The sequence below is a fragment of the Rhinichthys klamathensis genome, unplaced genomic scaffold (assembly GCF_029890125.1).
Source record: "Rhinichthys klamathensis goyatoka isolate OS25496 unplaced genomic scaffold, OSU_Roscu_1.1 h1tg000071l_1, whole genome shotgun sequence".
Lineage (NCBI taxonomy): Eukaryota > Metazoa > Chordata > Actinopteri > Cypriniformes > Leuciscidae > Rhinichthys > Rhinichthys klamathensis.
This window is the reverse complement of record NW_026606614.1, coordinates 504,638-555,775: the sequence shown is the minus strand read 5'-3', so window position 1 is coordinate 555,775 and position 51,138 is coordinate 504,638. Positions and strand designations below refer to the sequence as shown.

Genomic DNA, 51,138 nt, shown 5'->3' with positions numbered 1-51,138 from the left:
TTATATACGGCATAAGTGTAAGTAGGCTACTGTAAATGATGATAATTTTATGGTGAAATTTGGGAATTTGATCATAAGGGGGCAGAAATTCTGCCACCAAATATAGTCTACATATTAAGGGTTAAAATGATAGTAAATTATCAAAAATAAAATCGTTGTCATCACGTTGTTTCAGTAGCCTATGACTCACTTTCTTTCACTTTTACTATGTGGGAAAAGGGTTAGGCTATACAAGTTTGGAACAACATGAGGGGTGAGTCAATAGGGAAATTTACATGTGGACACATAAGATCTTTCTATTTCTGCAGGCTTAGGCTATACATTATCAGAAGACATTTCTTTATCTTGATCAATTTACACATTTTCTTGTAGCATATGTACAACATTAAGTTCTAAGCTACAGACTTTTCTCAGAATAAGAGATTTAAAAAAAAAAAAACTTATTTCTGGTAATTGCATTCAAAGAGTCATAAAATATTTTTTAGATATGTAGCCTAAAGAAAAATCTAAAGGAGGGCTTAACGGATATTAGCTACCTTAGCTTTATGTAAATTAAACTTCCCTAGGATAATTATTAACTTTAATGTGTTGACAATTATAGGAGAGCTAGTATTACAGTCCAAGAAAAGAGTGTGTGAGAGTTTTAGGTTCAAGGTTACAAAAAGAACGTCATCATGGTGGTGTGAGATGTCTTGACTTCACATCATCAACAACATTCACAGACATAATCACATATGGACTGTCATAGTTTCAAGTGAAGTGACCTGAACTCCCGCCGCAGAGTGGAGCAGTGTTTCCTCTTTATGTTGAGTCACTGAGTGAGTGAGAGAGGTAGAGAGAGAGAGAGAGAGAGAGAGAGAGAGAGAGAGAGAGAGAGAGAGAGAGAGAGAGAGAGAGAGAGAGAGAGAGAGAGAGAGAGAGAGAGAGAGAGAGAGAGAGAGAGAGAGAGAGAGAGGGGTTGGTCTCTCACCTAACTAACAAAACAGCAGCAGATCTGCGGGCATAAACAAATGCACGCAGGCTGTCTGTCCCTCCACCTGCCGCGGGAGACACTTTGATGGTCGCAGTCGGTTAAATTAACCGGATTATTGAGACAGACACGAATCCCGCTTGCTTCATTTTAACGCGGACCTCCGACGATATCTATGTATAATTTAGCTGAGCTGAGACGGCGAGGAGGAGGAGCAGACCCTGACAGCACGGAAAACATCAGTGACAAGGTAATTTATGGAGAACACGTTAATTCAGGAGGCTTTATTTCTCATAGTCGATTGCGAATGACCTTCTAGCTAATCAGCTAACGAGCAACCAGTCAGACCGCTTCAACCTGAGCAGATATTACACAAAAACAACTCGCTTAAGGTAATATTATGATTATATGTGGTGACATTTGTGTTATGGGACTGTCCCTTTAATTCATTTTATCTTTAAACTGGCGGTTGCCTCGTATGAAGTTGCTGAGCCAAACACGCCGCAAAGCCAGCCAGAGCCAGGGAGTCAGTGGCTGTGTCGCAAAACCTAGTGAGCTGCCTAACTAGACAACATTTTGGGCTTCATAGACGTGTCTGGAACGTTCTGAACCCTTTGACCATCAACTAAGTAAGTTTGTCATGCTCAAAAATTCTGTCTGTTGGCAGCTCACTAGGGTTTGATACACGGTCAGCTGTTAGAATCAGCTGGTGTGTATACAGACTACAGAGCTGTTTAATGTAATTTAAATTAGAGTTCAGAAACCATGTATTTAAAGAAATAAGTCACCCAAAAATGAGAATTTACCATTTAATCACCCTCATGTTATTACAAACAAGCACGACTTTCTTTCAGGGAACACAAAAGGGGAAGTTGGCAGTCTCTGTCTCCATTCATTTTTGTTGCTTCTTTCCATACAATGAAAGTGAATGGAAAGAATCCTTTTTTGTTGAAAGAAATCATGCAATTTTGAAAGGAGGACACTACTCTAGTAGTGGAGGTAGTGGAGACACTACTCTAGTAGTGGACACTACTCTCTAGGAGTTAATGAGGACAGTTTTTATTTTGGGGGTGAATTATTCCGCTAAGGTCAGCCAGTGCCTTTGTTGCTGTTTTGTAAAAGTATTTTATGGCAACTGTTTTAAATAACATTAATTTATTGTGAAACATATTGGGTGCCTTGGAACGTGTTATAACCGGACTAAAACTGTGTTTTTGTCATGCACTCTTGAGCTGAAAAATCGATTTAGTTTTAGAGGTATATATTTGGTATATTGGGAAATATTTATTTAAGAGGTGAAATATGTTTTGAGTTAGCTCTGTGTCAGTGAAGTGTAATTTAGTTTTTCTCAGTTAAGAAATGTTCAAAAGTTCATAGTCAGTGTTCAGTGTTTTGTTTTCAGTTTTCTTTGTTTTTAATACTCTAGTCTAGACAAATTAAATGCTTAGCTTTTACGATATCTTTACGATATCTAACAGAATCGATTTACAATCGGTTTGCTCTTTGTGTGTATGGTGTGTGTATGTGATCGGGCTAGAGCCAAAATGATGTAGTGATGATGAAGATAGCTGAGCGTTGGGGTAGATCACATGTGGCAACAAATCACTTGGCCACAGTGTGAAAAAGTTGAGAAGGGACTGAGTAACTCAGCAGCCATCCTGGTAATGGATGATTTGAACTCACGACTCAGTACATTTACAAATGTTTTTAGTCACAGACAAGGCTTGTGAAGGCTTCCTGTCATGTTTATGTTTTCTTGAACTGTCTTATAAAGACCATACACTGGACCATTATACTGTTTCCCCTGGAAAAGTTTCCTACAAGTGGGTGTGGAAAAATGAGTGGACCAGCACTTGTCTTATGATTGCGATAGTGATAGTATAGGGCCGAGAGCATCATGGGTCTTCAACCCCAAACTTTACATAAGAAAACCAAATTTGATGATATAATTATACTTGTTTAAATTAAATAATAATAAAATAAAAATATGAAATTATTTAAATTAGGTCAATAATATTATAGTTATTATCTTACTTTGTCTGAAAACAAGAGTATTATTGGTGGCCATGGGTCTGTGAAAGCGCTATATAAATGCAGTCCATTTACCATTTACCATTATTTTTTTTAACTCTTTTTCAGATAGCATTTTTAAAAAAAGAAAAGTTGCCAGCCACCAGCTTTTTGGGTCATTTTCACAAAAATGTCATGGCCCCCAGAATATTTTGTTGTATGAATATGTGAACATGCAACATATCAAAAGAAAGAACAGACCCTCTGCTTATATATATATATATATATATATCTGTTTTATCTAGCTTCATGCATTCCTTTTTATCAACACTTGAATGTGGGTACATTTTCTTTAAAAAAGCAACATTTTGAGCAAAAAGCTGAGAAAATCACTTTTTTTGTCAAAGACTACATCCAGATCGGATTCAGAACGGTGATCAAAACACAGATAGAGTATATCTAGTCCATCAACACCCCTAGTAATACTTGCACAGTCCTATGGTGCATTCAAGTCATCTCGTAAAGATCATATTTACGAGTTGATCGCACATGAACGCCACCACAATGTTATACGAGTGGGAAGCTCGGGATTTTCTTTAAGCCCCGATCTTTACGAATTGGGGGGCGTGTCAGTGAGAAACATGGCGGAATACCACAATACTTAAAGGTATTTAGCAGTGATATTGTACGGCTTTTCTATTTACAGCGAAGTAATCTAATTGCCTGCACAGAATATGATGGCATTATAATATAACAATATAATATTTAACGATAAAGTTTGCAGTGGCTTCATAAATTAATTAAAAACTTAAAAAAGCAAAGCACACCTGATGCACATTTCTTTGTTCTTATTTGTTCTGAGTTTAAGAACCTTATTGTATTTTGGTGTAATTTATTAAAGGGATACTCCACCCAAAAATGAAAATTCTGTCATCATTTACTCACCCTCAAGTTGTTGCAAACCTGTATGAGTTTCTTTCTTCTGCTGAACACAAAGGAAGATATTTTGAAGAACTATTGGAACCAAACAGTTATGGGGCACCATTGACTTGCATAGTATATATATTTTTTCTACTATAGAAATCAATGGTGCTCCACAACTGTTTGGTTCCAATCGTTCTTCAAAATATCTTCCTTTGTGTTCAGCAGAAGAAAGAAACTCATACAGGTTTGCAACAACTTGACGGTGAGTAAATGATGACAGAATTTTCATTGTTGGGTGGAGTATCCCTTTAAGAGAAAGTACGCCGCCATCTTACTCCGACCAAAGTGATTTGAATCCACCTGCTGTTGTAAACACGACTTCCCACCTTGTAAATACCATAGACAGTAAAAGAAATGGACACAGCGACCCCATAGATTTCAACGGAGAAAAGTAAAGCCAATTAGAAGCACTCACTTCCTGATGGCTGAGCGTTCTGCGCAGGCTCAAACTGAGCTTGACGACGTAGATGTGACGTGAGCAACCTGTCTGACAGTTGTAAGTCTTCTAGTAGCTGTGCCAAGAGAAATCTGAATCATTCCCTTCCGAATCTTGCAGAGACGGAGAGCGTGAGTATTAGCTGTTCATGAGCTCGCAGCAGGAGCAACTTTATGACTCTCTATGGGCTTCTCCCTTGACTTTATGCCTCCACGTCCCCCCCGATTGCCTGCGAGCTTCTCCTTCTGTCTATACGGTAATTTCTCTACTATGCGACATAGAGTCGAGTGGTTATGACGCAATCGTTAGCCTATTTTTACAAAAACGGCTTCTACGGGGCCATAACGTAAGATACAAAGTAATGGAGCCTTTTATACATTGTCGTGTTTCTTTAGAAATAAATAATGGACAAATGAAGTCTTTGGACGCCTCAGATGTAAAGTTATTCGCTGTCAAAGTGACGCCAAAATGAATGCTAACAGCAGGTGAAGGCTTGCTAATCAATGGCGGCCCCCAAGATAAGCTTCAGTTTCCGGCTGATGGATTACCCCCTTAGTAAATACGAACTTCCCAGGAGGACTTGAACGCACCACTACAGCTCGTCCTGTGTCGACATTTCATTCAGTAACATTAGGCAATTTTGATTTATATGCTGTTTAATGTTGATAATCGCATTATTTTACTTAAGCATATGATTACACATTATATTGCTTGTTTCTGCATCATCTTCGCATGTGTTTTGATCAGGAGATTCAGTACTCTTTCAGAAGATGCGCAATAGCGCCATCTACCGTACAACAGTGAAAACACCGAAAGCCGGAAAATTCCGTCAATGGCGGGGAAAGAGTTAAAATGTTGTAACCGTCGATAATGCATAAAATATTTTGAGCTTTTGTTTATTCACAAATACTTCTGCAAGGGCAGCTGGTTCATCCTTTATATGGAAATAAATGCCCCAGATTTAGTCAAAGAAACACAGGCTCTGAAAGAACATTGTGTTTTTGTCCTGGAGACCACTGACCTTATAAGACTAACGCTGATGTCGCACGGGCCGAGCTTTGCCTGTCCATCTAGAGCCCCTCAGCTAGTTCTCTCAAGGTCAATCTCTTTCCATCACTCATAACTGGCAATATTTACAGCCTTCACTTTCACTGAGAGCTGAGTGTTATGGTTTTCAGTTAATATCTTGTTTTCTTTTCCCTTAACTAAGAGAAGCATCATTAGCCTGAGTCTCTCTGGGCTTTAACATGGTGCTCTGCTCAATGTACCACCTCAGCTGTGTTTGGAGTTCAGTGGACCATCATAACCTCTGTGCAGCTCATCCTCCAGCCTGGCCTCTGCCATAGAATGGCTCTCTTCTCGTGATCCTGTCCTACTTCTGCAATTTACCACAGAAAACTGGTTTCTCGGCACCTTTTATAATCACACAATTCGGTTTAGGCCTTGTAGTGTATATTATTATTAATAATAAACATTATTATTATTATTATACACAATACAACAAATAAGTTATTTTACAGTACAGCAGTAAAAGTACAAACATTATGTGTTAAACCTTCAAGCTTTTATTTGGAAAACTGCAAGGAGACCTTTAAGTTTATGTGACAAGTTTACAAACGCTTCTCATTACAAATTCTCACTAGTTTGCAGCATTTGACGCTGTGAGCTGCTAAAAACACAGAATCTTGAGCTGCATGCATGAACACAAATGACACGCTTTGCTCTGAAACATACTATATACTTTTTTAATTGAAATACGGTACTCGCTGCGGTGTTTGTCAACTTGATGTCATAGAGAAGAGAGAGTGAGAAAGCACAGCTGCTACCAGTGTATCAATTAGAGCTGTGTATCTGCAACAAAGTCACATTACAATATGTATCATGATACAGAGGCCACGATACAGGCTCAATAGGCTGTATAACTAGGCTCAATAACTATAGGCAGAGTAGGCAGTTGCCAGCAGAAGTGATACAATAGAAAGATTTTTTTATGTAAGTCTATGTAACTGTATAGTATTTAGCTAATAGCCTACTACAGAAATTGAATCAAGTAATCAAATGTAAATCCTTGCCAAGACGGGCATTTTGACATGCTTTTGTGTGTAATTGACCATTTAGCGCACCCATAGCTCTAAGTATGCTTTTCTTGTATTGATCAATGTGCACAGAAAGCTACCTGAGAAACCGACCGCACAGGTAGCTTAATTCAGCTTAACTCACTTTTAATAACTTTTTTTGTTTTATCAAGTATGTCCCGTGCAGACTTCATATTACAAGATTTTACTGAGTCTGGGCTTAAGTTTGGGCTTTTAATGAGAGGTGAAAGCACACCACTTTAAAGGAGGTAAGCTATATTTCGAAAACGCTGTTGGAGATTGTTGGCATTTTTTTAAATCAACCCAAACAAACACACCCCTCTCTTCATTTCTCCGCCTCCAAATCTCACACTTCAATCCTAACCGCCCTCGAAGCCCTATCCCCCGGCATACGAGACGAGTGCACTAACAATGACGCTATACACTGCATTCCCTAGCAGTCGTCAGGGCGACTATCACACACTGGCTGGCCTCTGTTACGCACGCAATCCAAGAGTGGATGTCTGTTTATCATAGCAGAAGCGCAACAAAATAATGCTTCACGAAAAATAAAGCGAAGATGATGAACGAATGACAAGGAAACACAGAAAAATTAACGTAAAGTACACAATAGTAATTACAAACAGGAGTTGGTTGTTAGTTGCCAACAGCACAGCAGCTCCAGACACACAATGACACTCAAACCCAGTGTTACTCACGCGTGGAGCAGAATCAAAGCAACGTCCAAGACTGTTTTCAGGCCTTCCCACTGAGCTCTCTGCAGTGATGGAAAGCTTTTCTAATATTAACGCTGGTCCTAAAGCTCTTGCCCAGTCATAACCCATTCATTTTCCAGTGATTTCTTCTGAGCTTTTCTCTTTTGTATTGTGTCTCATTTCTATTTCTGCAGTCTTTCTTCAAATCTCCTTCTTGCTTCTTCTCTCTCCTCCACCGTCATACACTCCCTAATGCTGCTGATTGGCTACACACGTTTGTTGTTGTTTGTTCGTGTGTCGGTCCGACTTCATGCTGTTCTTGTATTTAAATTAAGCGCAGTCCACAAGTCTGTGCATGTACTGTGGAATTGATAGAGAAGTAGCTTTATTGATATTCATATCGGCAAGGAGCGTGTGATGATACATCATTGTATCGATACATTGAACACAGCCCTAGTACCAATACTGCAGAGAATTAGTATTGAAACCATTTCGGATATTCAATCAAAATCAATATTATTGAATTGTTACAACACTAATTGCTAGTTGACAAGCAAGTTTTCCTGGTTAAAAGTTAAAACTGCTGAAAGTAATTTCATATGACTTTTCCAAACATATTTCCCGAACACTCCCCCGTCTTCCATTGTTAGACCAAACAGGTAGTCCCACCTCAAACTCATGGCTTTGGCTGAGAGTGTTTTGATTGGCTAACACATGTGGGCCATAGTCATTTCTCATGACACATCTTTCAGAGTAATCTGTCTGGTAATAAGGGCATGTGTTGTATTCTGCAGAACTCATGCTGGTGAGCAACTGTGCTGGTATTTTTTGCAGTGTTTTTCTCTCATAATGCAACAGTGGACTAATTAGCACAGAATACAGTACACAATGCTGCGTTAGGAATTCTGCTGCATCCACTCGCCTGCGTCCGTTTTTGACATCAGCAGTGAGTGTGTCCATTTTGGTATTTGCTGCAACAGTGTAAATTCCTGATCAGCCCTTTTTTTTTTCTTTTTTTTGCCACTGCTGTAAAGTATTTAAAGGGACAGTGAAAACTGGGCCAAGCTGTCAATTATCCCTGGGAAAAAGTCTGCAGTCAAGATATCGTCCTTTACTGACACTTTATTTTCACCCTTGAAGCACTTCAGAGAGGATTTAATAGGCAGCTAAAGTGATGATTTGGCAGGTTATTTGGCATTTCCTCTGTTCATTGGTTATATGATCTCTGTCTGTTCAGCACGTTCTGTTACAGATACCGGCTCTGCAGGTAGAAACCGAATGAGAGATGTGGGGGACTGCATTTGTGTGTTTGTTTTGGTGTGTGCCTTCTGGGGTGGAGCTGGACTGGGGCTTTTCCCTCTTTCTCTCTCGGGGATTAGCGTAGTCTCATTTATGGAGCAGCTAATCAGCTGGATAGTCTTCTTATCCCCTCACTTTCAGGACTCTTATAGGCTGGAGGATACATGTGTGGAGCACACAGCTCTTAAGGACACATACACAGACATTTCTCCCGCTTCTAAATGCCACATATCATGGATTTTCCTTGCTTGCTAGAAATAAAAGAGTTCATTGTTGTGTAGAGACATACTTTAATGTTCAAATTGCAAAGCAGCCCCCAAGCTGGCAACAAATTCAAAATAATGGCTTCTGTTTCAGTAAAGGTTTGGCATAAATCTTTACTGAAACAGAAGAAATTTTTTTTAATTTGTTGCCGGCGTACAACAATAGCATATTAACATATGACCATCCACATTTGCACATCAATGTCTGTTAAGGAACATAGTAATAATAATAATAATAATAATATATATTATTATTATAACCATATTGTGTTTTTAAATTGTAGTCTAATACAGTTATTATTGTGTCAAACAGTAGAAATAAAAGAATAAAATCTGACATTTGAACAAAAATAATCTATAATCTGTATTGGTAACAACAAAATCGTTTGATCTTGAAACAGTAAGTGATTTGATGCAAGACACTTTGTCTAACATTATAAGTGGACATTAGGGAACAAAATAAAACACTGATGATGTAAAATAGCCCATTTGAAAACTTGTACACTGGTTGATTAGTTGTGGGAGCTGTTTGTATAGTCAAAGTCCCTTTCAAGGAAATTTTGTTCATTCGGCCGCCATATTTGCAACACTTCCATGCAGCTACTTCAGGCATCCAAGAGCAAGTCCTATCTATCTGAATGGGGGAATCCTGAAATCTCAAAAACTGCTTGCCGAACTCACAATTAAATAACATATTTCAAATCAGCAACAAAATCTTACATGAACTGTCCCATAAATATTGTTTTTTTTAATCCTCAAATATAGTACAAAAAAAGTTTATTTTTCATGATAAACCAGCCAATGCGCATGTTCAGTCCTAAGCGCGAGTCTCTGGTTTTTTATGCGAGCCGGAGCTTCTAACGTCAGCTGCAGTGACGCGATGGCTTTACCAATCAGTGATTGGCTCTTTTATTTAGAAGGTAGGACGTATTGCAGTTTCTCCCAGTTTCTTTGTATATAGTCTTTGGTATGACTATTGAGCTGTTGAGTGCCATTTAAATAGTGGAAATATCAGTGCACATTCATAAACACTGATTCTTTTTCTTGAATGGACTGCAGTACGCTACTAGGCTGCGATTTAGTGAAACCCTCGGGATAATAATAGGTCCACTCATCTGGAGCATTAGAAAAATTCTCTCTTCTCATCTGTCTATTGTCCGGGCAGAGTTTGAATGGGAGAATGTTTCAGTTTGTTTGTTGCCTTCAGTTTTCTTTTTTCAGAAATAACCATTTAATTTTCAAATTGCACAAAATGAATTTGACTACACTGATGTAGCTGATAGCTGGAATGAGTGTTGCTCAGTTCTGTACATTTCCATGAATGTTTTCTGGGGGCTTGAGTGTGCCCTCATTAAAAAGTTAGCAGAGGGTTTCTTTTACCATCCTTAATCTGAGCCTTGTTTCAGACATGAGTGACCTCTCTACTCTACCTCTCAGCGCAACTTGCTCCCAATTACCTCCTCAGCCCAGTTTCTTACAGTCTTGGTCTAAAGACTTTGGCTAATTTTGGAAATTACACTGTTCGTCTTGTTCTTACATGGCCAAATTAGGATGCCAGTAAGGGGTTTGACAGAAATGCCACCAAACATATAATACACAAAAGCTATGAATAACAGAGCCAACATTGACTCACAGGAGCCTGACTTTCGACTGGCACGTTGTATCTTATTCAGGCCATGAACTACTTATGACAACAGTGTATCTTTTATGTGACCTTTAGGCTTCGTATCTGAAATTCATATTGATGCATTTGACAGACACTTCTATCCATAGCCTGTCCTTACAGTGCATTTAATACAGTTCAGTCAGAATTTCTGTCCATTCAAAAATAAGTAGCATATAGATGTATGTGGATTAACCTTTATGTTATAAGAGTTACATACCAGTAATGTTATTTTTAGAGCATTTGTGTAGGCCATAGAGGAACATTATTGCTATCTAGTATTAAATATTAACTTATGTTTAGCTTGTTTTCTATGGCCCTTTATACATTTAGGTGCTGTAAACAAGCTGCTGTTGGGGTCTTTTTTTTTTTAGTCTGAAAGGCAGATCAGCTACTTTGTAAACGACTCTGTGATCGCAGTGGTAGACTAGACTGTCGGCACAGCATTTAAATTCAGATTACAGATTTATTGAAGATTATGAGACAATCAAACATCAGGCTTGCTGCAGTTGCCGCCACATGAAGAGGCTTACAAATTGGCAATGACCGAACCTGGTTTAGGCAGCAACATTCCCCTGTGATGATGTTATCTGTGAACATTAGGGATGGGTATTGACACAGATTTAACAAATAGATTTGATTCTTATTCACAAGCTCTTGATTTGATTTCAATTCGATTTATTGATTCATTTGGATCAGATACAATACATGTAAAATACACAAATCTCTTTCAACTGATGCTGTAAACTATAAAAAAGAACCCTGACAGTGTATGTATTACTATAAGATTAAAGGTTAAAATTAACAACAGAGTCCACATTATTAAATCTAAGTGCTGTTTATTTTTAGTTCAACTAAAAACGTAAAACTTTTTATGCGTTTTGGCTGTTCATTTACACTAAACTTTTGAAAAAATGGTTTCAAAGTGCAAGTGCAAGTCTCAGTGTAAACAACAAAAACACGAATCTCTGAAAACGATGACATTATACACATGCGTATTACATGTTCCGTCTATAGTGTTTCATCGCCGTCTAATGGTCTGGCAGCAGAATACAGCGTTTTTTGTCGTTTTCGTGGATCCATGTGAATTGGGATCATTCATGTGTGTTCAATGCTGCCGCTTCACTTGAACTGAGGCGCTACATTGATCTGTCGTGGCACATTAAAGATCGCAGAGATAAAATGGACAGATTTTGAAAGTTGTTTCATATCAAAAGTAACAAAACAACAAGGTTTATGTGATTTATTGGATGAGCTACACATTTTTCCTGGGTCAGAAAGTGCCTTTGGTGGTGGCGGACCACGGACTACGGACCACGGCCGTCCACACACACAGTACAAAGTACCCTACCCATGTGAACAGCGAGCCCAGTACTGCAAATCTAAAATAAATGCAAAGAAACAGTTTGTAATATTAACTTATCCTATTTATTCATGAAATAAAAAATAACCAATGTCAGGTCAGATCATAAAACAAAGAGCTTAGAACTATTTTTATATTTTAAAATATGTAAATTAATATGTAAAAACTAAAAAGTCACTGAGTGACTGATTTGAAAAGTTAGTAATGTAACGAATTAACTCTATGAAATATTAATAATCAATAATAACTGGTTATAATTGATTGAGTATTTGGATCAGTTATTATAATTAACTTAATGTAGTAAAATTAATATTACAAGAATCAACCCACCTGTTCGTCCCGTCCCCTTTCTTACTTTCTTACAGTACTAAGAGCCTGTAGTCAAAATCTAAATCGTCAACTTTGTTGCAAGCAGAGAATCAGAACCAAATACGTATTTTGCACAAGTTTTTTTAACTAGGCCTACATCACAAACATAACTAATCTAAACACATACATACATACACATGGAAAAGGGTGAGTGACAGAATGGATGGAATCAGAAGCAGGAAATGGAACTATGGAAAAGATCCATCTAACTATGAAAAGAACCATCAGCTTATCATTTTCAGAGCACCTTATTAAATTGATACTGTGCAGTCGACACAATTCTTGAAGTTGTTGAAAATTAAAGTTGTTACTGGTTTCGTGAGTGTCAAATGTTGAAGTTGCAATCGTTTTCTTCTCCGTTGGATGAAGAAGATAGATATGATGAACTTGCATGGTTAGTTCGACTCTGTTCTGGTTGAAGGTTTTCTCTCTCTAAACAAACACCGTTGCCTTTTGTCGTTTATCAAACGTAATAAATAGTTTTATTTCACTCTCACTTTTTTTTTGTCAGGCACAAAGTCACAGAACACAGCCCTGGAAGTGGCCGGCATTAGCAAACAAGACACAGACAGACCAAAAGACGCACTGCCCAGCTGGGTTAGACAGACAGACTAGAGAGAGATGCACATCAACTTAACTGTACTGTTCTTTGCTGACATCAAACTTGGAGAGGAGAGAACACAAGTTTTTTTGTGACCAGAAGGATTGTTCCACTTAATTTTCTCATCGATGTTGTAAACTTTGATTGACGCGATTTGACACGAGGGGGAGGCGGGCCTTGAGTAATTTGCGGGCCCCTACGATGAATAACGATAATATAATTATGTCTACGCTGTACAATGAGTCCCTTATTGACATTGTTTATACTTTGTTGGTTATAATAAAAGGATTCGTGAACTGTGCAAAGCACGCACTGAACAAAAACTCAGCCGTTTTGACAGATATGTGTGTGATTGGCTACAAAGCTCAACACTGCAAAAACATATTGTAAATAGAAACCTTTGACGCTCTTCACAGAGCACTTTGAAGCAGCCGGCTATCAGTACTGCAGAATGGCAGGTATCGCCATATTAAATAATTATTTGGCAGGTGATAGATTCATTTTGGCAGCCGCCAAAATATTTTCAATGCAGGAAAAACCTTAGTTTAGAAAAGTTTTGTTCACACATCTACTAAAAACATCACTAAAATATTGATCTTGGGATTTAAGAAACCCAAGAGAATTGAAAATAATGATTCATCAGAATGAAGATTGATTAAAATTGAGAAATTGATATTGTTAACCCAGCCCTTGTGATCATGATGATTTATTCATCACTTCATAACCACAATCTGTGTTGATATGACACCTTGGTTCAACTTTTCCTCTTTTAGTACTTTCCCATCCACTTGATTCATTAGCTTCCTCTGCTAACACTGTGGAAGATTTTTCAGAGGCGACAGGAGTCATATCATTACCAGCCATATTTTATTCTGTTCTTTAGCTTGTAGTTGTGGTGTGTTGGCCAAGACAACAGTGAAAGATGAGAAAGCAGCCGGGTATCTTCAGTCTACTGTACTGCACCTACTCAAATGCCATGTCCTCAAGCCTGATTGATTTTCCTCCGAGGCATTTGTCTAGCATTTGCATAAATTATGCTGGCTAATATCCTTTCTTCCATCGCTCTCCATTACTTTGACTGGTAAATCTGTGATTTCCATGAAGAGCTGCATTTCAATGTGATTGCAAAAGACTACTGGCTTATTGAAATTGTGACTTGTGTGTTTAGTTTCATTTAAGTGCCTCTCACCTAGTGAGTGTTTGGGGTGTGCAGCACTACATATTTTCAATACCACAGTTGGGTTACCTGAACAACTAGTCAACTAATCAGTCTTTCAGTGTTTTCGAACATGTTTCTTAGTGGCCATTTACGTAAGACTAGGGCTGCATCTAATGATTATCAATATTTTGATAAACCATTAATCTGAATGAATCGAATGAAAAGTTAAAAAAACTAGTTTTTTAAATTACGTGTTTTTTTATTCATTTTAATCATTTAATTTTTTCTTTATTTCTCATCCTGCCCAACGTTGTCCTCCAAACAATGTGCAATATAAAAGTTATGAAAACAAATCTAGCCTACTGTAGTGAATGTACAGTATCTATGTAGGCTATGCTATAAATTATTTGCAAAAAAGGGTTAAAATATAAACATTACTTTCTAAAGTAAAATACAACTTATCGCTTACCATTTTATAGCAAAAGTTAAAATGGCTTTATTAAAAATGATAATAAACAAAAACAATGTGTATGAGGAACACACACATTCCCTCATTTGAACAAATTGTATTATTCTACTCCAACAAAAGTCCCTTTACTGTAACTACTCAAATAAAAATATGATTACTTAACTAATTTTAAACCTACATTAATTTCTAACAAGAAATATTTGAGCAAAATGTATGTTTTAGTCAGAATTACTGGGATAATTCTACTGTGCGCTGTTTGTTTGGCATGCATCAGTGCTCGTTTATTGAAGACTGGAGTTTAATGGAGACTTGCTGCTTGTCAGGTTATGCAAAATGGAAATACTTGCGGGACTCACTAACATTTACGGGTAAGGATATAACCATAAAATGGAAGTTATGTACTGAGAAAACATGTCTCAAAAGCATTAAACGGATGCATCTGTCAAAGCATGACAGGGCAAGCCACAGTAAAATGTTTGAAGCTTATAGAATGAAGAATATAATATAGGTTTCTGACAAATTAGGTCATGTACATTTCCCACAGCAGCAGCTCACTCTGTGTTTCGCTTTTTTTTTTTTTCGTAAGCGTTATGTACGTAGAAATGTGTTTTTCACTACTGTAAAGCGATGTGACTGGCTGATGGTTTCGGTGCACAGCGTCTATCTACTAATCGATCGTTCATGGTGGGATTCATAAAAAACAACATAAGATGCAACCAAAGACTATTTAATGCTCAAGACAGTTAATTCGTATTGCTATGAATGGGGGAAACTGCAACATGCAGTAAAGTGCAGGAGGGACGTATTTTTGTATGACAAATCCCGGAAATGAGTTAATATTTTAGCACTTGCGCTTCCGTCTTCTTGAAGTCAATCAAGTCAAGGTTTTTGGTTAAATGCCTGTAATAAGGTCTGTGGTTAACACAAGCTCAGGATATTGTCACATTGTTACAAACCTTTTAAGTCTAGGGAGAGTAAAGCGTGCAACATTAAAATACTGAACGTGTACTGGAAAAACATCTCACACAAACCAGTCTAATTGAAGTATGTTGAGGATTTATTATAATGAGAAGCAAGGTGTAAAGAATACCTCAAGATAATTAATTAAATAAGTGTACCATTTAGATACAAATCATACAAAGCAAAGTTTCACAAAAGAAAGAGGTAAAGAGAAAACAACTAGACAGTGCCAAATCAAAGAAAGAAACAAAACCAAAACCAGTCTGGCTAATTATAAACAAAACAATTTATAATCTGACTAAATTGACATTCATCAAAAAAAAACAAAAGATCTTCAGCGTCAGAGACGCCCTACATAAACTGCTCTTACTGCAAAACGAAAAATACGAAAGATGGCACGTGTCGCTAAACTAGTGTTCTATACACGATTGATCCCTCAGTGTAGCACATGTATATCACGTGATATCTCACCTGTTCTTTTCTCTTCCCCGTTAAATAACAAGTTTCACAACCCGACCAACGGCACACTACTCAAGAGAAAAGACGACCCAAATGGGCTTCTAAGTTCTCAAAGAACACAGTTTCTCAAACACTAAATTGGTACAGGGCAAATATATCAAAGTGGAATCTCCCGCTTCCCACACAGGTGGGCTCTTTATAGGCGCATAGTGCGCCCTCATTGGTGGAGCCGCGTTGCATCATCACAGAGCATTTCGATGACTGGCAGATGGATGGACCAATCAGGTAACCGCATGGTCCTGCTAAGAGTGAAAGTAAAGAGGAGAAAGAAAAGAAGGAAACAAACAACAACACCAAACATATAATAACATAGGACGTAACACACATTTAAAAAAAAAGTTTTTACTTGTCTTGAAAATTAATTGCTACCAAGTGGCTAAATGGGACTACAGAGGTTATCGGGGACTTTAAACGTCATCATAAGGAAAATGGTTTAAAAATAAAGACTGAAAGCTTAGCGAATTTGAAGTAATTCGACCGTGTTGTAGTTTGTTTATAGCCTACGTTTAGCTTTTTACTTCTGCTGATTGTATTTACGCTTCAAAATGATAATTTAGCAAAATATAATTATCTGCCCTGGAGTAAGTGCATGAATGATCTAGTTTATATATATATTTGTTCTCACTGTGTGTTTGCTCTCTGCAGGAGGCAGATGGAGACGACAGGCTTGCTTTTCCCGGTGAAGGGGAAGGAGAAATGGAGGGCGACTCCAAAGCGGACACACCAGACATGCCACCTCCCACAGATAACACTCCACAGTGTCTCAACAAAGCCCTGGAGGGCTTGTCATCTAGGTACCCAATGACACTGAGCTCATGAGCAACTCCCCAAACAGTCTATGTTAGCATTATGTACGTTTAGGCCCCAGTACAATACGCGCGGGCAACTATGGGTCTCTAAGGTCTCACAAACTAGTTGAACCTGTTTTTGCTGGGGAAAAAGGAAACCAGTGCACTAATATTCTCTAAACATAATCCTATCAACTTATGATGGATTTTTCAGTAAAATAAATACCTTGTAAAAATTGATCTGGTTAATCTTTGAAAGTAACCTTACAGAATGTCGTATTGCTCAGCTATTCACTTTGATTCTGATCAATAAGACAGACTCTAGTGATATTTGATATGCAGATGAGGTTAGGGGGTAGGTCAGTGGGTAAAACACTCCTAATCCTCGTCTGTTTTGCTGCTCTGTTGGTGGGATTTGCTGCAGTCTCTTTAAAAGACCGCAGAGGCGCTGATCCAACGCAGGGCGACATGCCTGAATGCCGGCGCCTGGCTACGCTTTGTGATGATGCTGCGCTTTTTTTTCCCTCTCCCTCCCCTTTCTCTTCCTCTCCATTGACAAATCTCCTCTCATTATTTTCAGCGGCATGTGTGAGTTGTGGCACCTGCAAACAGTTTATTACACTCTGGGCCAGAAAACGAAGAATTCACATCTCTCATGAAGCCTCATTTATTACATTTATGGCGCCATCAGCATCAATCGATCTCATCCATTTTGTTCTCAGAAATCTCAGAACATCAAAAATACAACTTCAGTGATCAACAGTGGAATCAAACTGAAATCATTGTTTTGTTAAACAATGCATCATTCTGTTCGTGCCATTTCATGCAGTTTAACACACCTACATTTGAGAAAAACCACTGGGTCATCAGTTTAACATTTTACTCAGCTTAATTTCCACCTCTTTCACTGGCTTTTAGTGGCTTTTATTTATACCCTTAAAAGTGGGGATGTGCCAGCACTTATAAATGTATTTTTATTATTTGAACTTTCTCAAAGGGTTTCCTACTAAACTAGTCTTTATTCTGCAGTTTTGATTCAACTATTGATTCCTCATGCAAATATGTTTTTCTGAATTAAAAAAAACACATATCTCGATCTCGGCAGGTGGAAGAACTGGTGGATAAGAGGCATATTATCAATGACAATGATCATTGGCTTCTTCCTCATCATCTATTTGGGACCCATTATGCTTATATTTGTGGTAAGTATAAGTACAAACCATATGTGTACCACATAAAATTAAATTAACATGACTAACACACTGACCACTGGCTAGCCAGCGTTTGTGTTTCCTAGACCAAGCATTTACACAACTTCCTAGCTGCCCTCCCACAAACCCTTAGGGCCATTTAGCTCATTTATAACCTCACTTAAACTGACACAATGTAGATATTTTCAATTAAAAGTCAATATGAATCAATCAATGCAGTGATTTTAAAAAGATTTTTGACTTCTTTTTTTATAGGTTATGGGTGTTCAAATCAAGTGTTTTCATGAAATTATAACCATTGGCTACAGAGTTTACCATTCCTATGATCTGCCGTGGTTCAGGACTCTAAGCTGGTAAGTAAAATGCAGACAAGGCACCGTTTAAAGCTCCTCTTCTCACTATCTCTCCACCCTTTCCCCCTTCTCACTGATTTATGTACTTTACATTCATGTACAAACAAACATACACCCACTCTCTCACGTTTTACCAGTCACCTTTTGTCATAGATAAAGTAGTGATTAACTGGACTTGAGCAAAGTGCACTTCCATGTTGGAACCTACTGTAGCATAAAGTACGCCCCACCTGCAGGCTTTGTCCAAACAAGTCAAGATGACAGCCAAGCAGAAGAAAGGGGCCATGTATTGTTAAAACTCAACACAGTTTCTGTCAAATATGTGTCTTTCACTCAAATAGTCAGATCTTGACACAAATGCACCTTGTATTTCAGGTATTTCTTGATTTGTGTGAACTACTTCTTTTATGGAGAGACAGTGGCTGATTATTTCGGCGCACTCGTCCAAAGGGAGGAACCTTTGCAGTTCCTTGTGCGTTATCATCGGTTTATTTCTTTTGCAGTGTATTTGGCAGGTGAGTGTAACTGAAAGCTCGCATAAAACACTCCAAGGAGACAATCAGAGACTTTTATGACTCTAGGTCAAAAGCCCATAGTCCACAATTAGCTTTTTTCCATAATTGATTATATTCTGAATCATATTAAAATGTTTGTATTTATGAAATTACTTCATGAGAGATACATGCTTGGTCACATTTACAAATGCTTCAACATGTGAATATGCTGTTCTTCTTTTGTTGTTCAAAGGTTTTGGGTCAGTAATTATTATTTTTTAAATAAATTAATACTTTAATCCAGCAAGGATACATTAAATTGATCAAGCACATTTATAATGTAACAAAAGATTCCTATTTTAAATGAATGAAAGTTCTTTTGAAAATGTTCAGAAAAATACATTTCCACAAAAATATTAAGCAGAACAACATTCATTTCAACATTGATAATAATAAGAAATGTTACTTGAGCACCAAGTCAGAATATTAGAATGATTTCTATAGGATCTTTGCCATCACAGGAATGAATTATATTTTAAAATATATTAAAATAGTTATTTTAAATTGTAATAATATTTCACAATATCACTGATTTTATAGTATTTTGATCAAATAAATGCAGCCTTGGTGAGAACTAAAATCTTACCGACCCCAAACCTTTGAAAGGTAGTGTACAGTATATTCACAATATAGCACAACCTTGAGCGCCGCAACTATTTAAGTAAAAAAATGTAATAAAGACAATTGAACACTGCCAGGCCAAAAAATAAGTCGCTGTTTGGATTTAAATTGGCAAATGCTGAAGAGTCTATGATTGGATCGTTGTTGCAGTGATTATTATGTTCCTAGCATGTTATATGTTTGGCAACAGTTCTTCTAACCCTAATTGATGGAGTGTGTAGCTTTTCATTTCTTAATCAACCATGTTCAACATCATGGCCATATTCCAGGATGACAACGACAAGATTCAGTGTCAAATGTCAAATTGTGAAAGAATGGTTGGGAGGGAGCATGGTAATCATTTTCACACATGAATTAGCACCTTTATGTCCAGACCTTAAATTCATTGAAAGTCTTTGGGATGTGCTGGAGTTGACTTTATAGAAGACTTGACTCTTGCATTGTCAATACAAGATATTGGCCAAGTATTATTCATGCTCCCTCCCAACCATTCTTTTACAATTTGAGCCTGATGAATCTTGTCGTTGTCATCCTGGAATATGGCCATGATGTGTCTTCCAACATGGTTGTTTAAGAAATGAAAAGCTACACACTTCATCAATTAGGGTTAGACGAACTGTTGCCAAACCTATAACATGCTAGGAACATAATAATCACTGCAACAATGATCCAAACATTGACTCTTAAAGGTGCTCTATGCGATGTCACGCGTTTTTTAGGCCAAACCATTTTTTGTCACATACAGCAAACATCTCCTCACTAACCGCTGGCTGCCTGTCCCCTGAACACACTGTAAAGAAACGTGATCTCTGTAGACAGCCCAGGCTCCACAAACAGCAACAAAAACAAACTGGGCTAACCCGCTCCACGAAACATGACAAACAGTTCCAGCCAATCACCGACAAGAAGGACTTGGGGGCGGGGTTTGGGGGGTTAGTGCGCGGATGAGGAGGGTCTAGCTAGCCTCCGTTTTGTTTGACAATACTTTAAACATCAACAAGAAGTGACGTCACCCGACATCGCTTAGAGAACCTTTAAGCATTTGCCTATTTAAATCTGAAAAGTGACTTTTTTTGTGGCCGGGCAGTGTATTTGGTGTCACCCTTTTGCTTTAATGACAGCATCACTCTGCATGAACTCCACAAATTTCATGAGTTTGGACCAGCTTAGGGCTGCGACTAAGTCACTGCTGCAAAAGTAGAGGTAAACGTGTGTTCATACCCAGGACCAAAGGCTCATGTACATCTGCCTCTGTTATGGCCATAAATGCACAGCATGTTGGAAGCTGTAGCACTGCAGTCATTTTTATTTTCACTAAACCTTGCTTTCTCTCCAACACCTCTTAATGGTTGTCATCAAGACCCCTGTATATTAGGGACAGCCTTGAGTGCAATTATATAAGACTAACTCAGTGTGTTTGTTCCAGTATTTTGTAGATGTATGAAAACAAAATATGTCATAATGTTGTGTACGGCTTCTGTCATAACAGTGATACGGAATGTTTCCAAAACAAAATTAAACATATAATAACTCTATACTGATGAAAAAAACTGTTAATGCTGAAAACAGAATGATACAGAAAACCGTGATCAGATTTATCATTTCTCCTGTATTTTAGGAAATTAACTGCATGTTTTTTGCTTTTTACAGGTTTCTGCATGTTTGTACTGAGTTTAGTGAAGAAGCATTACCGCCTGCAGTTTTATATGGTGTGTATCAGTCTTTTCTGTGCCAGCCAGAACTAAACTGTCCATTCCATTCACAGTCATGTGCGTCTCATATGCTGGACAATTAGATACTCACTAGTCACATGTCATCATATCACATTTAAAACTATTTTTGTATAGTTGGTTCATATTCAGATATCTTGAGTGTTGTGAAAGTATTTCAAAATATGTTAAAATGTATTTACATTAGGTGCTGATTTAAAAAAAAAAACTACAGTAGTCAACATTTGAAGTGGATCAAAAAGTTCATCAAAGTTGTCCTAACGGGTATTGTTCAAAATTCATGTATAACTTTGAAAGGTTTTGATCCATTTTGACTACTGTATTTTTTAAAAGTTTGGGGTTGGTAAGATTTTTTAAAAGAAGTCTCTTATGCTCACAAAGGCTGCATTAACTTGCTAAAAATACAGTAAAAAAAAACAGTAATTGTGAAATAATATTAAAATTCAAAATAGCTATTTTCTTTTTTTAAACATATTCCTGTGATGACACAGCTGAATTTTCAGCAGCCATTACTGATTTTTTTCAAAAGTGTGTTCAAAAGAACAGCACTCGTTTGAAATAGAAATCTTTTTAACATTATAAATGTCTCTACAGGTAATTTTGATCAGTTTAATGTCTCTTTGCTGAATTATGTTTTTTTTTTTTTTTTTGAATTAAAAAAAAAGCAACAGCAGTGATGATGCCATTGCGATATTTGCATACTGAATTTGTCTTCTTTCTTGCATTTATTTGCATAATTAATTGTGATTGATGTTTTCATTGCACTCTAAAGATGGTGTCTCATATAACGACAACTGAAAACAAGACGCACACTTAGCATCGTGACAATGGCAATGGTGGCTCTGATGCTGCTTTTTATTGACACACAACCCCCAAGCCTGAATTCAAGCCTACCAAAAACATTAACACTAGTCATCTGCTGCCTTGCTAGCACTGATAATTCCTGCAGGACATGCAAACATGGTTGGGCTTCTGAGTTGAGTCCAGCCACAGCAGTTCAGGAACTCTAATAATAGGCATAAACTGTGCTTACTTCACTTAAACTACTGATGTCAGCAAAATGTCATTTTCTTTGTGAGTGTGAGTAACACCCATAACACATCATCAACTTCCACAAGAAACACTCGGCAACAAAATCCTTTTTGTTTCAGCCAAGTTTGCTTTAACAATTAGTAGTCAAGTATTTAGACCAGTTTGTTTTATTTTATAAAAGTTCTTAGTTCAGTCTTAATTAACATTTAAGATTTAAAATTGTTTATCAACGCATAATAAATCATGCTGTGATTGTGTTAAGACATGTTGCATTATATATCATCATTGTTTTAGTGTATAGACAACATTTCAACTGTTCACTCTGAGTTTGTGTGTGTTTGTACGTGGGTGGCCATTTTGTGTGTGTGTGTGTGTGTGTGTGTTTGTGCTTGCCATTCCAGTTTGCTTGGACCCATGTGACCTTGTTGATTGTGGTGACTCAGTCACATCTGGTTATTCAGAACCTGTTTGAGGGAATGATCTGGTAAGCCCACCTGACCTGACAGACCTGTCTGGGGTTTCACCTCATTTCTACTTAAGTTTCTCAAGCTACATTCCTTTGTTTCCTGATGTTTCACATGATAACATATCTGGCCGATCAAGGGAGAGCAGTGTACAGTACTCATTTCTGTTCATAATTGTTCATGTTTTAGTTAACATGTTTTAGTTATCAATAATTCTCTAAAAGAAGTCTATTAAATGAATGTGAACTTTCTTCTCTCCCTTGTTTCTTTATACTTTGTTGTTCACTGCAGTTTCTTCTCTCCTACAGTATGTGTTTGTAAAATAAAACTATAATTTGTTCTCTAGGTTTATTGTTCCCATCTCTATTGTGATCTGTAATGACATCATGGCCTACCTGTTTGGCTTCTTTTTTGGAAGAACACCACTGATTAAGGTAAACCTGTGATATTTATATGGTAGATGTTTCATGCCTTAATTGTCTGAGATGAGTACATTTTCCATAAATTCATGCATTGTGGATAAAAATGATCTTATGTCAACCCTCTTTGCTCTCTATCAGCTTTCCCCGAAGAAGACCTGGGAAGGATTTATTGGGGGATTCTTTGCAACAGTGGTCTTAAGTTTCTTTGTAAGTCACCAATAGACCTGTAAGCAACACCAACAACTGTCATATCAATCCCTCAAGATATGACTACTAAAACCTTGATGTCTTCCACTTTTTCCAGTTTGCCTACCTGCTATCCCAGTACCAGTACTTTGTTTGTCCAGTGGAATACAACAGCGAGACAAACCGCTTTGAAGTAGAGTGTGAGCCCTCAAATCTGTTCATGATGCAGGAATACACACTTCCTGCAGTGGTGCAGAATGCAATTAGATGGGTGAGCACTGGACAGGGCAAAACTTCATACTGTAACCGTTAATAAAGCTCTGCTTAATGCATAATAATTGGGAGGGGTTGTTTTATTCCTGAATCCTCTGAAGTGATAAATAAAGATGAATGTTACAAAATGATTGTTGTATTGACTGATGATCTACATCTTTCTTGTGTCTGCAGAAAACGGTGAACCTTTACCCATTTCAGATCCACAGTATTGCACTCTCTTCGTTCGCCTCTCTGATCGGACCATTTGGTGGATTCTTTGCCAGTGGCTTCAAGCGAGCTTTCAAGATCAAAGTTAGTTCACGTTCAGCCGAAGTCACACATAAACCCTTGAATTTGTGTCTTTACACAGTCTTTATCTACTTGGAGTGACCGTTACACTGTGAGCTTGTGCTTTTTCATTTTGTAGGACTTCGCGGACACCATTCCTGGTCATGGTGGAATAATGGATCGTTTTGACTGTCAGTATCTGATGGCGACGTTCGTTCATGTTTACATAGCAAGTTTTATCAGGTGAGGAAGCCAGGTGACCTCTTAACTCATTTTTGGTTATAATTGATTATTTCGAAACAATATTACCTATACAAATCCATAAAATAAATGAAACTGGAAGCATGACAATCAAAATAATTTAATTAAACACAGGGTCCAAAATTAACAGACCAAGTGCCAATGTGTGTAAACATTGGCTTTATCCAATAAATAAAATAGATTTACTCATCAGTGGGCTTTTACTTTTATAATTACCTTCCTCATAATACAATGGTTGAATCGAGCTATACAAGATAGTCTGACCCCTTAGTGATTTAAGTGACACAAGCACTTCAAATCAAAGAAATACAAAACGTCCATCCAACCATCTGTCGAGACTCTTCAGTTAAATAATCCCATTGTCAATAAGACAAATATATATGACCTGCTCCATCAATTTTATCACATTGTGAGTTTTATGCACTCATTTTTAAAGAATAGTCTAATCCAACATTTACATTATCTTGTCTTGGCATTGGTTTGTAGTAGAAATTATGTATAAACAAATAAAAAAGAATATTATTAGATATTTATATTATTTTATTACACTGTACATCATCTTCGTTTTTTATATTTTGCAAAAATATTTTCTATTTTATTATATTATCTACTTTATTACATATTTATTGATTTTTAATGTTTTTTATTAAGTTCTGTTTTTTTTTAATCACACCATTAATTCACACTGTGGGACGGGGAAATCTTGGAGCAGGTCACATACAAGTTCTGTCATGAAACTCTAGATGGGTCCAGGCTGATGGGTCCTTTATGCAAACTGATGACATTTACATCGTTTACTACTTGGCACAAGCTGATTGGTTCCTGTCGCATCTGCAGCTAGACTTGCTGCTCAACATTTAAAGGGGTCCTATTTTGCCCTTTTACAAAGTCTTGATTTTGTTTTTGGGGTGTACTAGAATGTTTTCATCCTCGATTGTACAAAAAAACGCATTATTTTAAACATTTTACCTTATTAGAGCACCTCTCTCCCTAGTCTGTCTCAAAAGCGCCATCTAGGTCCTGTTTCGATGAAGACCCTCCTTCTGAAATATGAAATGTGCTGTGATTGGTTAGCTGGCCCAGTGTGTTGTGATTGGCAGCGCTTAGCTCGTGTTCTGGAAATCTCTCGCCCCTCCATAACTGCAAGTTCTGCTCTAGTGTGAATATTAAGGATGGCGTCATTCAATTTCAAACCAATTCGAGCTCGATTCAGACCCTGTCAATGTTAACTAACAAGAGGATCATGCAGAACAGATTTCATGTACAGACTTTGCAAGCACAGATTTCACAGGACATTTCAGAGTAGTTTTTTGTAATTTTTATACATTAAAGATACGATGTTATCCACCATTTAATTGTGATATTTGTCGGGAAACTAAGGTATTACAAACAGTAATCGGTAACAAAATCATGGTTCATTTTCCTGAGGACCGGTGAACCGTCTTACAGAAGCGAGAGCTTACAAAAGCTACAGAAATAAGCTGTTCTCCATAAAATGTGCAGCGCACAGATACATGTTGGGGTTACATTACAATGTTCAGGAACAGTGTTTAAAATACATTTTAATCACTCTAAGTTTGTCCGCCAAACAGAGGGGTTTTGGAACCGGGGTGGGAAAAAAAGCATCTCTTCGACATTGCAGTGGGACTCTTAGGCCCTGTCCCAAATGGCACCCTAAGCACTCACGGTCTTCCTACGAGTCCACACTTTCGTGACGGAACGCCACTTTGACTGTTGGGAAGAAGTCTGCTGCGGAGCCCCCATCAGTCCGGGCTCGGTAAAAGTGCGCATCGAGGGTGCATATCGATCGCAAAGGGGGATTATTTCACCCTTCTGAAACCTAAAATGACAAATGGGGCACACTATGGTCTCATGGACTTAACGGACACGAGCATGCGGCAGCCATTGTAAGTCCACAAGCCCGAAAAATGCATATGAAGTGTGCCATTTGGGACTGGGAGAGGGACTGGGCGCAGATTATTTAAATGAGTAACATTGTGACTTCATAAGATCCGGGAAAAATCCCTGTATTTGTTCAGCAGCAGCAGCAATAATCTACAACAGAAATAATCAACTGCTGCAATCTCATCATATATCTATTCCGCTAAGACCAAATACATTGTCATATCCATTACCATGCTAAAAATCTTCTGAAAGTTGTCATGATATAAATATCTTACATTTTTTAAAGAAGCCAAAATGTAGATGTTTTCACTTCTGATATTTTGCAAAAGTAACTGTATTGTTGTTTAGCATTTTGATTTAGATATCAGCACTGAAATGTAATGAAGCAAGGAGTTTTGATGGTCGTTGTTCTCTTCCCCACTCCCCAGGGGGCCGAACCCCAGTAAGGTTTTACAGCAGTTGCTCGCCCTGCAACCAGAACAGCAACTCAGCATCTTCAACACGCTGCGCAATCACTTGCGAGAAAGGGGCATGCTGCCCCCTGCTGTGGAGGAAGCCCAATGACGGACAACTCCACCACAGCAGACAAAAACAGTTCATGTCCTGTTGAACTCTGCAAACATTCACTCATGACTGTGATCACAAGAGCACACTCCCAACCGACCGCAGGAGCGACGTCTGCTGCAAACCAAACTCTCACTATTAACCCATTAGAGACATAACCACACGAGGGCGACACGGTTCTATTGACCTGAGTCACTGTTTAGGAAATCAACATCAGAGGTCTTCCAATCAACAACAAACATGCAAAACAAATGATCCAAGCACATGGTAAGTGAATGTATAGCACTACAAGAAAGGCGCTTCAGCGGAGTGACATCATTGTTCTGATTTTGATAGTGGCTGTGGCCTGACATATGAGTGTATGATTTGTGACTTAAGGTGAGATGCCATTATTCTCGTAGTTAACATTTAAATGAGCTTCCGAAAACAGGGGTCCGAAACTTAAAGCATTGTAAAACAGTGAGTCTAAAACCGAAGCATGTCCGTAAGTCCTGCTGTTACTGCTTTTTCCATTCCACATTACTGAGGGTGTTTGTGTGAGTGCTAGAGGAACTCACTTGTGTGTGTACATATCATCATATGTATTATTGTACATATATATGATATACTAGATCAAATATAGTGAGAGATTATACATTTATTACAATAATATATAAGGCTTAACATATTCTATATTATAGTAAGTTATGAAAATGATATGCAAGAAGACTTCGACTTGTCTTCCAATCCAGCATGGCTAAACTTCTCCATGGGTGGAGAATAACTTGAACGGGTTGTTTTTGGGGGAGAATCAAACAGCCTTTTTGAGAAGGTGATCTGCTGTTCCCCTACGTGACCATTCGTTTTAGTTGCACTGTATCTACACGAGTCGAAAGATTCACTTTGAACTGTTTTCAATTAGCTTTTCAGGTTTTAATATCAAAAAGCACTGGTGCTTTTTTGAGCAGATATCCAATATTTGAAGAAAAACAAATTAAATGTGCTTAAATTTACAGAAAGTTGATGTTTATATGCTTTTTGTGTTTTGGTTTTTACTATATCTTCCCTGCTATATTGTTTTTTGCTACTCGTTTTTAAAAACCTGCATTTTCATGTTAAGTTAATTATGTGAAATCTTTCGGAATTCTTTACCAAACAAATGTGTACCAAAGCACTGTCAATTTTGCTGTGACAAAAACCTTACATATAACACAATGATTAACATTTGTCAAATACTACAACCTTACAAAAGAAAACAATAAATCCTGTAACAATTAATAAACCAACTGAATAAATTGGGTATTTATAGTAGTTAAAGGCACTTAAATGAACAAGATTAACATTACTCTTGGTTATTGTAACTTTACTGTAAAGTTTAGTGTAAAGTTAAAAATTCAGATCCCTACAAGAGGATTTGTAAAAACCTTTGCCCTAATTGCACATCAGGGACATAGTGTAGTTTTGGACCAGTTGTGTGAATTGTAAAGCCCCCCAAATATATATATATATATTATTATGACTATGATTAATATGGCCCCTTACCTTATTCATTCCTGTCTGCAATAGGTTTACATGTTTCTTTCGTTCACATCTGCTGTCCTGTAGACATTTTGCAGTCATGTGAGAATGTTGTGTTTATAGAAATATGAATCATATCAGACCAAACAGAGAAAGGTGGCTATAGCTTATTTTGTGGATGTCACAATTGTATAAGAATTTTAGTTTTTGAGAGCTGCTGTACAATTTATCATGTTACCAATATATAATATTGTGCAAGCTGATCCTGTTCAGAAGCTTAGCAGAAAATGGGTTTCAAATTACTTATCACGGTTTGTTTTATTCATTGTTTTAAAAAATGGGAACCTTTATTTATGTCTGTTTGATTTTCAGATTTAAAAAAATCTATAAATCCAAGTTTTCAGTAGTAGATATTTACCAGAAGACAAAGTAACAAATAATGGGCAATACTGGGAAAAAATAATAATTATTATTATATTACTGTTATTATTATTGCAATGCTACATTTGGTGAATAAACTTCACTTTTGACCTACTCTCACTCTGGTCACATTTATTACATGATTTCAGTTTTCTGCAAGCAGCAATTGAGTGTTTATTCTCAAAATTGTATCTTTGTTTGTTGTTAAACGGTAACATTTTGAACTGATAGCGAATTCACAAAACCAAAGCAGACTGTTAATGTGAAGAAAAGTAGAATAATCAACAACAACCACTTGAAATAGCAAATGAACTGTTGAACAAGTGCATTTTACATATAACATCTTGCAGTCAGTATGGTAATAACATTTAGATGAAATACAAACCAAAAGTAATCTCAAACAAACATCTTATAATGGCTTATACATCTTGATTTTCATGATCTCTACCTGTTCAATCTAGGTCAGACTGTAAAGTGCAATGGCGACTTCATTATTTAATCTAAGGTGCATCCACACAAAATTTTTTTTTTAGAGCATTACAAAACATTGACAGAGCATTCACCTCAACCTAATGCATGATGTTTTGGACGTTTATGCAGCTGTATGAAAGATTTCTGCCACCAGAACCAGCCGAGACCCGAATCATAGCTCCATTAGAATAGGAAGCCACCTTTAAACCACAAAACCTAACAAAAACAACACAAATCTACTCTTCTCCCAACTCCAGTTCTTTATATATGGTCATATTTACATTGCAAGAAGTTAAGTACAAAAGTCAAAATACTTAACAAATAAAAAATAAAATAGGAATTCTAAAACCAACCTAACTTATCCTGGTCTTAAAAACTTTTAAGTAACATAATTCACATTCAAATATGAACAAAAAACCAAGACAATGTTTTAGCATGCTAATGCGGAAAACCTTTAGTGCATTTCTGTAAAGAGAAAAAAAATCTCTTCCGCCCTCCGCTACGACATTGAAGACTCATCGTGATGAAGACCAAGCGCTTATCACACTACATCAATCACTTCCACTGGAGAGATCTGACCCATACGGATGCCTTCTACAGCACAAAGCTGTCAGTTGCAGCATTACTTATAAACAATGACACTGGAAAGCTAGCCTAGCCTTGATCTTATGTCAAGCATCGAGGTGTTTTCTTCTTCTCCGTTCACTGCTAAGTCAATACATCAGTAATAGGCAACCGTAAGTCCTCTTCCTCTACTGGAACGCTGTCCAAATCATTCCTTGCAGAACAGAAGAGCCATCTGAGCAGCGCCAGCGCCACACGGACCAGAAGCCTTAGTAACAGAAAAGCGAACGGTACACCTATCTCCATCATGTGAAAGATGGGCGCGCTGAAGCGGCTCAGGATGCAGGTGAGGAAGAAGGTCCCGAGCGCCACGCAGGGGTAGAGCGAGAGCTTGGCCAGCATAAAGGTGTGGTCTCGACCGCCGTAGCGCACGTACGGGTGCAACGTCTCACGCTCCGTGAAAAGCGCCACCACCCACATCGCTAGCTGGAACAGACCTGCGAAGAAGATGATGACGCAGCTGATCTGCACGGCCTCCAGCTCATTGCGGGAGCCTCTGGGAAACTCGTGCGTGAGCTGGTAGGCGAGGGGCAGGCCACCCACAAAGGCCAGGGAGAACGTGTTGAAGAGGCCCATGAGGCGCGTGGCCTTGGTCACGTGCAGGAAGAGAGAGTGATGAACGAACCAAAGCAGCCCGACGGTGACGTAGGAACCGAAGTAGGCCAGGTACTCGGGGCCGTACTCCTGAAGCGCAGCAATGAGGCTGTTGTTAAACTGCTTCTTCACCACAGACGGATCAGGCACGTTGCCTTCACTGTGTAAATAGACAGTTTATTAAGCTCTCAAATCTATGTCTTAGACATTAAAGGGATAGTTCACCCAATAATGAAAATTCTGTCATTAATTCCTCACCCTCATGTCATTCCAAACCCGTAAGACTTTCGTTCATCTTCGGAACACAAATGAAGATTTTTTTTTATGAAATCTGAGAGATTTTTGTCCTTCCATTGACCGCTACAAAACTACCACTTTGAGATCGAAAACTAATCCATATGAATTGAGCGGTTTAGTCCAAATTTTCTGAAGAGCCCCAATTGCTTTACACCATGAACAGATTGAATTTAGGCTTTTATTCACATATAAACATTCATCAACTCACACATCAGTTGTGGTAAACGGAAGCTCAAGCATGTACGCCTGACGTGCGAGAACCAATGAGGTTCATTCTTGTGTTACGCCGCACGTTTGAGCTTCTGCAAGAGGTTTGCTCTCGCGCATCAAGCAGGTTTGGGTTGAGCGTCAGTTTATGTTCTGTTTAACTAATCCATATGAATTGAGCGGTTTAGTCCAAAATTTTCTGAAGAGAAACGATCAATTTATATGATGAACAGAATAAATTAAGGCTTTTATTCACATATAAACATTGATCAGCGAACATAAACAGAAGCTCAACCGAACCTGCTTGACGTACGAGAACAAATCTCTTGCAGAAGCTCAAACGTGCGGCGTAACACGAGAATGAACCTCATTGGTTCTCGCACGTCAGGCGAACATGCTTGAGCTTCCGTTTACCACAATTCATGAGTTGATGCATGTTTATTTGTGAATAATAGCCTTAATTCAGTCTATTCATCATATAAAGCGATCGTGTCTCTTTAGAAAATTTGGACTAAACCGCTCAATTCATATGGATTAGTTTTATGCTCTCTTTATGAACTTTTTTGAAGTGTCTAAGTGTCAATTGCGTAGCCGCCAATGGAAGGAATGAAATCTCTCAGATTTCATTAAAAATATCTTAATTTGTGTTCCAAAGATAAACAATATCTTGCGGGTTTGGAACAACATGAGGGAGAGTTTTTAATTACAGAATTATTTTTTTTAGTGAACTATCCCTTTAACAAAGCTTTGTGTCAACTTTGATGCTGTTACACAACTAGTAGCCTGTCCAATGACAAAGCCAATGCTGCTGACTACATCGTAAACTGTCATATTAGCTTTGGAGGATAGTAAAATACAAACCAAATGTCTAAGATGAGCAGTGTGGCTACGATTGCATACACCCCGTCGCTGAACGACTCCACTCGCTCTTTACTCAAAGGTTCACTGGGCTGATACGTGTAGAAGAGCATTGAATCTGGACTGTCTTCCACCTGACCTGAGTTTATAGAAAACATGATATAATGCAGATTACAATTACATAACCTCTCAGTAAGATTTAAAAAAAAAAAAATTTGATCATTTTATTTAGGATGCATTATATATATTGACCAAAAGTGACAGTAGTAATTTATAATGTTACAAAAGATTCTATTTAAAATAAATTAAACTCTTTTGAACTTTCTGTTTATCAAAGTATCCTGAAAAAATGCATCATGGTTTCCACATAAATGATAAGCAGCACAACTGTTTTTAACATTGATGATAATAATAATAAATTAGGGCTGTCAAATGATTAATCACGATTAATCACATCCAAAATAAAAGTTTTTTTTACATAATATATGTGGGTGCACTGTGTATAATTATTTTGTATATATATAAATACACACACATGCATGTATATTTAAGAAAAAAAATTATTTATATATAAAATATTTATATTTATATATAATATAAATTATATATAAATCTATATACAGTATATACATGAAAATATTTCTTAAATATATACAAACATGTGTGTGTATTTATATATATAAAATAATTATACACAGTGCACCCACATATATTATGTAAAAAAAAACTTTTATTTTGGATGTGATTAATCACGATTAATCATTTGACAGACAGCCCTATAATAAATGCTTTTAGAGCAGTAAATCAGATCATATTAGACTGATTTCTGAAGGATCATGTGAGTAATGATGCAGAAAATTCAGCTTGGCATTACAGGAATAAATTGCATTTTAAAATATATTAACATAGAAAAAAGTTACTTTAAATTGTAATAATATTTCACAATAATACTGTTTTTACTGACTTTTTTTTTAAATGAATGCAGCCTTGGTGAGAATTAGAGACTTGTAGTAAAGGAACTTAAATTAACTAAATTAACATTACTCTTGGTTATCGTAACTTTTTTCAGGCTATTTTCTTTCAGAAAACACTGAACCAACCCCAAACATTTGAACAAGTCAAGTCAAATATATTTATATAGCGATTGCTATATACAGATTGTATCAAAGCTGCTTCACAGTATCAATCAAAACAACTTAACAGTTTTAAAAAAAAAACTAAAAAAAACATCCAAGTTTGGTAGAGCTGATCAGTGGTATGATGGGTCATTTGAATATCCCCAGCTAGTGTATGTAGTTACAGTAGTGTATGTAGTAAAACAACGACAACAAAACACCCATCCAATGTAAGAATAAGAGAGTGAAGTGTTGTGACATTTTGATCTCACCACCAATGGTTTTATTCCGGATCCATTTTAAACACTCAGAGATGTAGGGCAGGAATATGACAATAGCCAAAATGACATAGGACTGCCAAGGGAAAAATATATAAATAAAAATAATTAATTCAACTGTTTATATATAAATTGTTATAAGGTTAAAAAAGGTAACACACATATATAATAATAATAATAATATGTAATATATATAAATTTGTTAGTACATGTTATATATAGATACATTTACGTACCAATTGGAAGAAGATAACTGAAAAAATGCTGGCAAACAGGCACATGATAGGAACCTTCATGATGACTTTGAGGATGTGCTGCTTGTAATAAGCCTGATTTTCAGACATTTGGATCTGGTCATTGAGGAGGAAAGGACGGCTGAATCCATACAAGACAATCAAGCACTATGGACGGGGAGACACAAAAAAAAACATATGACGGTAAAAACCAAACAGTGTTCAAAATAATGGAGATGGCGTTATCTCAAAGAATCTTATGCTGGTAATGTTGTTCAGCACATGCACACATTCTCACCTGAATTAAACCGATCACCATGACACAACCACAGAAGAGGAGGATGCCAAGAATATAATTAGGGAACGTTGCCATGAGAGAGAACTATGAGAAGATAATGAATAAAGTAAACATTACAAAACAATCATGAACAGGCAGAGACATCACTTTATTTCCCTTAAAAAATATAAAAGGAGGCAAAAGGAAAGTACAATGTCATCAGATTGTGCTTTCAAACCTCAAATCTTTCAAACATGAGTGGTATGACTCACTGTGTATGGTAGAAAGGTTATAAGCATCATACATGCCTGAAATAGAATACAAATGAGATGTTGAAAAGTCATTAAACTCTTTCAAAATTAATATGCAGCTACTTCACATTTATTATTCTTGTAAAGTTTAGGCAACACTTTTTTTTAGTGTTCTCACCAGGTTAAGCAGCGCAAGTGTGTCATCAATGCGTTCAATGACTTGAAACAACCTGAAGACAAATACTTAAATGAAATCTCTATGCAAATGAATAAAACGAGCAGTTACATGAAGTTATTATTACTTAATAGACTGTAGCGCTTGAATGCTCTCACCGGATATGTGCAGCCCAAGCAACAGTGACAATCAAAAATGTCATCAAGTAGACAGCAACCTTGGTGGTGAGCAAAGCCTGAATACTCTGTTTCAGTTCCTGAATATAGAGCGATCAATTAGGAGATAAACATACAACAAATTGTTTTTCATTTGTATTTTGTCTTAAAGGAACAGCTCACCCTAAAATGATTTATACACCCTCATGTAGATCTAAACCCATTTGACTTTCTTTCTTCTCTTGAACATACATTGTACAAGACAATGTACTTTGCTCCACAAAAGAAAGAAAGTCATAAGTATTAGATCAACATGAGGTTTTTTCTTTTTTTGAGGGTCGGGCTAACTGTCACTTGAAGGCTATATTATAGCATATTGTTTTACCTCATTATCCTGAAATTTAGTATGTGCAACAGGCAGTATCTGTGAATACAAAAATTTCATGACACGTTTAGGGCGTTTTTCCATGCATAATGTTTTATAAACCAATGATCCAGGAGAACAGGTGAGTTACAGAAAATGTCAGCGGTTTGTCATATACGATCTAAATGTGCATTCAAGACATTAAATTCAAGTCCCATCTTTTTGGTCTGCAGCAGGCTCTCTGTGAGTTTCCCTCACCATGACAGTGGCGATGATGGAGATGAGCGCATCACTGTAGGCGAGCAGGCGGTGTGAGGACTGCGTGCTGCTGTGTCCCTCCTTCTCCGACGACGACAAGCTCTCCAGAAAGGAATTCGACTGATTCCTCGGTGTCCGTCTCTTCTCCATTTCCTCGTCATCGTGGTGCTCGATTATTTCGCTTTCGTCATTTTCGCCCATGACCGCGGCGGTGTGTGGTGTGTGCCACTGGACGGTGCAGGCATGAAGCCACAGTGCATTTGTTTGCAAACACCGATGATTCGATATCAGCTGACCGGAAGTTAGCGATGTCTGTTTCGTGAACGAATCGTTTATTTGAGTCGGATCTTTTTAATGAATCCCTTGAACCGGTTCACAAATCCGGACTGAACATTTCGTGTATTTTTCGTGATAATCAGAGAACCGATGTATTTGGAGTGAACCTAGGATTTGACTGACCGGAAAAATATGTTCGGTTGGGTTACTTCATTAGCCAATTAATAGAACTTCTAGTATTTGTTTTATGCAAATATTATATAATTATATTCATTTTCTAAATAGATGTATGCTTTTATTAGCTAAAAAGGGGCTGAAACAAACTGAACTTGAAATGTAAAAGCGCCAATGAATCGTTTTTGAACCGGCTCTTTGAGTCGGAACTCGCATCACTAAAATGAATGGCGAATGAAAATAGCCTAAAGAACAGCTAGAAGGGCTCTCCTCCGATTGGCTAACCCTACCATTTCACCAGCATTTCACTTCTGTTGGGCTTGTTTAGATCATTTTACAGTTTATGGTTTAGATTAGTCCTGTCAATTTCGGGGTTGTTTTGTTATGAGAGAGAAATGGTAGGGTTAGCCAATCGGAGGAGAGCCCTTCTAGCCAATCAGGGGTGAATAAGGCGGTATGGTACCTTCCCCTACCATCCTGAAAAAAAAAAAAAAATCGCTCCCGGGAGAGTGTCGACTTTAATCCAGCTCTATTTCGCACAGTTAGCCTGCCCTATACATTGATTATATTAACCCTGTAAGTTTTTTTTTTATTATTAATCACACGATTAAACATAATTTATGTAAAGGGAATATTAATAAGTAAGGTAGTGACGCAATAAGATTCCCCCACAGAATAAAACATAAAAAGATAATTTTATCCTACAATTGTGAGTTTACATCGGACTTTATAATTCGCAATTAGGGGTTTTTTTTCCGCAAAAAAGAGAGTCAGAATTGCGAGATATATTCTCTTTTAAAAATTATAAAGTCTGAATTCTGACGGGAAAAAAGACTGACTTTTTTTCGAGTTTATATCTCGCAATTTTGACTTTAGGCTATATCTCACAATTCTGCGATACAAAGTAACGTTAAGAATTACGAGATGTAAACTCGCAATTGCGAGAAAAAAAGTCAGAATTGTGAGATCATAAAGTCAATTACCTTTTCTATTTTTTATTCTAAGGCGGAAACATAGACCCCTGCTGTGCCCATTTCTTTACATTAAAGGCGGTATTTTTGTTCACCAAAATACCATTTTTCTACTATTTTCTTCTTTCATTTTCTCACAAAATGGCTTACCACTCACTAATCAATGTTAAACATAATGTTACTATGTCATACTACTATTGTCAAAAACAGCATTCGATTTTAAGAATATCCTACTGTAATTTGAGGAAAGGCTACAGAATGGTTTTAAATTGATGGTTTAAGACAGCTTGTTTTCACCTATGGTTTTCACCTAGATCAAACTTACAAATCACCTAGATCAAACTTACAAATGAAACAGAATGGCAAAGTACCACTAGAGGGAGACAAAACTTTGTTTACTTTGATGGCAAAAAAGGACTAAGAAAACCGTCCTATCCAGACCTTTAATGCCCTCACGTGTTATCGGAAATTTCCTAGTAAGTTCCCACTGAGTCGTGATTACGAACTCATCGCATTCAATTTTTGACTTGTTCATATCCCATTTTTTTTAAACTAGACACATTTACGATAATTCCGATAGCATGAGAGACCAGACCACAACAGCTAAATCACTGCCAGTTTCCGAATAATTTGCAAGTGTTTGTAGTTTTTATAGACAGTTTTTTGTTTGTTTGACCAATTCGTCATAGAGGCAGCAAAATTTGCCTGCACTTCAGAGATGAATTTGACAATGTATATTTTTGCATTGCCACAGATGACAGTAGGCTATATAGTGCAAAAATAGAGTGAAATCAAAATCACGAGGCGCATCACGGTAAGACTAAATAATGCTCTTGTAATCCTGCTTCTTTGAGAGATAGAACGAAACAGACGAGTGGAGAGAAACGGTCTGTTTTTAGGAGCCGTTTTAGTCCCCGCAAATCAACACAATCCCAAACAAAACATTGGGAGGCAGCAACAGAGAAGGGCTTCTTTTGTTTTTAATAGAATTTCAATCAAAGTGGCCAATTACAGAATGGAACAGTAACCTAGCAACTAACAGTCAGTCATTCTCATGATCAAATAATTGTAAAACCAAATATCACATTATGCTACATGCTCATGCACACATGCACAAATCATTTGTGTGAGAGAACACAAATTATTTTTTTAAAAATGTCAAAATAAATCATTACAAAGGAGGAGAGTCTGAATAAATTATAAATGATCCATTAAATTTAAATTATCCATTAAAGGGGTGGTTGATTATGATTTCACTTTTCTAACTTTAGTTAGTGTGTAATGTTGCTGTTTGAGCATAAACAACGTCTGCAAAGTTATAGCGCTCAAAGTTCAAAGCAAAGGGAGATATTTGCTTTTAAAGAAATCGTTTTTTAAGGACTACAACAAACGGATGGTAGGGACTACACGAGCTTCCTCCTGGGTTAGTGACATCACTAACCCTAAAATTTACATAAACCCCGCCGAATACGCAATTTTGTCCGACAACAAAACTGTCAGTAGATTAACGTCGGTGGACTTGAACTTGAAAAACGGTATTATTTAAATTACTTAAATGACAATATTTGAAAGTTGAGACTTTGTTTCATATCAACAGTAAGCTGCTCTGAGCTCTCTCTTGTATGTCGGCGCGTAGTCACTCAGTGTAAGTCTTTCTTTGCCCCGCGATGTATTTTTCACTGCGTGAGTGAGAACATGATGTGCGTGACTCGTGAGAGCCGCCTGGCTTGTCACACAGTAACTAAAAAAGACGGGTCTTTGCGAACGGTCACTATAATATTGATAATGATTCCATGATAATGCATGGAATATACGGCAAAGCGCCACTGAATAACAGGGCTAATTTGTGGGGGGCGTGGTAAGGCAAGTAGTCAATCTGCTCCACAGCCAATCACGGGCCCCCTCCTTGCTCGGGCCCCGGGGCTTTAGCCCCGCCTAGCCCTATTGTTAATGCGGCCGTTATACCACCCCTTTAATAATAGATTTGTTCCATTGAAAACCAATCAATTCCTGAACATATTCCAAAATGATAAGCGTGACCAAAGCAATATTTCCACAAAGACATCCATCCATCTGTCTGACTGTTGTGATGTGAAACTTCATCTCTTTATAAAATAAAGCTAATCAATTTACCTTGCATTGTAATTCTCCAGTGGCAGCTTATCCATCTGTTCCTTTGAGAATAATTTGCCACCACTCAACAACAAGCTTAATTTTACAAACATTATATTATTTAAATTATTACTGTCCCCAAATGTCTTCCTTAATTAAATGTAAAGCCTTTTCTGAGATATCTGTTTTCATTCAAGTAATGTTTATTCAGTGCAAATTAGTGGCGTAGTACGTCAGATGTTTCGATGTTTTTCTGTTGTTCTGCTTTGTTTTGTTGATGTTTAAATAACTTGACAGAGAATGAGGCATTATTGCCTTCTTAAAGCTGTCGCAACAATGTGCTTTTACATAAAATTCCAGTAGGCTTTTTTTTTCAGAGCTAAACATTGGGTTCAACTATGTTAAACTGTTGTTTACATAACACATTAATACCTTTACTGCCATATTTAGCAGCCCATTACGTTGCTTTCTGCTGGCATGTAGTTTTTGTGCTAACTCAACAGAACTGTGCAGCGTTACAGCATGCAGTACAACTCTATAATATCACTGAACACATATGTGACAGGCTACAAAACTGCTTTTGCTAATCACTAATCAGTCAGTAAAAGTAGTCAAACTTTGAAGCATAATGATGCTATGTAACATCGGAAACCTTTCTTTATAGTGCCTGTGTAAGACCTCAGCAATTCTTTACAACAGTGCAGGTGATGCCGGGACGGTCAATCCTCGTTGTTTCTTTGCAAAAATGTATTGTGAAGTGGAGATTAGTTCTGTTCCATTTGAGAAAATGATCAAGTGCAGATTAAAAACAACCTGACAGATGATAGGACAAATCTATGACAGCTCAGAATTACATATCGCAACTTTAAAAATGACAACCTTGTATGGAATTGACAGATTTATTATTTGCTGCTTTTCCTTATTATATATATCTTTTTTTTACTATAAGGATGACTCTTGTATCCTTCTTGTGGACACTTTATTATTTTAAACTTGTCAGTGTGAGTTAAATCTTTTTGACCCATTTTACCTGCAAAAGTAAACCTGCTGAATAAGAATATGAGGCTTTTTTTTTTTTACTTCCAGTCCTCGCTAACAATTATATCACTTATAAAAGATTGTATTCAAAATGAATAGTGGTTATTAAGATTGATGTGATTTGGAATTGGTAAAATGTGCTTGGAAAAAAATATGATCAGAATATCGTCTTGCCTAATAATAATGCACACAAAGTGTTAAGTTCTGCTTTTGGTATGGTTTGTGTGAAGCTTACAGTATGCCTTGGTTTCTAAGTCAACAGCAGCTGAAGAACAGAAGAATTGAGCCGAAATAATCCCTCAGTCTGGAAGTATGGAACAGCAATAAAAAAAAAAAACGTGATGTAGTGTCATTCATCCGTGCATGGGGACTGGAACACAGGGACCGGGCGCAAGGAAGATGCTGAGCTCGTCTACTCATAGAGGCTGTAGTAGGTCTGCATTCATTCATTTATTGGTGAATTTTCACTGCATTCGCTATTTAAGTCTGATCTTCTCAATGTCTCAACCAGTGTTATTATTGTTAACTGAAAAAAAAAAGGTTTTCAGTTTTTTGAAATAATGCTAAAATAAAAACGAGATAAAAATATCAGATAAAAAGGCAACAATAAAGTGCTAAAATACTTAAACTGAAGTGAAAAGAAATCAAAGCTAAACAGAAATAAAAGTAACATTAACTAATACAAATGGCATAAACACATCACAAAATTACTAAAATTTAAATGAAAAATGAAAATATAAAAATGAAAGCAATTCAGAATATTATATAGTTTGCCTATAAGTTTGCATAATGACACTTACCAAAACAATTCAGCTGAACTAGACTAGGTCATTAAAAAAAGAGTGTTGGCAATGACAGCCTAAATTATTCTATTGATTTGGCATATCTTATTCATAACCAAGCTTGAAGCCTTACAAACAAATCAACACAAAGTAACAGCCGGTGCACTGAATACAGGAACTGTGTCTGTCTCTTGTCTATGTCTGCCAGCCCAACCTGTCTACCTGTCAAAACAGCAGTTAAAAACTATTTTTGTACAGTCAACTAGAACCCGCAACCAGACGTGCGTTCATATGTCGCCAGCATATCAACATACAAACAAGCCCATGTGTTCTGTTCTAATAATAATCCCTGTTACATAATATTAAAGAGCATCCAGTGACTGTTTTTGATTTCCTGAGAGATTAATCCTTCATAAAAGTTAAAGTGAAAATCATTGTAATAACTTCGAGTCATCTTCAATGAGAGTAACAGATTACAGCGACATAATCCCTCCTTGATGACCCGAGGTCAGGCCTGTGCTTCAACACACTCCATACAAACACAAGTTCAGGTTAGTTCATTTCACAGCACCAATTATGGAGGTTTACAGGATTAACATTGTATCCAGGCCACAAGATGTAGGAATTGGACCGTCGCTTTAAAAAGTCAAAGTTTCCTAATTTGTTTTCTAATTCATCTCACCCAAGGTCTGAGGAAAGAAAACAGTCCTTTTATCCTTATGATGTGTTTGGATGTGTCACTGGATCATTTGATCTCATGGCAGACAGCCCTGTACAGTATCTTTCCCTCTGGTTTTTGAGAAAAGGAAATGTGCAGTAATCACTTGACCACATCAGATTGACCATCAAATGGAAGAAAACTTCTCGCTGTCCCCCATCAAATCTCATCCTGTTTTTCTGAGCCAGAGATGGGACAGAAGTAGGTCAGCATCACATACTTCCCCTCCTGTTAATCTGTAATTCGTAGAGTGGCTCTTAATTGCTCTTCAATCTTTAGACGTCACGCAGGAGCAGCTGCAGAGGGAGGGGTTGCGGGCGGCGCGCACATGGTCTTTAAGGAGCACAGGCTGCATTAGCACGCTAAGCAAATCCCTTTCTGTCTAAGTGAGCAGCGGAGATGGATTAGATCTGATCAGAGTGAGGCCAGTGCAGAAACACAGAGTTAGAAAAGCTCAAGCCATAACAGAGGACCACAGAGGGAGCCTGGCCCAATGACACATACTAGGGGAATGTTAGGTTATTGTTTTCAGTAATATTTAGCATTTGTCTAATTATAGATTGTTAATTGACATTACATATAGCAATCGCATAGACCTGTTAAGTAGAATCTATTAACTTAAAATATTAACTGTTAACCAAGGACTGTTATCATGGCTCTGACAGTTATGAAGAATAAAACGAAAGCTACTGTTTCCATAATATGAAAGATGTCAAGCAATATTTTCACCAAATTTATAACTTTCAGTTTATTCCATACACAAGCCATATTATGGCTTCTGGGGTCGTATACACATAGTGTACAAATGGCGTATTCCATCCCCTAACCCTAAACAGAACCCTCACAGAAAACTTTCTGCATTTTTACGGTTAGTATGATTTATAAGCTGTTTTCCTCATGGGGACCAATACATTTCCCCACAAAATAAAAAAAAGGTCTGGTATTACTATTCTTCTGGGGACATTTGGTCTCCACAAATGTAGGGTTTACCAGGACCACGGCACACACACACACACACACACACACACACACACACACACACACACACACACACACACACACACACACACACACACACACACACACACACACACACACACACACACACACACACACACACACACACACACACACACACACACACACACACACACACACACACACACACACAAGTTTGTTTTGGTCTTTCTTAGACTTGCTGTGGTATTTTGATCCATACTTCCAATGGTATTTTCTATCCCCTAACCATAACCCCGAAACCTATCCTTCACAGAAACCTTTTTGCAGCTTTACATTTTCAAAAAAGCATAATTTAGTATTTGTATTAATCCATTTCCCTCAGGGGGATCGCTGGCTGGTCCCCAGAATGTAGATGATCTCAGGTTTTATTATCCTTGTGTGGCCATTTGTTCCCCACAATGGAGCTACTTCTGTACACACACATTTTAACTATTTATTTAATTAAGTCCACTTAAAATAAATGATTTACAGGGACATAAATACTATAGATGCAGTCAAATGCATGTACATAATCATGGACCAGTGGCATATACAGCAGATCTTCACAATATTTAGCGTCACTCAGTTGTTATGGATACAAGTAGCACCGTCTCCACCAGATATGACGGCTGCCTATAATAGCAGACAGAGCACAGTACTTTGCTAGCTGTTTAGCCCTATTTTTGGGCATCCCAAGTTGCTGAAGCCCTCTTACAACCAGCCTATTTGTGTGTCCTAAGCTGCCAAATATGAACACAAGTAGTCGGCTCTGATAACCTAATTCTGAGATGATGTTTAGGAGTGGTTGATATTTAATAATCTTAGTCATAAAGGCTTCTTCCATGCTAGAATCAAAGGTACATGCAACCTCCACAACAAACACCTCACTGATCTCCTCATTAACCACAACAACATCTGGTGCATTAGCAAACACAAGAGAAAAGGTTTCAGAGTTATTACAATTCTGAAACATGGATGATTTTACACAAGAATGTGTGTACATTTTTACAGAAGATGAGAAAAGGCTTGATATGTCCTTCACTATAAGATCCCTTATTCTGTTGTGGCGTGCGATGTTCATTCCTTTAAGCATGGCAGCCATTCAAGATATGTGGCAGTGTTTCAGTGATCTGTTCTGTAGTGTGATGCAAACAATGAGGTACCTGAGTTGTAGGAAACCAAGTTTGAGTCTGGTTGGAAGAACTTGTAGTCTGGCTTTTACTGTAAAATTAACAATGTCCTCACTGAGTGCAATATTCTTAAGAAATGAGTGAGAGACAGAGTGATCAGCAGAGGAGAGACATGCAAGTTTCCCCTGAAGTTTCAATCCAGTCCAGTGTTGTTTCTGATGATGTTGGTGTAGGTCCAGGAGAGTTGGCCGGGCACCGTATGTGGCTGTTGCCCTGACAGAGGTCAGGGGGTCAGTAATGATGTCCTCGGAGACCCTCACAATACCAGAGTCAGACCACGCCCACTCCAGTGGTACTCCAGTTCGGACACAGAGGTCGTCCGGCCAGTCTGACAGACACCGAAGCCAGCAGAATCGGTGTCAAGTTTCCCCCTGGGTTTTCTTTTAAAGCCAAGGAAGTGTGGCTCTGACTCCATGGCCAACGGCACCTTGCGTCTCCGGAGGTCCAGGAACAGGGAGGATCGGGCCAGCTCTCTCACATCTTTGTCATCATAATTGAGCATGTTCAGAAGATGGGAAATCCGCATGCTGGTATAAATCCATATCATGTTTGGTAACCCCAACCCTCCTTCCCATTGGGGGTGAAAAATAATATCACGGGTACTGTGCGTGTTCAGTCAAACCACTTTCACACTAAGCTCACTGTCTTGTTATTCATTTCACTCAGCACTTTTTGTTGGATATGAACGTTGGAGAATAGATCTTGTACTTTGTACACACACACACACACACACACACACACACACACGGTCAGAATTATTGGCACCCTTAGTAAATATGGTCAAAATTTCATTGAAGTAAAACAATTGAAAATGGCCACAATAATTGGCACCCCTAGAAATTCTTATAAAAAAAAAAAATCTGAATTCACATTCATATTTAAGTTAACCACACCATTGTAAGACTGAAAAAACTGGAAGAACTGGTTGAGGAACGACCACTCTGGAAATTACCATTTGAACTCACCATTTAAGACAAACTAATCTACATTTCTTTCCCTCATCCCCCACTCCTTCTCCCCCATGCGAAGATCACCAAAAACTCACCCAATAATCTAAATGGTTTAATGTGAATGATTACCATCGAGTTGTATACATGTTTGGTATCAAATGAAATTTCTCAGTGCGACTGGTACAAATGTCTCATTTCCAAATAAGTAAAACAAAAGGTATAAGGTTTTTAAAAGTTTAGAGATAACTGACACACAAAGGAATGTGGTCTCTAGACAAATGGTCTCATACCCCCAAAAGGTGTAACCTCTGAATGCAAATATCCATTGTTAGCATGTAGTGTCTGGACCAATCAGACACACACAAATGATTAATTAGATTAAATGAATAATCCAGCAAACTCACTATCCCAACAAAGGTCTGTGAAACTTCCCCCAAATCAAGCTAACACACTGGCAGAACTCGGTGTCCTGTTACAAGACTGATAAGTTTTACGACCCAAAAGAATCTGCATGGACTTCTTGCTGAGAAGGAGAAATGAACCCTTTTAATCCTATATATTCTATATATATATAACCATGTGATAAATGTATTAACATGTATCTAATGTTCTATCTCATGATTTTCCTTTATGTTGTTTGGTCTATGTTTTCTTGTAAACTCTAATGGGTTAATGTTTCAGACTTTGCATACTATGGTTAACCAGAATCATATGTGTGGCATATTTGGTCTCTATAACCTGGTACTTTGAAGATTGAAATGACTGAGTACATGATATGTCGATAACAACATATTAGTATTACAAGAATCTTTCATAGTTTCTACATCGGCTACCACCCCTCCAGCGTGAACATCCAATGAGCACCCTTAAAGCTGCCGTCGGCAAATTTTTTTTGGTCATATACAGTGAAATCGACACTATAATCCGACAGAACAACATAAATAAAGTGGTTTTAGAAAAAAACCCGAGCTTCTAACTCCACCTGGAGCGTGTTATTTGTTTTGCAAAAATACACAGCTCCCGGATCATCGGGTCCAATTAGCGCAGGGAGGTGTGAGATCTGACTGTCAATCACAGATCGAGCACACGCCACCCCTCGCGCACGTTACAATCACATGCACACGCCTGAAGTTCGCGGAAGTTCGCGCAGTAACGAAGAGTGATGGCGGAAAATCAAGTAAGCTCATTTAGAGTATAAATGACGTTAGCAATTGCAATCTATCGGTAGAATAGCCAGGACAGCATACCTCCAAATAATCCATGGTGTTGATGGATGCTGATGAGACGGGGGCGTTTACTGAAAATCTGGTGCACACGCACTGACGAGAATGAACTCGGTGGCAGGGTATTCGCTGATAGTGGGGGAGGGCCATGAGAGTTGTAAACATTCAAAATTTTGCCTAAGTCCACTCAATCTGCCAGACTTGCCGACTGCAGCTTTAAAACAAAGAGCAATAAACCAAATTCCCGCCTGGAACTTCCACCCTTCTTATTGGCCGAGCCAACCCTGAGAGGTTGGACTTTTCTCAGGTTATAAATTGCACCAGCCCTTCCCTCTCTTGCACTCCCTTGTCTTCTTAGCTCTTCGCTTGTCCTCTCTGGTCCTCTTACCCTCTGGCTCTCTGACTCTCTTGGTCCTTCTTGAGAAGTCATAACATGAAGATAAGGCTGAACTAGAAGTCCCTCAAGGACTCCCAAGCTTGTGACAGGCTGCGGCCTTGTCTTTCCATTCACCAAAGATCCTCTGACTACCACTGGTTCTCTCTCATCAAGACCACATCAGCAAAGATCAACCGGAGCCTCAAAAAAATTGCATCAGGACAGTTTAATTCAAATGGACGAGACATCCAAGTATCAAACTTAGTCTCATTATTTTATACATTAAGTATCCTTACCCCTTTTCAAGAAGGGCGTGTTAGAACCAAACTGATGGTTTGCTCAGGCTGTTGATCTGCTTAACATCAAACAATGCTATAACTTCTTGCTTTCCTGTATTCTGCATCAGCTCTCTTTCCCTGGGTAAACTGTATGTATGTATGTATGTGTATGTTAGAGTAGTTTAAATGTTTAGTCTAGTTAATAAAGTCTTTTTCATATCACACGTAAAGTTGCCTGTGTCTCAAGCTCATATCTGGAGTCACTAATCAAATATCTTGACTACTTGCTCTTAGTAGTAAGAAAGACATTTCCCATGCCCCGGAAATGTACATTTCTATTAATTAAGTAATAACCAATATAGAGTGTTCACAGGATGAACCGAGTAATAGGCTTTATGCACAGCTTCACTACTTCCTGAACTTCAGCCAGCCCTTTGTTTCCTGTCTGTCATTATTGGACAAACTGATTAATCCAGGTGTGCCTGATTATTGTTACTGAGGCCAGGCGCACCTGGATTAATCAGTTTGTCCAATAATGACAGACAGGAAACAAAGGGCTGGCTGAAGTTCAGGAAGTAGTGAAGCTGTGGCATAAAGCCAAGTTGGTTGAAATGTTAATGTAGCTACATCAAGTTAACCCGTTATGATTGATTATTAATATTTCATAGAGCTAGTTTGCTACAAGCACATGTTTCCATGTGAAAGAAGTTTCTGTCTATATAATGAAATGTAGCAAGGGGCTCGGGGCCATCTATACTTCAGATGAGCCCGTGAGGCTGAGAACGGCCGAGTCTCTCAGCTTCATGTATTTCTTAAATGTCGGGTTAGTATCTCTTCTCTTTTTTCCAGAGCATTTGATGTTTTGTATTGATCATCTTTGCATTGATTATGAAATTTGGATGATACATTTACCTGACATAATAAATTGTTACATTTGATTATTCTAACTGACTTTGACATTATTTTCATTAGAGTTAAAAGGAATAGTCAAACATTTGCTCACATTTAATGATTCACGGATTTTATTCAAACCTTTTCATTTATGGAGTCAGATGAAATAACAAGAAAATACATATGAGAAAATGTATTGCATTTAATCAAAATACTTTGCCACGAGAAAAGACAGTAACACGTAAGCTTCCGTGCTGGTCGGATGCCGGACTTTGGGCCGATCGAGTGCGAGTTTACACCATGAAATGAGGAAACACAAAGGCCAAATCCCCTTAATCATCCATCACAATGAGTAAAACCAAATAATATAGTTCTGATGTGCAGCAAAATATTGTTGAGCTTCACAAAACAGAAAGTGGCTGTAAGAAAATAGCTAAAGCATTGAAAATGTCCATTTCCACCATCAGGGCAATAATTAAGAAGTTCCAATCAACAGGAAAAGTTACAAATCTGCCAGGAAGAGGACAGGTGTCTGTATTGTCTTAATGCATGCTGAGGAGGAAAGTTTGAGTGGCCAAAGACTCTCCAAGGATCACAGATGGAGAATTGCAGAGATTGAGTCTTGGGGTCAGAAATTCAAAAAAATACAAAAAAATATCAAACAACCCACATGTTGTTTGGGAGGGTTTCAGGAAAAATCCTCCTCGCTCATCCAAACACAAACTCTAGCAAATTCAGTTGTCAGACAAGACTGGAACTTTAAACGGCACAGGGTTCTGTGGTCAGATGAAACTAAAAAGATAACTTTTTGGCAGCAAACACACCAGATGGGTTGCAACCAGGAATAAAAGTACTCCACATGTACGATTAAATAAACCGCTGGATCTTTAATGTTGTGGCCCTATTTTTCTGCTGGAGGTCCTGGACTTCTTGTTCAGATACATGGCATCATGGATTCTATCAAATATCAACAGATAAAAAATCTAAACCTGACGCCTTCTGCTAGAAATCTTATAATGGGCCGTGGTTGGATCTTCTATCAGGACAACAATCCAAAACAAACATCAAACTCAACACAAAATTGTGTCACTGAGCACAAAATGAAGCTTCTGCCATGGCCGTCCCAGTTCCCTGACCTGATGAGTTGAGTGGAGTGAACTCAAGAGAAGAAGCACCAACATGGAGCTGTGAATCTGAAGGATCTGGAGAGATTCTGTATGGAGGAATGGTCTCTGATCTCTTGTCAGGTGTTCTCCAAACTCATCAGGCATTATAGGAGAAAACTCAGAGCTGTTATCTTGGCAAATTTTTTTTTTTTAAAAAGGGGGCCATTAATTGTGGCTAACATGGATTGGGAAAAAAATATCTATTTCATAAAGAGATTTTTCAGTTGTTTTACTTCAGTGAAAGGTTATATTTTTGTGATTTAAAAAAAAAAAAAGAACAAAAGGGCTAACAACTTTTTTTCTTATTTACCAAGTATATATATATATATAGTAGCAGAACCAGTATGTGATAATTGCTGAACTGGGATACCACGGTTTCCCACAGAGTCCTCAAAGCTCTGCTCAGAACGGTTCCAAATAACAGCCATGTAATCACCTGCGACCTGACAGGACTAGCAAAGCTCTTTCTATTTCCCCAGTTGTTTGAAGCTGTCAAGGCCTGGAGCTTTTAGATCAAGCCAACAAAGAGGTAGTGAGTGTATGATAAAAGAAGGGATAATCATTCTCGCCAGGGCTAGTGTACTTGAAATTCTGACTGTTGAGGAGCTGGTGGCAAATAGGAACGCTGTCTTGAATAGGTCTGTAATTCATCATTAATCTGACTCCATCAAAAATTAAATGATGTCTGTAATTTCTGACTGTCTGTTTCACCAATATCCATGTCTTTATGGATGATAATAATCAGAAAACTTTTAAATACTTTGTCAATTTATTGACACAATCTATTCTCAAGCGATTCAATACTTAATACAATAATATAGAAAGGGGGTGTATTATTCTAGGGAGTTTCTCCATGTCATTGCTCTCTGGTTGTGTAAAGCCACAATTCTGTAAATCTTAATACAATATTTTCTATATTTTAATAATATTTTATTTGTTCGATGACAATTTAAAGGCCAATTATTTCATTTACCTAACACCAAATGTATTTAAAATATATTGCATAATATTTTTTACTCACATTATTAAATGGGTCTTGTTTACATGAAAAAAAGTGGGTCCCGTGCAAGGGTATTATTTGGGGTCCATGCCATAAAAACTTTGAAAATCCCTTGGTATAAAGTGTCCACAGTTTGGAGAAGTGTTTTCCTCTATTATGACCAATTGTCTGCACCTATATCCATGATTTCCTCCATGGGATGCCTTTGACATTATTCATTAATGCAGTGGAAGTAACCTTGCAGATGACGTGGGCTGCGAGTCTCTGAATTATTGAAATAAATTAAGATGCAGCACAGATGTGTGCCATATGCATGTTTGTCTTAGTGTGTGGACCGGGATGTGGGTATTTGGCTACATTAATATTAATAATGTTTTTCCCCTTCTTTCTCACACACAAACCCACACCCTGCATCTCAGCTCACTCATGGCTCATCGGTATGAAAGTGAAGATAAAAAAGCTTGCTGCCAAAATTCATAGATAAAAAAGATCAAAGCCAAAAAATACATTAAAGCTGACAGTGAACACTAAGCCTCAGAAAAGCTCAAAGACGCTCTGCCCAGTGGCTTCATTTGCCCCTTACATTCATTTGTGTGAAAGCTACAAGCTTGTCTTTACTCATTGCCAGAGTATGTGCCATTAACATCTCTATAGTAGTGAATAGAGAACGAGAGCAGCAGGGTTTGAGCAGGGATGAACTGCCAGTGTGAATTAAAGCTCATTTGTTAATGGGCCTGTCCTCACCCTGAAAGAAGCTAGGGGCGATAAATCAGGTGCTGCTGCACTGCAGCATCATTGCTGCAGTCACCACTGCTTTATGGGCCTATCCGAATGGCAGTTTGGCACACGGCATATCCGCAATTGTAAGATAGAAAGAGAAAAAGAACTGGCGTTGTAAGTCGGGCACTTTGTAGCATCATTAAGCATCTCAGCAAGACGTGAGAGAGAGAAAGCCGGAGAGAGAAGTATGCCTGAGTTTATCTCTATAATCTCCCACATGACGGGTTTTTACCGTCACATGCAGATGCGGATGCGAAGGCCTTCAAAATTTCCTTTCATCTTTTTAACCCTCTTGAACTCGTCACTGAAGAGATTTTACAGCAGGGGGTCAGTCTGTGTGCTGTGAGACATGATATCCTGCACCCTACAGCTGTGAGACCATATGGAGCATCTTCAGGGCACAACATGGAATCTGTCTAAAACCCCTTTATTAAAATCACTGCACGCTTTGGAGCTTTCGTCTTATCAATTGCCGTCTTCCAACTCTGTGTAAAGAGTACCTGAAAATACTTGAGTAAAAGTACAGATACCTTACAGCGAAAGAGACTCCATTCATTTACAAGTCACCAATTCCAATACGACTTGAGTCGTAGAGTATCTAGTTTTAACAGAACTTAAGTATTTTACTCTTACTGAATGTTGGCTTAAAGATGCTCTAGTCCTCAAACACCAATAAGAGACATGCCAGTGAAAACAAGAAACAGTTGATTAATGAGGAGAGCAATCACATGTTTATTTTCTAAAATGGAAATAAAACGGAACAACCACAATATTGCAATAAATCAAGGTGGACACAACAGCCTCTTAAACATCTACAAACACAAGTGCTCAAAAAGGGCACAAGTAAACCAAAATCCTTCAATGCCCTGTAGATGGCAATATCACTTCTTTTGTTGCAAAAATGAACTGCAGCAGAAAAAGTTAGGTGCCATGCAAAATGTAGTAAGTAATGGGCTCTATGCACGGCGGTATTTCCGGTGAAGGTCTAAGGATGCTGGATTACTTCCACCGATCGTAGAGTCCAATGCTATACCGAGAATTTATATTGGTTTTTATACTCTATTGCTATACTAAAGAAACGTTAGTCACAAAAACAGACAAAACAGACACCCCCCCTTTTGTTTATGCTTCTGTGTTTATTATATTAAATAAACATAACTATATATAAAATTACATCTAAACGTATTAAAGTTTTGTTTCAAAGACGAGAGGACAGTAAATTTTGAAGACTCTGCCATAATCCCGTTTTCCTCGGTTTTCCTCCGCTTTAAATCTCCCCAACCGGAAACGCAAGAGCATCCTTGCGTCAAACGCGGAAGTTATGCGTGCATATAGCCCATTGCATTACTTATCACAAATGTATTGGAGTAAAGAGTACAAAAATGTAGTCAAGTAGAGAGTAAAAGCTGCTATTATACTTGATAGCAACTTAGTAAAACTACAAAGTAGCCAAAAAAGATACTTATGCACAGTTACTAATTACATTTATTCAAATACTTTTCACCACAGTCAACTGCAATGCTTGGAATTTTGGTTGATCATTTCAGTCAAGCAAGTGGTTTAGTCAGTGTGTGTACATATGTGTTTGTGTTTGTGTAATTAGTCATCGGCAGCCGGTTGAACAGCAGGCCACCTGCACATGAAAAGCAA

General features: G+C 37.8%; 2 protein-coding genes and 1 long non-coding RNA gene across 4 annotated transcripts; 1 reads left to right on the top strand and 2 right to left on the bottom strand.

Annotated features, from left to right (window-relative positions):
• Window positions 1–1,145: 1,145 nt before the first annotated feature.
• Window positions 1,146–26,594, top strand: cds1 (CDP-diacylglycerol synthase (phosphatidate cytidylyltransferase) 1). The gene is made up of 13 exons (XM_056250553.1): window positions 1,146–1,220; window positions 16,502–16,650; window positions 17,750–17,846; window positions 18,111–18,208; window positions 18,584–18,723; window positions 21,034–21,092; window positions 22,547–22,629; window positions 22,956–23,043; window positions 23,170–23,238; window positions 23,336–23,488; window positions 23,665–23,784; window positions 23,900–24,003; window positions 26,355–26,594. The coding sequence occupies exons 1-13, from the start codon at window positions 1,146–1,148 to the stop codon at window positions 26,488–26,490; spliced, it is 1,371 nt and encodes a 456-aa protein (XP_056106528.1). The 3' UTR covers window positions 26,491–26,594.
• A 1,141-nt stretch (window positions 26,595–27,735) lies between these two features.
• Window positions 27,736–27,983, bottom strand: LOC130085020 (uncharacterized). The gene is made up of 2 exons (XR_008807094.1): window positions 27,894–27,983; window positions 27,736–27,830 (listed from the first exon to the last, which is right to left on the bottom strand). It is a non-coding gene; the product is annotated as an uncharacterized LOC130085020 (long non-coding RNA).
• Window positions 27,984–29,499: 1,516 nt separating this feature from the next.
• tmem175 (transmembrane protein 175) lies at window positions 29,500–34,818 on the bottom strand. 2 transcript variants are annotated; one of them, XM_056250568.1, is made up of 10 exons: window positions 34,565–34,818; window positions 34,328–34,366; window positions 33,946–34,043; window positions 33,791–33,842; window positions 33,634–33,669; window positions 33,383–33,466; window positions 33,088–33,252; window positions 32,846–32,927; window positions 31,462–31,597; window positions 29,500–30,256 (listed from the first exon to the last, which is right to left on the bottom strand). In XM_056250568.1, exons 1-10 carry the CDS (start codon window positions 34,763–34,765, stop codon window positions 29,587–29,589), a joined length of 1,563 nt encoding a protein of 520 aa, XP_056106543.1. In that variant the 5' UTR covers window positions 34,766–34,818; the 3' UTR covers window positions 29,500–29,586. The 2 variants fall into 2 exon arrangements, with proteins under 2 accessions (XP_056106543.1, XP_056106544.1); XM_056250569.1 differs by lacking the exons at window positions 34,328–34,366; window positions 34,565–34,818 and having other exon boundaries at window positions 33,791–33,855.
• Between the last annotated feature and the right edge of the window lie 16,320 nt (window positions 34,819–51,138).

What these genes read in the sequence shown, in the direction of transcription:
- cds1 (XM_056250553.1), top strand. Translation starts at nt 1,146, where the DNA reads ATGTATAATTTAGCTGAGCTGAGACGGCGAGGAGGAGGAGCAGACCCT. An exon ending in CTGGAGGGCTTGTCATCTAG is followed by an intron (nt 16,651 to 17,749) that starts GTACCCAATGAC and finishes CGATCTCGGCAG; the next exon opens with GTGGAAGAACTGGTGGATAA. An exon ending in TGCAGAATGCAATTAGATGG is followed by an intron (nt 23,489 to 23,664) that starts GTGAGCACTGGA and finishes TTGTGTCTGCAG; the next exon opens with AAAACGGTGAACCTTTACCC.
- tmem175 (XM_056250568.1), bottom strand. Translation starts at nt 34,765, where the DNA reads ATGGGCGAAAATGACGAAAGCGAAATAATCGAGCACCACGATGACGAG. An exon ending in CTAAATTTCAGGATAATGAG is followed by an intron (nt 34,044 to 34,327) that starts GTAAAACAATAT and finishes CTCTATATTCAG; the next exon opens with GAACTGAAACAGAGTATTCA. An exon ending in CACTTGCGCTGCTTAACCTG is followed by an intron (nt 33,670 to 33,790) that starts GTGAGAACACTA and finishes ATTCTATTTCAG; the next exon opens with GCATGTATGATGCTTATAAC.